This window comes from Dipteris shenzhenensis, chromosome 29 (genome assembly GCF_047967505.1).
Source record: "Dipteris shenzhenensis isolate YYH24624 ecotype China chromosome 29, Dip_SZ_1.0, whole genome shotgun sequence".
NCBI classification, from domain to species: domain Eukaryota; kingdom Viridiplantae; phylum Streptophyta; class Polypodiopsida; order Gleicheniales; family Dipteridaceae; genus Dipteris; species Dipteris shenzhenensis.
Genome location: NC_141624.1, coordinates 9,816,680 through 9,888,768, shown reverse-complemented (window position 1 = coordinate 9,888,768; position 72,089 = coordinate 9,816,680). Strand labels below are relative to the sequence as shown.

The 72,089-nt window shown below is 42.0% G+C and overlaps 1 protein-coding gene and 1 pseudogene across 1 annotated transcript; one reads left to right on the top strand and one right to left on the bottom strand.

Moving 5' to 3' along the window:
• Positions 1 to 22,648: 22,648 nt before the first annotated feature.
• LOC147882414 (ABC transporter B family member 19-like) lies at positions 22,649 to 30,876 on the bottom strand. The gene is made up of 11 exons (XM_087400681.1): positions 30,206 to 30,876; positions 29,558 to 29,612; positions 29,053 to 29,228; positions 28,705 to 28,905; positions 27,017 to 27,276; positions 26,564 to 26,880; positions 26,175 to 26,398; positions 25,697 to 26,076; positions 25,156 to 25,601; positions 24,822 to 25,063; positions 22,649 to 24,646 (listed from the first exon to the last, which is right to left on the bottom strand). Exons 1-11 carry the CDS (start codon positions 30,629 to 30,631, stop codon positions 23,411 to 23,413), a joined length of 3,963 nt encoding a protein of 1,320 aa, XP_087256807.1. The 5' UTR covers positions 30,632 to 30,876; the 3' UTR covers positions 22,649 to 23,410.
• Positions 30,877 to 71,295: 40,419 nt separating this feature from the next.
• LOC147882413 (V-type proton ATPase subunit C pseudogene) lies at positions 71,296 to 71,841 on the top strand (annotated as a pseudogene).
• The last annotated feature ends 248 nt before the right edge of the window (positions 71,842 to 72,089 follow it).

Sequence of the window (72,089 nt, the reverse complement as noted above, 5' to 3'; positions counted from 1 at the left end):
ATGCGTCTAGCCGCATCCAAATGTGGTTTCCTTGGAGCCTGCATAAACTGACTTACCAACCCAACAGCATAGCTCAAATCTGGCCTGGTAATAGTCATGTAAATCAAACTTCCTACTATGCGTCTGTACATAGTAGGGTCTTCCAGAAGCTCACCTGCATCTGTGCTCAGCTTCACATTCTGCTCTAAAGGAACTGAAATAGGCTTACAGCCTGTCATCCCATATTTGGACAGCATGTCCAATCCATACTGCCTCTGCAAGAGCTGTATCCCACTTGGTGATCTAATCACCTCAATGCCCAAGAAATAACGCAGCTCTCCCAAATCCTTCATCTCAAACTTCTGCCTCAATAGCATTTTCACATGAAGGATATCTTCATCACTATCACCTGTGATGATCAAATCATCAAATAAATGACCAGCAGCATAATCCCTTTCTCTGTTTTTCTCACATAGAGTGAGAAATCTGCCTTGGAAATCTGAAAGCCAATAGTGACAAGATACTGTCCTATCTTGTCAGACCATGCTCTAGGTGCTTGCTTCAAGCCATACAAGTCTTTCTTCAACCTGCAAACAAACTCAGGATGAGTAGCATGAACATAACCTGCTGGCTGCTCGATAAAGACCTCTTCTTGCAAATCACCATGCAAGAAGGCATTCTTTACATCCATCTGATGTAAAGACCATCCCTTTGATGCAGCCATAGCAATGGCTGCTCTTACGGTTGCCATCCTTGCAACCGGGCTGAAAGTTTCTTCATAATCAATGCCATATGTCTATGCATACCCCTTGACAACTAATCTTGCCTTGTATCTATTCACAGAACCATCTGCATTGTGCTTGATCTTATAAACCCACTTACAACCAATTGCATTCTTGCCTTTAGGCAAAGGCACCAATTCCCATGTAGCATTAGCATCCAAGGCATCCATTTCTTCATCCATGGCTTTCTCCCATTTTTCATTTCCCATGGCTTGCTCAAAAGAAGTGGGTTCTGGTTCCTGTATCACTTCGACCATATAGGCATAGTGAATGGCTGTAAATCCATCATATTTCAGCCTATCCACAAGATACCTAACCCTAGTAGACCTGCGCAAAATAGGCTCACTTCCAGGTGCTCTCAAAACATCCCTGGTCTTCCTTACTCCAAGTGTAACAACAGAATGAATACCCAACTCATCATCAATGCTCTGTTCTGAGCCACTGGATTCACCATCCACATAAGAGTGACCTGCATTCACATCAAACATGGGCTGATCTACCTTCTCTTTTCCTTTTCGTGATACCTGCATACCACTATCTGCATTGCTTTGAGGGGATTCTCCTGATCTCAATCTGCTTGTCCATGGCGAAGTATGTGAACCACTGGTAGAGGACACTCCAGGTCCACTGATATTTTGTGATTGCTGCTGTGCATTCTGTGCAGCATTACCATTTTGTGCATCTACATCAATCATCACATTTATTGGTTTATACCAGCTGCTCATCTCATCAAAAAAAACATCTCTGCTCACTGTGAACTTACGTGTAGAAGGGTTATAGCATCTATACCCTTTCTGCTGCGCAGAGAATAACCAATAAAGACGCACTTCTCAGCTTTTGGATCCAACTTGGACCTCAACTCATCTGGCACATGGACATAAGCAATGCAACCAAAAATCTTCAAATGAGAAATATCTGGTTTCCTACCAGTATACATCTCCTCTGGTGTCATGCCATGTATTGCTGCAGTGGGAAACCTGTTCATTATATAGACTGCTGTAGCAACTGCTTCAGTCCAATAATAATCTGGTAGATCTTTTTCATTTAGCATAGCCCGAGATACCTCTCCAATATGCCTGTTTTTTCTTTCTGCAATTCCATTTTGCTGTGGGGTATGACTGCATGAATATTGCTGCTTTATACCATGCTCCTACAAGAACCTTGCAAACTCATTTGAGAGGTACTCTCCCCCTCCATCTGACCTTAGGCATTTTATTTGCAGGCCTGTTTCTTTTTCAACCATAGCTTTGAAAGCTTTGAAGTGCCCAAACACTTCACTTTTCTTTTTCATAAAATACACCCACAGTTTTCTGCTGAAGTCATCAATAAATGTGACAAAATAGTGACAGCCTCCAATAGATGCAGCTTTTGTAGTCCACACATCAGAGTGGATTAATTCCAATGGCTTTTTACTCTCTTGAACATGCCTAGGAAAAGGTTTCCTTGCCTGTTTCCCAAATTGACATGCTTCACAAATCTTGTGCATTTCTGCAACCTTGAATTTTGGCAATCCTGCAACAATATTTTGGGCTTGCATTGATTTTAGTCGCTGTATATTAACATGACCAATGCGTTTGTGCCAGATATCAATATCTGCAACTACACCGGTCCCATGTGCAAACATTGCTGCACTCAATTCAGGCATGTCTGCATCCAACGTAAACATCCTGCCCTTCTTCTTTCCTTTTGCTATCAAGCAACCATTATTTTTCATATCCTCAACAAAGCATCCATGAGGATTAAATCTGACCTGCAAGCCCTACTCAACCATCTGACCAACAGAAACCAGGTTCTTGGTGATGTTCGGGACATGAAATACATCAGACAAGTATTTCTTTTTCCCATCCTGCATAGACAAAGGAATTTTGCCAATCTGCACAATAGGATGTGCAGTATCATCACCAGTCTCCACAAATCCTGGTTTTTCCATTTTTCTTGCATCCTGCATCCATTCAGCGTGACCTGTCATGTGGTTTGACGCACCCGAGTCAACATACCACACATCATTGCTTTCTTCTGCACTTGTTACAGAATTTGTCATATGCTGCACCATAAACAAATGCTCATTTCTGTCATCACCTTGTCTACTAGAGGATGCATAATTGCCTTGCTGCAATTTTCCACTCATAATGTCATTCTGCTTTTTGTAGCAGCAGTCTTTAGCCATATGACCCATTTTGCCACAATAGTAGCATTCAACATTACTGTTTGCATTTTGGCTTCTCTGCCATCCACCATGGCCTCTTTGGCTCCCCCTGCCTCTAGAGTTACCACGTCCTCCTGCATAGGACTGGTTTTCTTGCGTTTGCTGCATATTCTAATTTCTACCACGGCCTGCAGATCGGCCTCCTCTACCTCTGCCTCTACCTCTGCCAGCATTTGAGTAGAAGACAGTTTCTTTTGAAGTTCCTGCTGAAGAAGATGCACCCCCATTTCTCTGCTCTTCAGAAATTAGAAGAGCAATCAACTCCTCAAAATCAGGAAAGTTTTCACGGACGGCAATGGATGTCCGGAACTGTGCATAATCCTTTCCTAGACCATTGAAGGTCACAGAAACCAAATCATCGTCATCCACTGGCAACCCAATGGAAGCAAGTGCATCTGCAATTTTCTTCACTTTCATGTGGTAGTCATTTATGCTCAAATTTTCTCTCTGCACATTGTGCAACTCCTGTTTTAGTTGCATTTTCCTGGGTTGCGTATTTGTGCTATACATTTTTGCCAAAGTATCCCATGCCTCCTTTGGCGTATTTGCATCCTGAATATGCACAATCATGGAGTCCGAAATACTGATAGATAGCCAGTACATAACTTTCCTGGCTCTCTCATGCCATCCTTTGAATGCCTGCATTTCCTATTGACTGGGAACATTAGGAAGAATAGGTTCTTCTTCATTTCCTGTAATGAATTCCCAATAGCCTTTTCCCATCAAGAAATTCGTCATTCTAAACTTCCATGCCTGGAAGTTGTTCTTGTCAAGCTTTTCAGTGACAATCTGTGAAAGAGAATCAGATGCCATTACAGAACACTGCAAAATATTCTGTCACTGCAAAAAACACAGCTTTTGCCTCGCACGGGCAGATCTGCAAAACTGACGAAAGTGGTATTTCACCACATAGTCACTTCCTAGTGACGATTTTGCATCAACAGGCAATAGGCATGAATCTGTAACTCCCAATATCTCTGCACATAGGCATACAATGCAGTTTCTGCGGCACCTTTCCACCGACTAGCCGCGTAGTGGTCGCACAGCCAAAAACAGGGCCTTTTTCTGAGTGCCTGCGAAGAACTTTCGCCTTCAAAACGGGCCCCGAAACGGCCTCAAATCAGAAAAATAAAGTCACTGAGGGCTTCGCCTATACCCGCAGCATATACTGCGCTCTTGCCACACCGCGAAGGGCGTCTCAATCTGAAACAGTGCACTCCTGCACTTCTGGCTGTGCTACCTGCAGAGATTTGCTCCCAAACTCGAAATAGGAAAGCAACACTGGTCCTCTTACTAGGACACCACGAGCTTGGCTTGCTTTCTTGAGCTCCTTACCACGAACAAGGCTCTGATACCATGTGAAGATTGTGGGAGAGAGGGAAGGAGTCTCACTTGAGGCTTTCTCACATAAACAATGGGGGAATACACACAAAGGTGGAGGCTGAAAACAATTTTCCTCTTCTTAGTTGTGAAAGCCAAAAGAACTCAAGTACAAAGAAATAGAAGAACCCTATATGTGGGTCTCAAACCAAACTCAACTAACTAAGGTGGCATACTAACTGAGCCACAAACTATAGTAGATAAGGATAGTTATCATCCAACTATTATTCGTGGGTGGTGTACCAACCGCATCTCCAACTAACAAGTCGGTGACATAAGTACACAATGGTCACCCTGGCATATCTCGAGTGGAGCTCGATATCTCAACACTAAGGTGTCTAGACCTCCTGAGAGATTTGCTCTAGGGGTAGACTATGTGATGCTTATTGATTGGTGGGATCCTTCTTGCTAATAGAGAGGCTATGATGCACGAGGATCGGCGCAAGTGGGAGTATGCTATGCAATCAGAGATGAGTTCACTTGAACTTGGTTTCTTTGCCACATGGAAAGAAAGCATTGCCATGTAAATGGGTCTGCAAGATGAAGGTCACAGGTGATGATCTACCCATTAGGGAAAAAGGGAACTCATTTTGGGGCCCTGTAAGAAATTCACTATTTTTTTATTTATTTCTCCTAAAAGACCTCAAAAATAGTAAAATACGGAAACGTGGCTCAGATTTGTCCATAAGGACTACAGAACTGTCAATTCAAAAAGGAATAAGATAATCTTTTGTCTGACTAACACGATTTTGTATTAAATATCCTCTTAGATTTTTTTTTGTTTACCAAAGATTCCGCATCTCTTTGGCCGACGTGTGCAGGTCTTTCATTAAGAGTCCATCACTGAACTTAGTGATTGCAAGTTTTCAAAATATTCACATGGATACCGCCACACTTCCACGATTCATGTTACAAAACGACTATGAGATTGAAAAACAAACTTCGCAACCTGAGGAGCACAAAAAATGGCCGATACTAGTGAGTCACTATCTGAGAAGAAGCGATTACACCATCTTCACATCGACTTGGAAGAACAATATGCTCCAGCACAAAAAAGATGAAAGGATACGGTGCTGAATGCTCAACAGTGGGAAAATATGAGAAGAGAAGGGCTTCAACATATTGACTTATGGTGCGATGGAAGCATATATCCAAAATGTCAAGTAAAAAACTCTACACCTCCATTTGTCAATCCCACCACATTACTGAGGTTTGCCGACGATGGACAAAATGGACTTCTTGGTTATATTTCAGCGCAGTCTGCATTTGCAGAAACGTATAAAATGATGTACCTACAAGAAAAGGGGGCCAAGATGGAGGAGATAGCCATTCGTGCAAAATTGGAGCAGCAGTTGTAGAATGAAATTGAGGAGCATTCAAAGAGTAAAAAAGAGTTGACAAGAGCAAGAAAGAAGAGAACCGTGCTTGGAGACAGACAACGTAGCAGGAAGATTAAAAACATTGCAAATTTGAAGGCTGGGACTGGTGGATGCAAGCGACGAATTCAGGAAGCAAGGTTAGATTGAAATTTATCATTTTGTATACTCAAAAAGGCTCTGTTCCAGACTATATCTATTTCGTTGATTGTCGCAAAATAAGAATGGAGGTGCTGAATAATATAGTCATATTGTGTTGTTACTACAGGAAATTATTGGAGCCTGCAAAAGAAAATATGGACCCGAACCTTCTTCCTGTTAAACAAATGAAAGGATTGCTTTCTTGCGGTGTAGCAAAAGGTTTGATTGAGGAAAAAAAATACAAAACAGTCAAACGCAATGTTGTAGAGGACTTTGTATCCAATAATCAAGTTGATGGCACTATAATCCAAGAGGCTCTTGATGTTAGTGGAGTTAGCAGGAAGGGATATAGTTTGATTTTCCATGCGATATCCTCAACTTTGAAAGATCAAAGGATTAAACGAGTTTTACTGCCAAATCCAGCAACCGTGTGGAGGATAAGAGGTCATTTGAATGAAAGTATAGATGAATTTATTGGGCAATATATCCATATTGAAGAAATATTTCATGGTGTTAAAGGAACCACTGTGTATGATCCTTGGAACAATATATTTTTAGATCTGCAACAACTTCAAAAAAGAATGGTCGAGTTTTATGGAATAACATTTGAGGAGTGCAAAGGCATTTTGAAATTTGTTATCAAACTGGATGAGTGTGAGGTTGTAAAGGAAAAGAAAATGGAAAGAGTTATATTACATTGATGAATGGAGCGATTGATACATCATTGACTGAAGCGAGTTCGAAGTATTTCAGTGTGCAGTCAGAGAAACACATATGGTGGTTAGGCTCGTTCCAGGTATGATCATGGGTTGTTTTATACTTGATTTTGGTCATTGTTTTCAAATTTGATATAGTAATAAATTTGTTTTCTATAATCTCGCAGGTGAAGACCGAAGACCATGAAACACTAGATTGGGTGTTTCACCACACGGAAATACCAACAATAATCAAAAGACAAGTGCAAGGCGAGAATCTCCATGTTGCAGGAAAAGGTGATTTTCAAGTAGAGTGGCACATGGCCGGGGATCTTAAAACACTTAAGTGCATGTATAACATTAGTAAAGGAGGCAACTCAAAGTCTCCTTGTCTTTACTGCAAAGAATCAGCTCAAGTAATGGATTCAAAATGGTGGAAGAGAGCACCTAATAGAGATAAAGTTGACCCTGACTTCAAGGCCATTCTGGACATTCCACTATGTAATGTTCACATCAGCACATTGCATGGTCTATGTCGAATTATTGAGAAATTGGTATTTTTATATATTGGATTTGCTTGGAAACTCCGTCCCAAAAAAAATAGAAAGGATGCTCTTCAAGCATTGGAAAAAGTGTTATCCGATATAGGTCTGCATGGAGGAGATGTTCAAATCACAAAGGATTTTAAAAAGTCTACCAATGGCAAGGAGGTACCAATCAAGCCCTCTATTGGTGGTGTTAAGGCAAGAAGATTCTTGTCTCGACCCAAACACAGTAAGCAAGTAAGGCAAGGTAGAGCAGTTTCGAAGATTAATTATGGATTGTGGAAGCAAGTCCATAATGCTGTGAAAGATCATGAGGCAGATGGGGAAGCACGAAATAGGAAGGCAGAGGTGTGGAGGTCTCTTGATCAACTCTTCATGTTCTGTGACAAAGTAACATGGACAAAGAGTGATTACAAGAACTTTGAGGAGGCAATTAAACATTTTGGAAAGTCAATGACAGACGCGTGGACAACCTGCAATATAACTCACTACATGGTAAGGTTATGTCTTTTTGTTTTACTTAAGTGTGATCTTCTTTTTTTTAATTACTTACTATGCATTCTTATGTCTTACAGCATATCATATACAACCACCTTCCCTATTTTGTCAAAAAGTATGGATGCCCAGCTATTTGGTCTACCCAAGGCATGGAGAAGTCTCACTACATGGCACGTAATGCATTTTTTAGACACACACAACACTATGGAGGGAGTCAGAAGGCGAATAGTCTGAAGGAAGTCTTCCAATGGTTTTACTGAGGCATACTACAAAGGCTGCATGCTAAAAGAAAAGTTGCTAGCTCCAAAATCAAGCTTGCTTTTCTTCTAGCCCAAAAGCAAAGACGAAGACAAGCTCTAGACAATTCAATTGCAGCAGAGAGACATAGACAATGGAGGGAATCGAAGATATTTAGAAACCATAAATGGACAAGTAAACATGAATAGGACTCATTTGTAACTTATTGGTGTTATGTCCACATGTTTTCAAACTCATTCAATAGAAATTTTTTTAGTGGAACAAGTGACTCTTGGTGTTATGCATGAAAAGTATTTCAATGTGAAACATATGATCTGAACTTAATACAATTTGTTTACAATTTCAATATATTGTTCATTTAATATTTAACGACACCACTCTATGTAAATGTACAAATCATTTCATCATCAACTTATTAATCATTTATACAAGATCATACCAGATATCAAAGACTTTATACAAATCAGTTCAAATTTAATATAATGTTTGTGCTATATTCGATGACTAAATCCTATTTCTCCCAGGGCCTGCCGATCGGAACTCTCTTTTTGATCTTGATTGGAGTCTTTTTCTTCTTTATTGGCTTGATGTCGACTGTCTCTTTATCCTTTTCTTCAGCTCTCTCCACCTGTTCCTCTTCTTGGACTGTGTGGCCTGATGCAATCATGGGTGGCTCTCGAAACCTTACGAGCTGGTGTTTTCCATAGCCCTCCAGATATTTGGGGTCCTTAACACCACATGCTAATGCATAAGAAGTGTAAGACAAAAAGTAAGCGGCCCTAGAGGCCTGCTTATTCACATAATCTCCAAATATATCTATGGTAGACAACCTCTCTATCAAAATGATCTTTTCCTTTTGCCATGAAAGAGCATGTCCACCTAAAGCCCTAGACAAACATTTTAGGAAGTAAACAATGGCTTCTCCATTGTTGCTCAACTGCCTATGGTAAATCAAGATCTTGGCACTGCCTAGATCATGAACATAATGAGCTAGGCCTGACATTTTGCAAAACCCAACCTGCCTGCTTCCACTTGATCTCTGGAGGAATGTGTCATCCTCAATTTGTAGCTGCAACATATCAAAGGATTGGAGTGAGACAATACACAACCTACAAAACCAAAGTTAAGCAGAAGTCAAAGTATATGATTTGAAGTACCTTCTCATTTTCATCAGCAACAAGCAGTTCATCTTTCCAAAGATTTATCCCTCTCCCTTCTTGTCCAGCCTCTTCTCTAGGCTTTTTTGTGTATAGTGCTGAGAGATTCATAGCTTCCTGTGTGAGCTGGAAGGCAGCTTCATCTGGCTCTTGGAACTTTTCAGCCTCTTTGAAACAAAATGAAAGGGCCTCTATAGGATCAAACATTGTTTCCAAAGCCAATAGTGAATGGTCATCCTCTATGCCAACCTCCTTGTCAAGCCTTGAAGCCTGGGCAATAAGGGAAATGGCATAGTCCTCCCTCAAATCAAACATACACTCTATATCATGGAGGAAAACATAATCCTTTCCACCAATCAACACACCTGGAAGCATCGGCACTGCATAGTTGCTGCTCTGAACGTCAAAATCTTCAACTGGCTCTGCTCCCCTCAGAGTTTTGTTCCTCAGTTGAACAAGGTCAAGAGCAGCCACTTGCAGCCCCTCATCCTGAAGGTCGATATCTTCTTCTTGCTCTGCCATTTCTGTGACCAAAGAAACATCCTCCTTTTCAGAAGCTTTAGATGTGTCTTCTTCTTCTATTTCCTGCCCTTGTTCATCCAAAGACTCCTGACTGAAGACAATGTACATAAGAAATGCCATGCTCTCCTCCAGCACTCTGCACTTTCTGGTGTGCAAAGTACAGTTGAATTTATAGTGATCAGGCAGGCTGTCAAATCTTCTGTTCACATGGTACCTCAGCCTGTCATTGGAGACAATATGATTTAGGTGCACAAAAACCTTTTCTCCTCCCACAATTCTTCCTGCCTTTGTCAGTTCTTTGAAGGCATCCCAATAGTCTAAAAGAAAATCTTTGTGCTACTCCAGTACAGAGCTCATTGTGAACTCCATGTTGAAAATACTGTGGTATATATGGAAGTTACTCTGAGCCTTGCATTTGTGAAGAAACTCAAATAGGAGCAAATCTGGAGAACTGTCCTCTTCTGGTTCCATTTGTTTTTTGATGGAAGAATCAGCACTCTGCTCCAGCCTCTTCTTTTTGCCTGTTCAAAAACTTATATACTATGAATTCTATATGCTGACATATGCAATCAGTGAATGCATTGTATATCACCAGATAATTCCTTCATGACATCTCATCACTCACCTGGTGATTGCTGTGGTCTAATAATAGCAGCAGAAAAGTCCAGCTTCCTCTTGAAAGGTGGGGCCTGGGAGCCAGCTGTTCCAAAAAAAAAACATTTCTCATCATCAAGGAAGATTTCCACAGGGCTAAAGATAGCAAATTAATGAGGTAGAAGTGAGAAACAAATAATACACAGGAATTTGCAGCAAAATGCGATATGGGCTGTTTAGAGAATTGTAAACCACTCTCCTCGCATTTTGTTGCAAATTCTCAAATTCTATTCATGTGCATGTCAAATCAAGCACTTGGTTCATCTCAGTGATTCCTGGACACTATGATCTCATATGCAAGAGAAATAATGGAATGAGTGAAACTATTCATGAGGAATGTGTCAACAACAGGAATTTGCAGCAAAATGCGATATGGGCTGTTTAGAGAACTATAAACCACTCTCCTCGCATTTTGTTGCAAATTCTCAAGTTCTGTTCATGTGCATGTCAAATCAAGCACTTGGTTCATCTCAGTGATTCCTGGACACTATGATCTCATATGCAAGAGAAATAATGGAATGAGTGAAACTTTTCATGAGCAAGGAGTCCACAACAGGAATTTGCAGCAAAATGCGATATAGGCTGTTTAGAGAATTATAAACCACTCTCCTCGCATTTTGTTGCAAATTTCTTGTTTCTATTCATATCAACCTACAATCTAATTTCTGGGTGATTTCCCACATTCTTGAATAGTATTAATTGAAAATGTAAGAAGAAGGATGGAGCTGAGTGAAGACATTGGGACATCAAAAATCCAATGGATGGAAGAAATAAATGTTGAAAAACATTGAAACCAAACTAGAACTCTGACCTTTTTTTTCCTTTTCCATGCTGATTGAGTTGCACTGGTAAATCTCCTGCTCTTTCTCTAGCTTGAACTTTGCACTCTAGGTAACCTGGAGATCTGGTAGTACTGTCTTCAGGCAGGTTGCAGTCTGGATGGAGTGTGCTGGGTAGGAAAGGATCAGAGAGAAGGAAATGGAAGATGCGAGGGTCGTGGCAGGGATGAAAGATTGGAATCCAGGGGAGGGAAAAGTGGTTGTGGTATTGATGATGAAATCATGAATGGCACAAGTTCCAAGGAATAAAGTGTACTTTCACACGTGCCAAATTTCAAACTCCAAGAGATCTGGGTCCCATCCACACGTGTGAAAAACGACTAGATTCCACACGTGTGGGATTTAGTGATTCTTTAATTCTATTTGCACTTATTTGTGGTATCCTGTTTTAGAACTCTTGCCCTCCAGTCTCTACTCTCTTGCCTCCCTACCTCCATACTCTGCAGCATCAGCATCTTGTCCAGTAGCACAGGTTCATCCTCAGCACAGATTACTCCTCAGCAGCACAGCACATCCACAGATAGATTCCAGGTCAGTAACAATGGGTTCTCCCCTTAGTCTCTGCAATCTTCTTGCCTAAAATAGAAAAAATACATCCTGTATGGAAATGCATAGACTCAAACCAAGACAGAGAAATCACTGTAGGAATGCAGATCTTCAAGTGTGATATTTGCATGTGATCTTCTTGCATAACCTCCATTCATACTGTATTTGGTTGGAGAAACATAGAAATCACTGTAGGAGTGCACCAGCATGTCATTTAAAAAATTTGCAGCAAAATGCGATGTGGACCTGTTTGAAATTCCAAACTGCTCATATCGCATTTTATTGCAAATTTCTCTATTTGGCTTCTTCCACCCCTGTGATTGCCTTCTCTTTGTTAGAACATGTTCTGGTTTTTTGACTTCCATAGCTGTAATCTTCTTGCATAAACTCCATTCATACTGTATTTGGCTGGAGAGACAAAGAAATCACTGTAGAAGTGCACCAGCATGTCATTTCAAAAATTTGCAGCAAAATGCGATGTGAACCTGTTTGAAATTCCAAACTGCTCATATCGCATTTTATTGCAAATTTCTCTATTTGGCTTCTTCCACCCCTGTGATTGCCTTTTCTTTGTGAGAACATGTTTTGGTTTTGTGACTCCCCTTAGTCTTTGCAATCTTCTTGCCTAAAATAGAAAAATTACATCCTGTATGGAAATGCATAGGCTCAAACCAAGACAGAGAAATCACTGTAGGAATGCAGATCTTCAAGTGTGATATTTGCATGTGATCTTCTTGTATAACCTCCATTCATACTGTATTTGGTTGGAGAAACATAGAAATCACTGTAGGAGTGCACCAGCATTTCATTTAAAAAATTTGTAGCAAAATGCGATGTGGACCTGTTTGAAATTTCAAACTGCTCATATCGCATTTTATTGCAAATTTCTCTATTTGGCTTCTTCCACCCCTGTGATTGCCTTTTCTTTGTTAGAACATGTTCTTCATGTCTATGATCTCTTTCCAATCCTTTGTATGTAGTTTTTCAGAGTGATGGCAAGAAGCAAATCAACTGCAAGGCAAGTTGGCAAAGGACCAGGTCTTGCAGCAACAGCAGCTGGGGCAGGTTCCAAGAAGTTTAGTGTGCCTCCAAAGGGAAGAGCTTCACATGGCAGGAAGGGAAAGCCAATGAGCTTGCTCAAGCAAAAGGCCAAAAGATTGAATAAGGGTGCAGGTGTGCTAAGGGAGATAAGGAGGCAACAGAAAGCCATAGGTTTTGCAATACCCAAAGCACCCTTTCAAAGACTGGTGAGAGAAATTTATGACAGTTGGAACCTTGGGTTCAGGTGGAATAGAACTGCCATTCTTTTCGTGCAGGAAATGGCAGAGGATTACCTGGAGAAATATTTTGAGGATGCAATGCTTGTAGCAGCCCATGCTCACAGGGTGACTTTGATGGCCAAAGATTTCAACACTTTGTCCAGAGTGAGATGGAGATATGACAAGCTGGTTCATCCTGTGGAATGGCAGGACATCAAAATGAGAGATATATTGCTAATTCCACCTACAAGGAAGGTGAAGGTTGATGAGGTAAAGGTTGTTGAGGTAACACACTCAAAGAACACCAGAGGGAAGGCTGCTTATGAGGACTCACTGAAGCAGCAAATAAAAGAAACAAAATCTGTTATAGATGTGGAGACTGGAAAGAAGGAGCTACACATACATAGAAGGTTGAAGGAGCTGGGCCCTGATGTAGTTGTACATATTGAGGATGAAGTTTCAGTCAATGATTTTGATTTGACAAAACAATGCTTAGCAGCATTGGCTAACAAGAATGAGTATTGCTCAGATACTATCATTCTTGCAATGCTCTAGTAAGTGTCTTTAAATTTTACATTTTTTGCAAATCCATCCTCCTTGTAACTCTTTTATAACCTACCCTAATTATGTTCTGATCCTATGCAGCATGATGAGAAGCTGGCTTCACCCCTTTGTACAACATACAGTCCATATTGTTGATCCAGCCATTTCTTCTAGATTAAGAGATGCAAAGGAGACTCCCATGAGTATTTCCAGCTGGTTCAAACACTGCAATTTTGAAGTAATTGACATTTTGCTACTTCCATACCATAGCAGGTATGTGGGTGACTACTTCTTTTCAGATTCTTCTTTAATATTGGGAACTCTTGTAGCCTTTCATTTTCTTATGCTTTTTTCCTTATGCAGTGACCACTGGAGTTTTGTGTCTATTGACATCCAGCAGAAGCAATGCTTTCTATTCAACTCTCTAAAAAACACACACAGAGAGCTGAAATTGTAAGTGCTGTGTGTGCTTTTTGAACTTAAAACTTCATTATTTTGATACCATACTAACTAAATTATACATATTGCAGTTGTATTAGAAGGCTATTAGATGCATTGGATCATTATCCTCCAAATGTCTCTCTGTTGGATTCAATAGAGCCAATAAGTCTAGAGGTAAAAAGTCTATTAAATGCTATGTCTTTGAACTTATTGAATAATTTTGTTTTGTGCTGATGCTCACAGTTTCTAACATTTTTTTCTAACTGTACAGACACCACAACAAAATGATTCAAGTAGCTGTGGATGGAGGGTTTTGATCAATGCAAAATATATACTTTCAAGCTACTTTGAAAAGGAACAGCCAGATCTGGTAAGGAAAAATACTTTTCATTTAGCTTGAAGATAATTCATAATGATACAAAGTGTTCTAAATTATCCTCTGCCATTGCAGATGAAAGAGGATAGCTTCAGCCCCAACTATGTACATAATTTTAGAGCTCATACAATTTGGAGGTTTTTGAGCTATGCCTCCCCCAAACCTATTGTAGCAGCTACTGTGGAGCTGGGTGAAAGCTCTAAAGTACAAGAAGGTGTCATACACTTTGATCCCACATATGAAGCACCTAATGCTGAGGACCAGAAGCCACAGGAGCAATCACAGAGTGCTGAGGAGGAGTAGACACAGGAGCAAAGACCTGCTGCTGATGTTGAGGAGAAGGTGGAGAAGCAGCAAAGAGAGGCTTCTGGGGCAGTGGAGGAGACAAGATGGAGCACGGACAGGATGGAGCAGTAGAGAGAGAAGATCCTCCAGAAAATGTAGAGCAGCCTCTGGATGAAACTGTACATAAATAGAAAATGGATGTTAGAAATATGTTCTACATATTCAGCTAAACAATTCTGTACAAAATCTTACTTGATTGAATACAAAACCTTTCTTTATGGAGTCTGTGTTATCTCAATTTTAAAATTTTCTATGTCTTTGCATTTCATTGAGCTCTCTCTTCTTCTGAGTAACTGCAAAAAAGCAATATGAATTAGAGTGGTAAATTAAACTAATAGCAATGCTTATAGAGACTAGGATAAATCAGATGGTGTACCTTTCTGTTCTTGTAGATAAATAAAAAGTCGTTTGAGATAGAACCTTCAGTCTCAAACAGAATGTCACTGCGCAATTGAGCTAGGGAGCAACATTCTCTTAACGAGATATTGGCTACCACATCACCATTCTCAACAACATCAATATCAATAAGTTTATTTTGTGCACCAAAAGACTCTTCATCTTGGTCCATTGGGACAAGCTTTGTGCCTAGCATTCGACTGCGCTTGTAATAAAAAGAGAAAATAAAATTTTGTGATGCAACCATGTACTTTAGTTGCATAGAAGGTTGGACCACCTCACAAAACACTGAACTACATGTCTTCTTATCCCAACCTTTATCCAAAAATTGTGGCATGCATGCCGAATTTGTTGCTTTAACTGTGAACATTGTTTTTGAAACCTTTACTGGAAAGGTATTAAACAAGTCTACAAAAACTGTGAGAGGCATGCACAAAGAAATTTTTACTATCCTAGTGGCAATATTGGGCCTCAGAGCTTTCTGTACTTCTGTAAAAAGCTTCGCCCTATATGCCTCTGTAACACTAGAATGTGGGTGAGGCCAATCCACCGAATTCCACACCGGAAGGTCTTGTTTTATTAATACACCATGTGTGTTAGCTTTGTCCAGCAACTGATAAAAATGATCAGTAAAAAATATACCCGATTGAGCTAGCTCTGTTGCACATCGACCTTGGTATTGTTGTTCTCCTATCGATCCATGCAGAACATCTATAAATCCCAGAATTGTTTTGCCATGTCTCATACGATGAAGGATATAAATCTGAAATAAAACAACACAAGAATGTCAATAAGTTAAGAGAGAAAGCTTCATCTTAAAAATCCATACACCTCATGAAGAAAAAAACCACAATAGAAAAATATACAATTAGGCCTGTGTTGCGGAAGATTTTTTGGATAGTCTCGCAAGACAAGTTCTTTATGCATGTACACGTGCTGAATCAAAACTTCTTTCACGGATATCTTCCCTTTGGTGATTTTAAAATCTCGTACTCTTCCCTTCCACGATGCCAAGAAAATGTTTTTTGTCTGGGGTCTTTTTCTTTTGCTAGGTTGCATGAGCACCCATGCTCCTTTCGAAACACTAAACCTTTCCCAAGTTCCTTCTGTTTTGACTGTACTTGAATTCTCTACCGACGAAATAGAAGAAGCAGGTCGACGGGGTAAGGATGTTTGGTATAATTCTGCCTTCGTAGCATTATCATCCACAGAGCGTCTTCCACAAGAACGGCCGTGGTTTTGACCATGGAGATTTTCTGAATCTGTAACAATAGCAAAGTAATGTAACTAAGATAACAATTTGAAGTTTCAAGAAAGAGAAAGTGGGCAAACAGACAGTTGACGAGAAACATCTTACTCTACGCCAAACAGGATCAAGGGAGCAGTTTTGGAAAAGAAAGGCTGTTGCACAATGAGGCAATGGTGTAGAATGGTAGACCTTTCGCACGAAAGGCGGCACAACATTTGAAAATTCAAAGGAAGGTGGAAGCGGGAAGGATCTTGTCAGATAAAATGTCAGTTTAGATTCTATCTTCTTGTCCAAAGATCTTCTAAGAATAAAAAACCAATCTCCTCATTAATGTAGCACGCTTGTACTTACATAAAGTATTGTTTCTTTTTTCTATTTTCTCTTATTTTCGTGAATTTTCAACGTTACGTTGGCCTTCTATTGATTGGTTGAGAGCTTATTTTTCCAAACCGTAAAAGGCCCCAAAATGAGCTCCCTTTTTTCCTAATGTATGTACAAGGCCCATTTGGTTGCTAAAGCGTTCAAGCAAGAGAAGGGTGTGGACTTCGATGAGATATTCTCTCCATTTGTGAAGATGACCACACTTAGATGTGTACTTGGACTTCTGGCAATAAAGGATATGGAGCTTATGCAGATGGATGTCAAGACAGCTTTCTTGCATGGGGATTTGCATGAGGAAATTTACATGGTATAGCTGGAAGGCTTTGAAGAAAAGGGCAAATAGCATTTGGTTTGCAAGCTGAAAAATAGTATCTATGGCCTTAAGCAAGCACCTAGAGAATGGTATCACATGTTTGATGCTTTCATTCGGTCCCAGGGTTTTAGAAGAAGTGAGATTGATCATTGCCTCTACACTAAAGGGCTAAGGATAATAGCCTAATAGTCTTGGCACTTTATGGGGATGATATGTTATTGGCTAGCAAGAACATTTATGAGATTGATGCATTAAAGGCCAAGTTACATGAGTCCTGACATGAAGAATTTGGGACCTACAGGTTATATTCTTGGTATGCGCATCACGCGTGACTAGAGCAGAAAACTCCTTTGGCTTTCACAGAAGGAGTATGTTATAATAGTGTTGCAGCATCTCAATATGGAGGGGGGGAAGGCAATAAGTACTCCATTTCCTCCATATGTGAAATTGAGTCAGGCAAATAGTCCCAAATCAGATAAGGTTCCTTATGCATTAGCAATTGGGAGTCTTATGTATGCTATGATAGCTACTAGATCGGACATTGCATTTTCAATGGGAGTTGTTAGCTAGTATATGGCTAATCCAAGAAAGAGGCATTGGGAGGCAGCTAAGTGCATCATAAGGTACATGAAGGGTACCAAGGACATGTGTATCTGCTTTGGTAGTGGAGAGATGCATGTATTTGGGTACACAGATTCAGACTACGCAGGGCATGTGGATAGCAGGAGATTCACTTCTAGTTATGTGTTCACCTTTGCAGGTGGTGTAGTGTCGTGGATGTCTCATGCACAAAAGTGCATTGCTTTGTCTACCATAGAGGCTCAATATGTTGCAGCCGTAGAGGGTTCCAAGGAGGCTATATGGCTTGATCAAATAGTGGGAGATTTGGGGATTCATATAGATGTACTGACATTGCATATTGATTCCATGAGTGCTATTTAGCTAGCACGAAATCCGGTCTTTCTTGCAAAGACCAAGCACATTGAGGTCAAGTACAATTTTATCAAGGAGGTACTTGAGGACAAGCGCATAGAGCTTGTCAAGTTTCATACAGATGATAACCCTGTAGATATGCTGACGAAGAGTCTTTGGCATTCCCTTGTAAGCTCCTCAATGCCAAAAGTGCATGTCACCAAATATTGTTGCCTCTCTTCAAGCTTTTTCTGGAAATCCTAGAGTTCTTGTTCTTTTGGGATGAGAGTGAGCTGAGCTTGTACAAGTTCCTCTATTTGTTGAGCATGTGTTGAGTTCAAGTGGTCATAGGAGGTCTATAGGATTACAATAGCGTGAAGTGCTGCTGTCAGCATATTTGGCTTTGATGGAGGTTGGAAGTCATATCCCACACTACCTTCTCCTGAGCTTGAAGAGCTTGGTTTATGTGCACTTCTTCAACCTCTTTCTCATCTATTTGGACCCAAAGTGCCATGACCTCTATTGCGATTCCATGGAATGGGTCTTGGATGTCTGTGACTTGTCTTTCCAATTCTTGGGCATGTTCCTCCTTGGCCAAGCTATTGAATAGTTTTGCCATTTGAAGCATTTGGTATGCTTAATGATGGAGGATGGCAAATGATGATGAGGATTGGCCAAATTGTTGATACAACCAGTGCCCATGTATCCATCCTGATGATTCTCTAGTATTCGCCAGCGGCGGGAGGTTGCTCCATTGTAAGGTTAGACACTTGGGTACAGTAGTCATGTTGCTGATCTGGCACTAGATCTCCTTGTGGCTCATTGACTGGCATGATGTCAATAAGTGGTGCTGGTACCAATTTAGCCTCTATCTCTTATTGCTGCTATTGATGGAGATATATTGGTTGTAACCATATGCCAACCTATAGCATCTGCTTGGGCAATTCCTCATTTTTGACCTCCTAATAGACATTTCTTATGAGGCATCTACAATTGGCAATGTCGTAGTAGGAGAAGATGGTGATGTCTCCCACACGAGTGATAAGAGGATGTCCAGATTCTCAATAGTTTGTGGCAATAGGGGGAGAGACATTTCTTCTCCTTATACTGGTGATTACTATCGATATGTGTGGAAATTTACATTTTTTGGCAAATGAACCATCGAGTTTCTTTGTGAAGAATATTGCCAAATGCTAGATCCATTCTTGCTTTAGCTGCCTACTGACCAAAACAACTGTGCAGAGGAATTGATCCTTGACACGCATAACCCTCAAGATTGTTGATAGGAACATTGCTACTTCCTGGAGTAGAGGGTCGATGATCGTGTGAAGTAGTATCCCATCCCTATGGAACTTCGTGCCCATGGTGAGGAGAATTTGGATTTTGAGAAATTTGGCATCGGCATGCCTTGTGGGGTATTTTTTCCCTTTAGTTGGGAGTGAGAAGGCCATTTGGATCACTATATTATCAAGTATAATATTGAGTTGACTCTGATTTATGGTGATGGTGCCGTATTTTTCGATCTGTGCATCCCTAGAGTGGTAAGAAAGGAGAACTTCCTAGATGTATGTGGTCATGTGGTAGGATTGTCCGTCAAGGATTGTAGGCACTCAAACAAACATCCCAGTACCCTTTGCTCTAAGAAATATTTTGCATCATTGGAAAGTACATAAGTCGATGGAGGTGGCAACACAAGCTCCAAGGAATGGGCCTCATCAATGGTCGTGGAGGTGGGTGGTGATTGGGGCAGCATTGGTACTCTACATTCCTCCTCCACCCATGTACATACTCCTCTTTCCCCTCTCCCTCTCCCCTTGTGCCATAGTCTCCATATCATGCATAGAATCCTCATTAAAGCTATTGCGAAAGCGTGTGAGGAACGTGACCTACAACTAGGCAAGGACTTACTATATGCTTATTTTGTTGGGATTTCATAGGGCACCTAGGACTCAGTCACCTCTGGAGTCTGAACCCTAGGTTGAAGTCGATCGATGCTACCTATATGTGCAAAGACATACATATGCTAGTGAGTGCGCATGATACAATCTGATGCTAACTATGGAAGACTTGGGGCTCCTAAATCTCCATTATTGTCGAGGACAGCTTGCATGTTGATGTAGTAGCATTTCAGTCGGCTCCCATTTATTGTTGTGGTGAATTGGGATCCATCCAATGTTTCTAGTAGCACAGCTCCAATGGGATTCATCTTTTGAATCTGTAAGATCCTTGTCCTAGATATTTGAGTTTGCCCTTGTGGACTTTGGCATTGTATAGTAGAACTAGGTGACCTTCCTTAATCTCTTTATCTTTAAGCTTTTGTCAAACCATGCCTTCCTTCTTCATTTTTCTACTATCATGGCATGGTAGACAACTAACCTTGTCTCTGTATGCTTTTTCAATTGATAGAGTCTTTCCTTGAGGGAATCATGGTCGCCCATGTATTCTTGCACTACTATGCATAGGCTTGGTATGACAAACTACCAATTGAAAAGGCATAAATCTTGTACTGACCTTTGGTATGGTTTGATATGCTCATAAGGCTACATTAAGCTTTTCTGCCCAATCAAATCTCTTGGGCTCCACTATTTTGGTGAGGATAATACATATTACCTTGTTGGTGGACCTTCCTTATCCATTGCCTTGGGGAAAATAAGGTCTTGGATTACCTTATTGACGACATGTGTTACTCTATCTAGCAATGAAAGAGCAAGTCTAATTTAAAAAAAACTTTCCTACCAAAAAATAGCACAATGGGAATTAACAAACCAAGACCAACGATTCGCTACACACATTACCAACATATTCAAAGCAGTCAAAGTTATGATCCAGCAAATTGCATCGTCGTCTTGGGTATGGCTTCAAAAAGGAAAACTCAAAAATAGAATCCTTCGTGCCTATGACTTAAAAACAAAAACAAACCTCAATCAAATATTACGATTAGACATAGGCTACTGAATGACATACAAAGGTTGCATACATCTCCTACCTTGAACAATTACGAAAAAATTTATTCGCTATGATACGCCAACTTGGACCGCCTACCTTTTTTGTAACATACACTAGTGGAGAACGGCATTGGGAATTGCTTTTCCAAGCTTTGCAAATACTAGCAGAAGACAACAACACCAAAGATACCAATGGCCGGTAAAGGCAAGGGAGTCCACTTAGTCCTCACTTTCCCTACTCCTTCCCTTTTGCGAACAATTGGTATTCCTGGATGTTGAGATCAGCTCAAATTTACCAGATGCTTTATCAATTCAATCCTCGCTCATCCTCACCTTTCAAAGGTAAGGTCGGAATGTTGGAGAGATTCTCTGACTATTTTGTATCAGGCACTCCCATTGGCTGAGCTTTTTCATCAGGAGATATTTGGGTATTCCCATTCTCTTTAGCTTGGAGCTAATGATGAGTCACGTGTATAATGGTCTTTGAATTTCCTCTTCTGTAGGAGGCAAATTATAGGACGTAGCATCATCCGCATTCCTTTCTGCAGCCTCAGAGTTATGTTACATTTGTTCTCACAGCGTTCATAGAGCATACCCACCATTTCTTTAATTAAAACCTCCTGTTGATTCTCTTGTGTGTCTCATCATCTGCTTCTAAGATCTGCATGTCACTGAACTTGACCTCAGATCAACCTTCCAGTGAAATTTAAGGATAATCTGAACCCAAATTTGAAAAGAATTCAAGAAGGGGTGTAAAGAGCACACATTAATCGAAGCAACGTTAGGGCGAAATTGTTTCCCTCTGCCCCCTTGAAATTCGTATGGCTCCCCCTTTCGCAGCCAAGCATCATTTCCCCATTTCTATCCTCTAGTACCTCGGCCTCTCCAATCAAACTCTCCCTCCCGCTCTTTTCCTTTCCCTCCATTGCACTCCTTCTCCCCTTCAAGTAAGCTGCCTCTGCGCAGCTAAGCGCCACAGACATCCTCTTTTTCTGTCTGGCTGAGCGCAGCCTTCTTCCAGCCCTGCTCCATCAATGGGCAGCGTAGTTGATCTCCCCTTTAACCTCCTGGTTGCAGTAATGCGGTTGATGAGGCAGCAGCGTCTGCTGAAGTCGTTGGGTTGGATGGCAAGTCTTTGCCATTTATCTGTCTCGTTTCTCTCCCTGTTAGATTTTAGGCCTGCCCAAGAGGGGGTAGGGTAGAGTGACCGGTGCCAATTTTCCAAAAGAGAAAATTCAGGCTCTTATTTTTTACAAAAACAAATTTTTTGTGATTGGGCTGAGTTACACTCGCTATTTGTATCCCTTAAAATCCTCATCTTGCTATTTTTACCCCTTGAAATCCTCCATCTTTCTCTCTCTCTCTTCTTCTCCTTCTCTCTCTCAACTTTCAATTAACCCCCTTTTCCATGCACCATTTCGGTCCCGTTGTTCCCCTAAATTTTCATCACTTTGAGAAAAAAAATTCATCGCTTTTTTGTGATTGGTTGGGACCATATGATCTCCCATTTCCTCCCTGTTTTTCTATTGTTTCTATTTCGGGCAGGCCCAGTGAATGCCATTCACCTTCTTTATCAATTACGGGAATGGGTCGCAAGCTTGGCCTTAAATCACGGACTGTTGGATATGGATTTTCAATGCAACGGAGACTCTTTGTAGACCATAAAATCAAACCCAAGCTTAGGTGAAAGAGAAACCTAGATTGCCAGTGTCAGATATTTAAAGCTTCGCTCCTTTTACAAACTCACATCTCTACAACATAGAGACACACTGGAGCTTTTTACAGAGAGCTTGAAAAAGTAGCACTTCACAACAGAACATAACCAGATACTCCATCACAATCTCTTAAAAACTTCAGAATGGAAATAAAGTCGTACCAAAATGAAACGTTGATCAAAGTCTTAAGGCCCAAATTCCACAAATAAGGAAAGGGCAATAATATAAAAATGAATGGGTTTCTCAATAATGCAGAATGTTGATGACTGTTGGGAATTGCCAAACTCATGTTGTAGAAAGAAACAAAATCTGCACTTGCATCTCACAACACTCTCATGATACAGACTGGCTCCACGGCACCTAACGGTGGGTCCCGACCATTGTATAAACATATATGGTTCAAAGATCTTGTCCATGCACAGACATACATGGTCACACATTTATACGAAGGTCTTCACATTTGATGTGTGTCAGGCTCCAGGTCAAGGTGAAGGAGCCTCAATAATGCCGTAGGCTAGCCCTTATGGAGAGAATACTTCGGATTATAACCAAGAAGGCAACTTGATATGCTGAACCTGTCAGGTTGGAATGCCATTAATAAAAATGCACACGGAGAAAATTAAATATATGCATAAGCTCTTTGCAGTTCATTTGCATTAGAAGCTTAATGCTAGCAGCAACACTGCTTATGAGTCTCCATCTTGCATATAGCTGACCTCTTTTGGGTGGCTGTCCATGTATGGGTACAATGTCCAGGGCAGAAACCGTTATTAGGACTTGCTGGCACAGTCAACTGTCTTGGGAGCAGAGATTTGTACCACAACTTCATAACTAAAATTCACTGAGATCTCCGTCTTAATCAGCCTTACTCGGTCAAAGGCAGACGTGTATCAGCAGTCTTTAAACCATAAGCTGTTAGGTATGTAATAAATGTACCAATCGAGCTCTCTTTCAAGGCTACATTTGTGTAGCTCTTGCCGGATTTCTATTGCCATGATGTTGCAAGCTAACGAGTTGAGCATACATGCCTCCAGCTTTACCAATGAGATGATTGTGACTCCCATGCTCCACAACCTGCCCACCTTGCAAGACTGCTATAGAGTCTGCACTCCGGATAGTTGAAAGTCGATGAGCCACAACCACTGTTGTCCGACCTTGCATCAAACGATCCAGCGCATCTTGCACCACCTTCTCAGACTCAGCATCCAAGGCACTCGTGGCTTCATCAAGCAGTAAAATTGCAGGATTCTTTAAAACAGCCCGAGCAATTGCCACACGCTGCTTCTGGCCACCAGAAAGCTGCAATCCTCTTTCTCCCACATCAGTCTGATACCCCTGAGGAAGGCCACTAATGAAATTATGTGCATTGGCAGCCTTGGCAGCCTCTATAACCTCTGCCTCTGTTGCATCATCAGATCCATACTTAATATTTTCATAAATAGTCGTGGCAAAAAGTGCAGGCTCCTGTTGTACTAGGGCAATGTGCTGTCTGAGAGATCTTAAGTTTAATTTTCTTATATCTTTCCCATCCACCAATACAAGCCCTGATTGAGGATCATAGAACCTTGCAATAAGGGCAATCACAGAGCTCTTTCCGGAGCCACTAGGCCCAACAACAGCTAGGCTACGCCCCGGATGGACACGTAGAGTCAAATCCTGAAAAACGTGGGCATCTGGTCTGGCAGGGTAGCTGAATACAATATGGCGCAATTCAATGGCCCCTTTCACATCTGTAACTACCTCTGCATCTGGATCATCTGGATCAATTTCTGTCTTGCGATCCATAATGGCAAAAACAGAAGCAAGAGCTTGTGAACCTTTAACAATGTCAGGAGCCATGGCTAGGGTTTCAGCAACCCCAAAGGCAGTTAAAATAAGCACCATAAAGGCCTTCATCACGTTTCCAAAGTTTGTTTCTTGCTTTTTCACAAGGGTGGATGCATACCAGAGAGCTAAGCCATAAGAGCCATACATGCAACACTGAGAAACGCCATATCCCATTCCTGTAAGTTGTCCTCGAAGCCAAAGCTTTTTCTTGGGGACATCCAATTCTCGTGCGAACAAATCTATCACTTTCTCCTCTGCACAGAACGCAGCAACTGTGCGGATGTTACTTACAGCTTCTCCAGCAACCATGCTGGAGCGGGCATATGCTTTACCAAGGTTTCCTCCAAAGCCCTTCAGAAATAGTTGCTGCAATCAACATACATCACAAATCGTCGTTGATACATTTAATTCCCAGCAGAGAACACCAGAAACCATCAGTATCGACGATGTTGATCAATAAATAGCATATTAAAACAGACCTTCCATTTCCCGCACGTCACATTCACACATACAGGGGTGGTATGGTCTGTTTTGTACATACCTCACCCACGGAAGCCCCGATGAGAAGAGGGAAAGTTGCAATGATTACGAGAGTCACCCGCCACTCCAACACAAATGCAATGACGAAAGCTGTAATTGTCAGTGCCATGTTTTGAGTGATAGTGGACATACGGTCAGCAACCGCAGCTCTTACTAGAGTAGCATCTGAGGCAAGTCGTGCTGCCAAAAGGCTGCTATTGTTTTCATCCAAGTCAAACCAGCCTACCTCATTCTGCAATATGGCTGCATACACATGAACATGCAAAATAAATTCATCAAATCCATGCACTCAAAATTCTTTTCTAAGAAGAGACAACAAAGGCAAAGAAAATCACCTGAAAACATTTTTTCTCGCACTCGTACAGTTAAACGCTCCCCTGTCAATGTGAAGTAGTAGTGTTGCAGTATGTAAATTAATACTGTAGCTACAGATGCGCCAGCAAATATGAAGGCGACTTTTCGGACCTCGTGCTTCAAATACGTTGTATCAGGATTGTAGAAAGAGACAAGAACCTGGCTTATAGCTAGAGCAAACAGAGGAGTCTCCACCCCTGCCATGATAGCTCCTAATGTTCCCAAAATAGCATATGGCCATTCGGGAAGGTTCAACTTAATCAATCTCCACATTGAAGGGGCAGCGAGGGAACTATTTTTGTGGTTCTCTTCCAAATCAACTGGGGGATACAGATCCGATTCCCCAGCAAAAGACCTCATGCTTGAAGTACGAAAACTCAGATTTTTGGAATTAGTCAAAGAAGTGTATGAGTTCCTGTTTATCTCCCTACAAGAGGCAATCAAGACAGAAATTAATTCTTTGTTTCGTGTGGAAAGCTTGGATGGCTATCAAGTGCTTGCAATTGCAACCTAAAACCTCACCTTGAGTGTCTTGTCGATGATGTACCCTCTGCACCGGGCCTGTTCAGAGCAGCTTCTTGCAGTTTAACAAGACTAAAATATTCCCCTTTTTCCCCCTTAGAAATGAGCTGGTCATGATTACCAAGCTCAACAACCTTACCAAGCTTCACCACAGCAATTGTATCAGCATTACAAATTGTGGAGAGCCGGTGTGCAACCACAACAGTTGTCCTACCGACCATCAAGTGATCCAAGGCCTCTTGTACCAAGTGCTCTGAGGCTGCATCTAGTGCACTAGTAGCCTCATCAAGCAGGAGAATGGAAGGATTCTTTAGCATAGCCCTTGCTATGGCAATACGCTGCTTTTGTCCTCCTGACAGTTGCACACCTCTTTCACCAACCTAGTAATAGAACAGCATCCAGTCATTATCACTGCAGGATAAAGTGTCAGAGTAACTTTCAAAGAAGCTATAGCCTTCTCAACGAAAATCACACTGACCTGAGTATCGTAACCATTTGGCAGCTGTTCAATGAAACCGTGAGCATTGGCAGCTTTAGCAGCCCTATGAACAGCGCCCAAATCGGCATCCTCTTTACCATAAAGAATATTCTCCATAATACTAGTTGCAAATAAGGCTGGTTCTTGGTTTACTAGCCCAATTTGGCCCCTGAGCCACTTCAACTGTAAATCCTTTATATCATGGCCATCAATCATTACCTTCCCTGCAACATCCAATACACAAGCAGCTGTAAGTTCTTGTATCATAATGTTCAACAGATAGAGCCAAGGAGAGCTTACTCAGTGCAATTGTAAGATAAAAGAACAAAAATCAATGATAGATAAACAAAAGGTTGCAGAAATTGCTTTGAATCAAAGTTTACACTGACCAGATATTGGGTCATAGAAGCGTTCAACAAGTGCTATCACCGTACTCTTTCCAGATCCACTGCTACCAACAAGAGCAACCATTTTCCCAGAAGGAATTTTGAGGTCGAAGTTTTGAAAGATGACAACGTTTGGCCTTGAAGGGTAGCTGAAGGTGACATCAGAAAGCTCTATGTGTCCCTCAACTCGAGACAGAATCCTTCCTTGAAGGAGATTGACATTGATGGCAGGTTTACGCTTAATCATTTCTAAAATGTTGTAGCCAGCAGCCTTGCCTTTACTAAAAGCAGTCAAGTTTGGGGCTGCCTGCCCAAGTGAGCTGAAAACAGTAGCACACAAACTTGATCAATCGAACCATCTATAGATGATAATTCCTCAGAACTTGGCAGCACACAAATTTAAGATGGAGATATTGTCTACAGCTTATAATTTTACATGCCATTCTCAGAACTTACATGCCGCTGATAATCACATTAAGAATAGTGGTGAAAGCCTGACCACCATTTGTCACCTTATGAAGAACCAATATGCTAGCATACCACAGTAGTAAAGCCCAGGCCCCAAAAAGCAATCCATAAGTGCAGCCTACACCCACTCCCTTTGCCATTCCACCTTTCTTTCCAAGCTTGAATGAAGTTTGCAAAGCTGCCCTATAGGTTTCAACAGTCTTCTCCTCCCCAACAAAGGAATAAACAGTTCGAACTTGGGCCATGGCCTGACAACAAAATCCAAGAAAAGAAACTGTCACAGATGCCAAATAGTTGCATTATCACTAAAGTCTCTCTCAAGAAGTGCGAGCAATAAGTGTCCAGACAAAGTGAGAGAAAACCTTTGTAGTTCAAACCATTCCCTAAGAGACAAAATGAAAAATGTACAGCAAACATGAGCATACAAAGAGCAAAGTTGGCTGGTAGCTTATCAGTGATATGGCAAGAAAGTTTGATACCCTGGGTTAAACCAGACAGACCAACACACAGACAACACCGACCAATACAGGGAAATGATGAATCAAACGTCTTCTGTAGCGTGTTTCTTGCTTCTCATCCATTGATATTTTTATCTTCATGCAACAAAACAAAGTTTGCAACACATCTTGAACGTTATGTGTCTAATCTCAAAAGTGCAAGTAAAATATGTTAAAACATATGAATCATCTCAAAGGTAACTTTCTCTAACAGGTGTCCCAGGATTCCTGCAACAAAATGAGGAGTGATCATCCCATCTATCCCAAAATATTGAGGGCTTGCATCATAAAAACCAAAACTACAGCAGGTACATAAGATTATGAGCCATCGATTTCACCTTGCAAAGCACTAACTACTCCCTATACATCTGGATCAGATAAATTAAGCCACCTGAATACAAGCGTGAGCTTTAATTTTTAGATCAGGCATAAGATGCGGTAAAGATCATTGCCACTCTCCATAATGATGTTCAGTTATTCTTCTTGAGTAAAATTTTGCAAAGATACTGGAACAGCAATGCAGACAGATTTCAATCTCTGAGTTCAAATCTGATCACACTCGAATTTTGTTTAGAGATGTCCATAGAGTCCATTTTCTCTAACCTGTGAACTCTCTTCACAGGAAAATTGGTGTTCTGGATGAGAGGCAAGATCATGCTAATACCGACAAACAGGTGGGTTAAGATGTGAGCACAACGGCCAGAACATTCCAGCAGTATCTGTTATGTAAATAAAGATGAGACCTTCGAGCACATCAAGCATGGCATTTAGGGTATTCAAAATACTGTCCTTGGGTAAGGTGAAATGGACCTCATAATCTATCGGCATAATAAAATGGAGCTAAAGGTTTTGGTTTCCCATCTGCAAATTTAACAGTTTTGATACTCCATGCCACAAATTGGCATTTGGACACACCAGTTTTGCTCTCCACTCTTTAGCATGTTTTCCATCCGGATCACCACATCGATGTAGCTACATAAGAACATTAGCCTAAGACTGGCAAAGAGAATGCAGAACGTAATGAGAGTTTATCCTTGCCATCTTTAGAGAACAATACAGATCTAAGCCTCCTGAAAAGCATAATTTAGTAGAGTTTGCACATGCATTTGGTACTTCCAAGACGAGTAGGATAGCTCTTGGGTGCAAAAGAGATACTGCTTACAGGTTGGAAGAAACTACCTCTTCTGCAACTCTTCCCGCCTCTGCATATGCCTTCTGACTTTTGGTGGTAAGTCCAATCATGATTGCAGCATACGTTCCACCTGCTGCTGCCATGAGTGGTACAACAGCGAGTGTGACAAGTGTAAGCTGCCAAACAGACGAGAAGCCAACAGCAAACCCTGCAATGAATCTGGCCATGTAGTGCAGATAGTGACCCATCTGCACAAGAGAGCCATTGAGAGATTGAAGAATCAGAGTAGGATACTTCTAATAAGCTCACATTTGACCGCAAAGAGCACATGTAACAGATAATAGATGTAAAAAATACTCTCTGAGGTAAGGCATTCCCACAGCAGCAGAACACACCTTCTCACTAATTGCATCTTGCACTAGTGCTGTGTCACTTGATATACTACTAACTATTTCTCCCGTGCTAGTGTCGATATCAAAGTACCCAACATCCTGATTGAGCATTGCTTGTAAATACCGTTTCCTCATGAGACCTGACTGCCGCTCACCAGTCTGCATCCAGCATGAGACCTCTGCCAGAAATCCAATCATTTGGTTGTACTTGGAAATGAGAACGTGGAAGCCACATGAAATGATTCACACAATGACAAAAATAAGTGGACCGTGACATCTAATTCCATTGCGGTTGCACTTGTCATTAAAGCAGGAGGAACTTTATACTCCAGGGCACTTTCACATGCTCTCAATTTTTCTATCTTCTCACACAGCCATTCATCTTCCTACGCTCAAATGTCGCTGGACTGGCTGAAGAGGGCATGTCTCAATCGTCTCATCTGTATCCCCTTTGGATAATTTCATCTTTAAAACGTAAGGCACCAAGATGCAGGTCAAAGGAGCGTACCTAGCCAACCAGATCCCATAACTGCAAGTCCCAAATACAGGAAGTATAAAGCATACTGCAAACAAGATTTCTCAATGGTCAGTTGCCCATCTAGCCTCTATTTCTTCCGAAAAATAACTCATACAATTAGCAGGTACTCTAGCAGACATTCTCAGAACAAACAAAGATCAAAGCCTGAATGCTATGTTATTGCAAAATGCCTCCACAAGAATTTCACGTAGCCCAGAATCTGGAGCATTTTGCGAAACTAATACAAAATGACTATTCTTGGACGCTTCTCACGTAGCCCAGAATCTGGAGCATTTTGCGAAACTAATACAAACATAAAAGGTATAGAGCCACTACCGCTCAGAGCAGGCATCCTAGTTAAGGTCTGAACCACCCGGTGGGCGTGTAATGAGAACACTCGTTTGAGAATGGCTGAATTCATTTTCACGGTACAAGAGGATAGGCTCTGATAAAAAAGATACATATCTCAAGAAAGAAAGGGGTTTCAGAAAATAGCAGAATGCAAAGTCAACGAAGGGTTGAAAGCTACCAGCTAATAAACTGTTCAATATTCATCTCCGACTGTGTTCTCTATGTTATCGCTCAAGAAAGATAGAACCATTACCCTCTCTAAAACCTGATATGGATGGAAGCACTGACCTTGGCGACTTCTTTAGCCATTGCGTTGGGGTCCCTAACATGAGCACCGAAAGCGTCAATGAGCTTCCCGAAGAAGATAAAGAAGACAGGGATAGCCGCTCCGTGGACGCAAGCGCCAAGAGTCCCAAAGAACATGAGGAAATAGTCCAGGCCATCTGCGAACGAGAAGAGCTTGTAGAAAGGAACAGTCGGTCGGGACTCTGAAGCCTTGCCATTCTCTTCACTCTTGACGCCCTCCAACTCTGTCATTTCCATGTCCTTGGTCTCCTTCCTCAACATCTCTTCTTCTTGACGGAATCCAGCTAGATCTGTGACAGCTCCAAACTTGTATTTCATACTCTTCCCTCCAATCCAGCGACCGCTATGGGATTTGTCCGACACAGCGTCGCTGTAGGAGTCCAGTGACAGCTTCTCGCTGTCGCTCATGTTGCGCGGGTTTATTTAAATACCAAGAGCGGAACAAGAAATTGGCTGCGAAAGAAACTATGCAGTGAAGGTAGCTGAAGAATCCCGAGGTCGATGAGGGAAGGGAAGGAATGTACGCACTTCGAAGCTACTCCAATGAGCTCGGAGACTGTGAGGAAGGGTCCCAAAGCTCAAGAGACTAAGGTTGTTTTGTCTGTGCAAGCTCCGACAGCTCAACCAGCACAGCAACTTTACAGCCTCCGGCGGCTGTTCCTTCTCATTATACTGCACAGAGATGCTCGCGATTAGGTGACCAGGAGGCTCCATGGAGGCTTCTCCTGCTGCGGTTCTTGCGCAGTTCCTTCGCTTCTTGCAGGTTGTTATCGATCATGATCTGCCTCTCACGAAGAAAGCCCCGTTGCCCGAGGCTCCTGGTATCCGCTGTCAACAACCCCTGGTAATCTTCACAAAAAATTCGTGGCCTCCTCCCTCCTGTCGCCGTCTCCCTCCGCCCCTCGGGTAGGCTTCGCAATGCGCTGGTGCCTCGTCCCCTGCGGTTCCGCGAGTAGGCCCCTTGAGGCATCAGGTGCGACAGTTTGCTGCCAGGCACGTGAAGCACAACGCACGGGGAATGGTGCGCTGATATGATGGTGCGGGCAGCTGTGCTCTGTTTTTGTGTTCTGTGCGCTCCCTGTTTGATCCTCTCCGGAACACACCAATGCGGTGATACCTGCCAAGGCCACAGCCGGATGCGCCTATTCAGGAAGATGATGAAGAGGATGCCAAGACTCTTGGCTCAACATGAGCACAAGAACCGAGCTCAGCAGGAGAGGTACAGAATACGTGAAAACCCCCGTTTACCGGAATCTTGGCTACGATCGTCAAGCAAAGCACAAGACAGCTGCTGCGACTTCACAAAGCAGAAGAATGGTGTGATCTTCAAGACTTCGGTCCTTGACCGAGAGATCTCACACAAAGCAGCTGCTATGCTAGTCAACACCGAAAGCTGAGCTCGAGCTGCTTGGCAACACGGAAGGGCAAGAATTAAAGTGGCAGCTGAAGAAAGGAGGAGGAGGCAAGGAAGAAGTAATTGGATTGAAAGGGTAGATGCGAGGCAGTTGGAGATGAAAAGGCAAAGTGCAGAGAGGAAGATGTGGCTATGGCGGAAACGAAGGTGAGGAGTCTGAAAGTGTGTGTGGCTATGACGGAAACACGACAGAACAGAGCACCAAGCTTTGGCTATGGCGGCGTCCACAGCATTGAGGAAGACGATACACGCTCCTCCGCTGACTTGGCATCGCCTCACCCTCGCCACGTCCGCTCGGCAGAATTTGTTCTCTCAGAACAACCTACGTGGCACGCAGTCGCTTTAATGCTCTGCTGTGGGACCCACCCCCAGTCGAAGGTGGCATCTCATCAACCCCTCCCCGTTGGCGGGTGAGCTGGCAGCGTTGCATTTAATGCCTGTTACTGTTATTAATTGCACACCGCCATTCTCAGCCTCGCTGGTGGTTGCAGCCACCGCTCCCTGCTTGCGTGGCGTTTTGTCCCCGCCCTCTTGCTGACGTCTTGGCTCCCTCCAACGTGGCCCGCTCAGCCGTGTTTCTCCATCCACGATTATTAGTGTTTCTTGCCTTTAAAGGGGTTAAAAGATCCAATTAACGAGGAGAACGTTCTCACGCATGCTAGCGGGGTTCTCCCAGCCCTACTAATATACACTATACAATGTCCCATTCTTGTTAAGCTGCACACTGAAATGCTAGCTCAGCAGCTCCTTTTGAAGCCCTCCTAGCCTAGCAGTCCAATGCCCAAGCACTCTGATTGCTTCAAAGAGAGCATCTTCATTCCTGTTGGCTACAATGACCTGTGAAATCTTGGACAGGCCCTCATTAATCATAGGGTGGGATGGGAGAAGGCTTCCTGGGGACGTGACTTGTAAAATGCTGGCCTGGCATTTTCAAAGTTGGAGTTGTAGCAGTGGGAGTAGCGCAGGGAGCTGCTCTAAAGAGCCCAGGCGCCAAAATGTAGCAAATATTTGCCCCGATGGAGACGAGAATTCCCTCCGCGCTACGGCTACATTTAGCCAGAATCCTTGATGCTTACTCGTTTGCTTCCAAGTTTTTGTTACCAAGCTGAGAGCACACTTGTTCATTATTAAAGTGCTTTCCCACGGCAACAAAAATACTACGATCAGTGGCAAATGCTGGCCATTGCCAGCGAATGTTCCCACGAATTTATTTGGGCTAGCAGATCCGAATTTAGCGCTGGGTACATGACTTTAAAGTAGAGGCAGCAAATTACCGATCAAGGAAACACTCTAGCCCCTATATGCTGGGATTTGGCACCTAAATTTACAAGGCTTCCCGTGGGAACAATGACTGCCTTAGCATTTCCAGGCATATTTGCCAGGTTTTCCAAGTGCGAGGATTATGACTCTTCCCTTTCTGAGACTTCAGTGATTTAAGCTGCATTGCCCAAATTTCAAAAATGTTCCCACGAAGAGATAACGAAGATCGTACCTATTTTGTTGTTACCTCGCGGGAATGTCCTCTAAGTGAGTTCAACATGAACCAAAAGCTCACCTTCCTTTTCCAAGCTGTAAGTCCTCACATTGGAGCACCATAACAAATCTCACCAACTCTGTGACAAGCTATCTCTAACAATATCAAACATTTTTCCAAGCTCCATTCTCCCCTCTTTGAAACCATTTACCAAGTACCTCATAACCTTAAGTGCATTTGATGAAAACTATATTGCAATGCTAGGAGTTCTAATGCAATTTGCAACGTATTTAAGGGAGGAGAAGGGCCTTAATTCGCATGAACTAACCAAGAGAGCCATGTGAGCTCTTTTAATTTATATTCCACCTTCCATGTGTATCTGCCTTTACAACTTTCTCATTATTCTGTGAGTTCACTCCTTGACCATTATAGTGGTCCATGTGGTCCATATGTGCCAACTTTTAGTCACTTGAGCATTGTCAACCATGGGGGCCATAACTTCAAAATACAATGACTATTTGGCCAGTTGGCTCTTATTCCTTTGATGACCTTTCTTTATGCATATGCTCATCAGTCCATAACATGTAGTTTACATTATTATGTCCCCCCTTGGATCTAATCGGAACTAAGGTATTAAGTCTACCATAATATCTTGGCATGTGCCTAAATTAAATTAAAACATGAAAGAAGTAAGAGCCGTGAAAGGTAGCTTGAAATTTTATCTTCTTGATAGCCAAGCCTATTGGTTAAGATGTCTTCAGAACGAGGAATTACCATTCTATGAGTTGCATTGCCAACAAGAGGTAGAACATTGAGTTGCTGAGCCACCAAAAACCTAGCACATCCTTAAGCAACCAAAGTTGATGTATTGTTTGGGAGCAAGATGACAAGTAGGTAGTGGAATCCCATGGAGGCAATTTTGCATGCCTAAAAGCCATACATAATTCATAGGCCTATACCAAGTAGTTGCCCAAGTACAACGTTGTGATGTCAGGATGGCAAAGAGTCCGTTATGCCTTAAATAGATGGCACTTGTCATCTAGAAATGTGCTCACTTTCAATTCATTTACTAGGGTTTGTCATGACTTGTCATGTGCTTTAGTACTGCCATTGTGATGATATGCCCTCTTAACTTTTTTGATTTTGTCGATTGGGCCCCTCTATCTTTTGCTATATATATGTGCTTTAATAACTATACAACCAACTCCTTTGCCCTATTGGATGCTTTTTGCCCCATCACTCCTAGACATCAACTCAAACATGGGCTCCTTCTCTTTGTAGCTTGAGATGAATCAAAATCACTAGCATCCTCTTCAGATTAACATCACGTGGGCCTAGAATTACCAAAATGTTGAAGGATTGTGCAAGGACATGATGCACCCACCACCCCTCACCTTAAGAGGTTGAAATGGAAATTCTTAAGGATTATGCAAGGACATGGTGCCCCCACTCCTCACCACTTACACTTCAATGGGTGGCAAGATTGGCTCAAATGACAAATATTATGCGAGCCTATCTTCCAATCACATTCACTTAGAATTAGACTCCCTATTTCTACGGAGAGGAAAAATATAGAATTCCCCCATGAAGGTCGCTTGCAAAGTCGGCTGCAAGGGGCCAATCTATTTTCATAGCTAACTTCATGGATTTTGGTGAAGTTAGCCATGAAAATAGGATGAGAGACAATTTAGGGGCATTCTACCCAATCATCCGTGAGGATTATGGCTCTTCCCTTCCTAAAACTTCAGTGATCAAGCTGCATTGCCCAAATTTCGGAGATGTTCCCACGAAGAGGTAATGAAGATCATACCTATTTTGTTGTTACCTCGTGGGAATGTCCTCTAAGTGAGTTCAACATGAACCAACAAGCTCATTTTCATTTTCCAAGCCGTAAGTCCTCACATTGGAGCACCATAACAAATCTCACCAACTCTGTGACAAGCTATCTCTAACAATATCAAACATTTCTTCATGCAGTCCCAAGGGTATCATAGGTGTGAGACCGATCATTGCTTGTACACCAAACGGGCAAAGGATGGCAGTTTGATGCTACTCATTCTATATGTGGATGACATGCTGATTGCCAGTAAATCTCAGCAGGAGATTAGTGCTTTGAAGAAACAACTGCATAAGTCTTTTGACATGAAAGACTTGGGTGATGCCAACCATATTCTTGGCATGCGGATTACTCATGACAGGTCCAAGGGACTTTTGTTTCTGTCACAGAAGGAGTACATTGACAAAGTACTGCAGAGGTTTAAAATGGAAGGGGGGGAAGTCTATTAGTACCCCGTTGCCTCCTCATTTAAAACTCAGCCTCCAGTCTCCCTCTTTGAAACCATTTACCAAGTACGTCATAACCTTAAGTGCATTTGATGAAAACTATATCGCAAGGCTAGGAGTTCTAATGCAATTTGCAACGTATTGAAGGGAGGAGAAGGGCCTTAATTCGCATGAACTAACCAAGAGAGCCATGTTAATTTATATTCGCCCTTCCATGTGTATTTGCCTTTACAACTTTCTTATTATTTTGTGAGTTCACTCCTTGACCATTATAGTGGTCCATGTGGCCCATATGTGCCAACTTTTATGATGGCCTTTCTTTATGCATATGCTCATCAGTCCATAACATGTTCCTATATTGAGTTTATATCATTATATCCCCCTTTGGATCTAATTGGAGCTAAGATATTAAGTCTACCATAATATCTTGGCATGTGCCTAAACTAAGCTAAAACATGAAAGAAATAATAGCCATGAAAGGTAACTTTGAAATTTTATCTTCTTGATAGCCAAGCCTATTGGATAAGGTCTCTTCAGAATGAACAAGAGGTAGAACATTGAGTTGCTGAGCCACCAAAAAGCTAGCACATCCTTAAGAACCAAATTTGATATATTGTTTGGGAGCAAGATGAGAAGTAGGTAGTGGAATCCCATGGAGGCAATTTTGCATGCATAAAAGCCATACGTAATTCATAGTCCTACACCAAGTAGTTGCCCAAGTACAACGTTGTGATGTTAGAATGGTGAAGAGTCAATTATGCCTTTAATAGATGGCACTTGTCATCTAGAAATGTGCTCACTTTCAATTCCTTTACTAGGGTTTGTCATGACTTGTCATGTGCTTTAGTACTGCAATTGTAATGATATGCCATGTTAACTTTTTTGATTTTGTCAATTGGGCCCCTCTATCTTTTGCTATATATCCTGTGCTTTAATAACTATACAACCAACTCCTTTGCCCTATTAGATGCTTTTTGCCCCATCACTCCTAGACATCAACTTCAGCATGGGCTCCTTCTCTTTGTAGCTTTGGGATGAATCAAAATCACTAGCATTCTCTTCAGATTTACATCACATGGGCCTAGAATTACCAAAATGTTGAAGGATTGTGCAAGGACATGATGCACCCACCACCCCTCACCTTAAGAGGTTGAAATGGAAATTCTTAAGGATTATGCAAGGACATGACGCTCCCACTCCTCACCACTTACACTTCAATGTGTGACAAGATTGGCTCAAATGACAAACATTATGCGAGCCTATCTTCCAATCACATTCACTTAGAATACTTGATTTTTAGTAGCATGGTTCTATAGAGCATAACCAAATCATTCTAAGTTGTGGAGCATCTACAATTATCATATCAAACATAGGAGAACACTTACCATGAGCCTTACTTGTCCTATTCCATATAAATCTAATGACATGAATGACCATGCCATATAAGGGTGAACCATCACACATATTCAATTAGTCAATAAGACTAATGCATCTTTTTGTGGCTAAGTTACAAGGAAGAGTTTCACAGCCAATTAAGCATAAAGTGGCACAGGAGGGACAATGAAGGGTCCACTACAAAGCAAATTAATAAAGAGGTTTTGGTGGAAATGTTATGGTAGGTGGTTTGATAGCAACACACAAAAGGTGCTAGTGCTAGAGCATCTATAATGCAAACATGCAAAACAGTTATACAACTTGGTTCAATTTGATTCCATCATGGTTTTCCAATTGATTCTCAAGATACAGTTGATAGCATTGCTCCTTTAATAGCCTTGTATGGCTTGAAGCAAGCACCCAGAGCATGGTCTGATAAGATAGGAAAGTATCTTGTCACTATTAGCTTTCAGATTTCCATGGTAGATTTCTCACTTTATGTGGGAAAAACAGAGAAAGGTATTATGATGCTTGTCATTTATGTTGATGATTTGATCATCACATGTGATAGTGATGAAGATATCCTTCATGTGAAAATGCTATTGAAGCAGAAGTTTGAGATGAAGGATTTGGGAGAGCTGCGTTAATTCTTGGGCATTGAGGTGATTAGATCCACAAGTGGGATATGGCTCTTGCAGAGGCCGTATGGATTGGACATGCTGTCCAAATATGGAATGATAGGTTGTAAGCCTATTTCAGTTCCTTTGGAGCAGAATGTGAAGCTGAGCGCAGATGCAGGTGAGCTTTTAGAAGACCCTACTATGTACAAACGCATAGTAGGAAGTTTGATTTATATGACAATTAATGCCTCATTTCTTACACTCTTCCTATGGTAAATTCATTTTTACAAATCCTAATGTATTTTCTCAAAAGCTATGATGCAATAAAATAGGTAAGTTTTAAAAATGGGAATTGATACGTCACAATGCAAAGTTGGGGAAATTATATTGGCGAGCCTTTTTGTATTGTAAGATTTTATATATATATAAATATAAATAGACCCATATTTTAACTGGCATGCGAAAGAAAGCTCTAAACAAATCTTTTAGTAGATATCATTTGCTTTCATTTAGCATTTTGCAACACAATTTTAGATTCTCTATGGAATGAAAAGAAAGAGTCTTCATATCAAACATTGTAGTGCAATGCAAAAATTCAAAGTTGTTTGGGTACATGTACCAGCTGGACCAACCTCACCACTAACCACGCCATTGCCAAACACCACTCTGTTCCAAGCATTCTAGATACACTAAACATATATATCGCGTGGAATACGATAGAACCTAAAAGTTTACATTGAACCTAAGTGTATTTGAGGTTAATTTTCAAAAACATCTAATAATTTGAATCACAACCATAAAAAATCTCACACTGAAGGTGATATGAGTGACACCCATGCTCTCTCTTGAATCTACATTGCTATGTGGCTGATGTATACTCTATGAGAAGTTAGCAACAGGTAGACAATCTCCACACTAGTGAGTCAGGGTTGGTGAATTGCCATTGTAGTCTAGTTTTGCCCTAAGACTTCTAGGTAGATAACATACATACGTTTACATGGAGCAAATGGTCCTTGTGATGTAGGCTTTGCCATAACACATGCATGTAAATGACATACATATGCTTGCATGGAACACATGACTACAAGACATACCAATGCTATAGTAGATGTCAAACCCTCTATATCACCCAAGAGGGTGGCTCTCCAAGTTAATCTCCCCAAGAAATTATGCATCGGCTCTAAAGATTTCACCCTTGCAGTGCCATACCCACAACACAATGAGACAAGCCTAAAACGGATGTTTGACCGATTCCACTAAATTTGTGCACAACCCATATGCAAGATTGATTGTAATCACTTGGCTATCCCCCCTCACACACAGCATCAGCAATTTCCATGCAAGGAATTTTGATTTGCCCACTAAACAACCTTGCCATTTCTCTGCAATGATGCAACCACCAACTGTGATTCATATGCAAACACCACTTTTGATTGCATCTGCCCAGTCTCAATTGACTCTACATCATAGCTCTATAGAAAACACCGGCACTAGCTTTACATTTTACATAAAGACACCTTTCTCCCGACCCGCCATTGCCATGCCTAAGATGGAATTACATTTGTAGGTTAGTTTTGAAAGATACCTTGTACCACTTATACCCTTCATTCTGATTAAGCCTACATTCATCAACATTCAGTTGCGCCACTCTCCAATCAACATCCAAGAGATTGACATTTTGCGAGTTTTTTTTTGTGAGTTTTTCTATAAAATGCAACCTCAAAGAACAGAGCTAGTGGCTAGCTATGTTTGACACACAATCCCAAAACATGCAATATGTACCTCCAATGCAACAATTACACAACTTCAAAAAACCAATTTTAAATAAATCGCTTTGAGCACAATTGTTCTCCTAGGTAAACCAATTATCGGCATTCCAACAACCATGAAACGACAATGTATCTCCATGTATAATGCCATAAGATTACCTGAAATTGATAAAGAGAGAAAAAAAAATCCCAAAGGTAGGCACTTGAAACCATGTATCCGATCACACAACAATGAGCGAGATGGAATCCAAAATATGATTCCATAATAATAGCTTGTCTCTACAACAAAGACATGAAATGAAAGAAAACATAGATATGGCTACTCCTCCGCACAAAGTCCGATTAAAAAGTAGCATGTCTCTACAACAAAGACATAAATTGAAAGGAAACATAGATATGACACTACAATGTATCATGAAATGTAATGCATACGATTCAATGAAATTGAAGCGAGAGAAAACGAAAGCTCGAAGGTAGGAACCCTAAACCATATATGGGATAACTTGCTGGTCTAAAAATGATTAGCTCTCCACATCAATGAGCATGATGCACTCTAAAATCTGATTTTCAAAATAGAACGTCTCTACAACAAAGACATAAAAAATGATAGGAAACATAGATATGGCTACTCCTCCAGAGCAATGTCCTCCACATGATTCAAAAATAGCATGTCTCAAGTACAAAGACATAAAATAAAAGGGAACATAGATATGACTACTCCTCTGTAGCAATGCCATCCTCAAAGAGGCAAATATTTATTCTCTTCCTCGATTTTTCCTTTTGCACATATTGCTCACCTTGAGCCTCCATGTGCCTAGCCATGTTTTTTTCATAGCAAACACAAACCCCTATTGTAATTCACATTTTGTAGTATTTCCTCCCTTATAATTTCCATAAATTTTCTCAAGGAAGAAAACCTCTATGACTTAGTAGAAGTCAACATCCTCGATAGCTTGAAACTCTATAACCGTATGAGGTGTGGATGCAATAGTCTCTCCATGAGCTTGCACTACTACACATTTATACAATCAAATCAATTTGAAAATGAAATCTAGTACGTACCAGCAAACTAAGATTCAATGTCATTTCCTAGCAAAAGATGAAATTCAAGCATGACATTGGACTATGCAAACTTGAATGACTCATCTCTATGTGTCAAGATGCACTTCACAACCTTTAGGTCAGAATCAACACTCATGACATGGACACCAGCCTTCACCCCTGCACCAATCATCCCATCTACCACAACAAGAAAATTAGAACCACTCCTCCCTCCTTGCAAAATGCAAACAAGAGAAATTGAAAATACAATTCGCTCTTCTTTTTACTTCCTCTCAATTATCCATTGCTATCCATGGTCCATTCAAAAGAAACAACATAGCGCTTGCAAAGAAAGAAACAAAAAATGGAATCTTCACTTGTCTCCCATCAAGTCTCCATCCAAACGGATTCATGCCTCGTAGATGTATGCGGTCATGAACATGGAAACCATGTCTCTTGCAACTCGGTCCCCTATCTATGAGTGGTAGAGGAAACCAATACAAGTCATCCTGACACTTAGTCCTAGCATTGCCTCAAGCACCTCAGTAGACCACTTATTCCAAGTAGGCAAGCCATCAAAACCTTCCACCACCATGCAAGTGAGCATGTCTAAAATAACTATATCCACACTATAAGATGTTTGAACCCCCTTCCTTGCTCTTCCATCATGCCTCATATGCAATACCAAGAAATACTTAGTAGAATCATTATCTTTTGATTTCTCCTACTTTCATAATGCATCAAACAATATTACGTCAGCCATAATCTCGGAGCCGTGTGGTGTGATTATGGTTAGGCAGGAAATCAGAGGGCTTGATGATGCTTGTGTACTATGAGGCCTAGAGGGTTTGGGACTAGGGTTACACCTAGGCCTAGACATTAATGAAGGGGTGCAAATGGGCTCTATGAGAGGGCTAGAATGGTAAGGTCCCTTATGGGACACATGGCACCAAGGTATAAGGCCAATTGGCAAGCATTGGGCTAGGGGGAGGCTTCTAGAGAGAGATCTCCAGGATGAAGAAGGAAAGAGAGTATTCATGTGGGGAACACTGGAATTCGGGACGGCTAGGCGGAATCAGCAGAAAGAGCCCTCAAGATTGTAACACAATCCCACAACATTAGCAAAAATTATAGTAGACCCAAAAGTTGTATTTTCTATGATTATCTTCCCCTTCTAGTAACACAAATTATCCCATCTACTCAGGTTGGAAATCACTCACTTCCACCACCTCTCTAGCTATACTTGAGGTATAGTCATTTTTCCTCTTAACGACCCATAGCAATTATGCAACTATGGCACAGACTATCCCGTTCCATGTGGTGACTTTGAATTGCGACTCAATTTGTGTGTGCCAGCAATAGCAGTAGCTTTTAATGACTCCCTGACATGTGTGTTCCCTCATGTAGCCTTTGGCGAACGTGCTACATTTGGTGGTGGCCCGTGTTTGATTGGCTCGGCCTTGCATGGTTTGGTCTTTGTTAGGTTTGACCAGTTGGTCACCTTTGTTCCTCCAATGGTCTTAATTCATGGGGTGGTCTTCCTGTTCATTAAATACCCAATGATGTCTGCACATTAATGTATAAGAGCATCTATTTGAAACAAAGTAGTGTCTGGTAGATCATCTTCTATTCCTTCTGGCTCTTCTCCTATCCTCAATCATGACATATGATCTACAATGTAATGTTGAGCTCCATTCCATACCACTATCTTGAAGTTGAATTCTTGGAGTAGTAGAAGCTAGCTGGTTGATGGTACATGATCGATTCACAAGACTGTGTAAAATACAAAGTCGACCAATAAATAATGTTGAAATTTGTATAAAACATATTCTCTTTTCCCTTTTCAGAAAACCTTTTGGTTGTACCGTGTAAATTTCTTCATGAGGATCTCCATGTAACAACGTTGTCGTGACATCCATTTGCATAAGCTCCATGTCATCTATTACCACAAGTCCAAGTACACATCTGAGTGTGGTTACCTTTATTACTAGGGAGAAGATCTCCATGTAACAACACTATCTTAACATCCATTTGCATAAGCTCCATGTCATTTGTTGCCACAAGTCCAAGTACACATTTGAGTGTGGTCACCTTTACTACTAGGGAGAAGATCTCATCAAAGTCCACACCTTTTTTTTATTTGAACCCTTTAGCAACTAATCACGCCTTGTACTTAGGCACATTAGCACCTATGACCTTCATCTTGTAAACCCATATACATGGCAGTGCTTTCTTTCCATGTGGCAAAGAAATCAAATCCCAAGTCTTGTTCTTCATAAGTGAGCTCATCTCTGACTGCATAGCACACTCCCAATTGTGCTTATCTTCACACAACATAGCCTCTTTGTAGCAAGAAGGCTCTCCACAATAATTAGTAAGCATCACATGGTCTACGCTTAGAACAAATCTATCAGGCAGTATAGACATTCTACTTGATCTTCTCAACTGCATTTTAACATGCTATCCATCCTACATATCAGCCATAGTCAGCTCATTGTGTCTAAATGGATGATCTATCATCTTCCCTTTATTGTGTACTAGTAGGAGTACCTCGTTGCACCATTTGATCCACATTTGATGCTTGGACAGATTGTTGTCTACCATCATATGCGGGTGGAATTGCATCCTAAAAATTGACGTTTGTCATTTCTAGGGTTTAGCCCTAACCCTAAACCCCTCCCACCTCCATTCCTATAAAAACCCTGTCCATCCCCTCATTTTTCTTCTAGCCTCCATCCTCTTCTAAATTCCGAGCCCTATGCAAGACCCTCCTCCCTCTTTGTCGACCACCACCCTACTCCCATCCTCATCATCAAGTCACTTTGAGCCTTCTCATAGGGATAACCTAGCCATCCACCCACCATCCATTCACCCTCAACAATCTTGTTAACATTGACAAAGATTTTGGAGAGCATTATAGGTGATCATTTCCTCCTAAGTTTTCTGTCAACACCCCCCGTCCCCCCCCCCCCCCCCCCAGCCTCCACCACCCCCTCCTCCCCCCGCAACCCCTCCTCCACCCCCCCTCCTCTTGCCCAATTGAGGTTTGCTGTTGTTTTGCTCATTGATAGTGGATTTCTTTTGCTAAGTGGCGGTTGACTATTTTCGCATGTGAATTTCATTCCTTCGTTCTCCCTATGGACCGGTGTGGTTGTGAACAGTTGTTTTCCCCCTCTTTGCCATTGTGTTATGACTCAGAGTATGTTGCCAGGTTCGCATTTGTGCAACGAGCATGCAAGTGGCTCCTTCATACATTGTCATTTGTGCTCTATGCTCCCGATACACTTTGCTCAGTGTGTGGTGTGTTGGATCCCTTTGTGATCATCTTATGTTTGTCAAGTTGTTTCCTATTATAGTTGAAATGTAGCACATCTTCGAGCTCCTAAAATCTAAGTGGGATAGAGCGGTCAATCTGTTCATGTTGCCTATTTCTATTTTGTTGCACCATTCCATGAAGTTATGGCTTGTAGGATGCCGGAATATATTGGAAATCTTTATCATTACTCAGCGCTTTGATAGTGTCAGCTCACTGGCAGATGTAGTTTCTACATCGGGATGATATCTATATCACAGAGATTAGAATTGCAATTTTATGGAAATCAGTATAAGCTTCTATACTTTACAAGGTTGATCTTTGGATCTGATGGGTTAGGCCCCACATAGGGCTTTAGTCGAAATCCATTTACTGGTTTATCAAAGATATTGCCATGAAGATCAACAACCTTGAAAGTGCCAAACACTTCCATAATTCTAAAAGGGCCATCATACCTAAGTTTTAATTTACCTAGTTGTTTTCCTAATTTTGTGTTGAACATTAATACTAGATCAACTTTGCTGAATAGTTTGAACTTGATGTTTTGATCGATCCAAGCAGCTCTTCTTTTTTGGATGATGTTGGTATGTAGGAGCTTTGTGACCACCAGCTGTAATAGTTGTTGGAGTCTGAAACTAATTGATTCTTTTGGAGAAAGCTTATGTTCCACAACCACTCTTAGGTTGCCTGCCACAAAGTCCATTGGGACTACAACTTCACAACCATATCCTAGTTGGAAAGGTGTTGGGCCTGTTGCTACTTTGTAGGCTATTCTTAGTGCCCATAAAACTGAATCTAACTTCTGATCCCAATCGGTAGGATTATCAGCCCCACTGTCCTTGTGAATATTTTCTTCATAATTTCATTTGTTCTTTCACCTTGTCCATTTCCCTATGGGTAGTATGTTGTTGATTTCTTGTGGAGCATCATGTGGAGATTTATGACCTTCTTGATTGTTTTATTGATTAAGTGTGTACCCCTATTGGATAAAATCTCAATAGGAACACCAAATCGTGTGATAATATTGTGGTAAAGAAACCATGCCACACTTCTTGCTTTGTTGTCTTTGAGAGCAACTGCCTCTACCCACTTTCTACAATAGTCACTTGCACCTAGGATGTACTGGTTTCTAGTGTATTTTGTTGCTGGCTTGATGGGACCTACAAAATCTAATCCCCATTTTTGAATGGGCCTAGGGCAAGGATGGGCTGATGTGGCATTCTGTCATCATCAAGTGGCCCATCATCTCGTTGGCATGCTAGACAAGATTTTGCATAATTATGAGCATCTCTTAGTACTGTCGGTGGCCACCATAGGCCTGCTTGCATTATTTTCCTACTGGTGATTTCTCCTGACAAGTGTCCTACTGATCCTCCATGAGCTTCTGCCAAGACTGCCTTTTGCTCATGACTTTGCACACATCTCGTAATGACTTGATCAATCCCTCTTCTATAGAGAACTCCAGCAACAATGACCAAGTAGGGTTTGCTTTGCAATACAAGATTTTTCCTTTGGTCTCTGGTCAAATATTTATGGATAAGACCATGAGTAAGAAAGAACAACATTTAATCATAGCAATCTGGAGGATTCCCTATTCAAATCATGAGTATTCCTGCATCAGGGAGTTCATCTGGTATTCTAGTCAGGTCTTCTCCTGATGTTAGTCTGCTCAGGTAATCTACAATTGCATGATGTTTTCCAGGTCTATGAACAATTGAATAATCAAATTCCTATAGCAAAAGCATCCATCTTGCAAGTCTACCAGTCAGTTGAGGTTTGTTGACTGAATAGAGTAGTGCTTGATGGTCGACATGAAAAATAACCTTGTTGCCAAGTAGATAATGCTTAAACTTGTGCAATGCATAAACCATGCCTAGTGCTTTGCTTTCACTCATTGCATAATTCTTCTCATGTTAGGACAAAATTCTACTTGCACAGTAGACTGGTTTAAACTACTTGTCTTTCGTTTGCTGCATCAAGACTGCACCAATAGCCACATCTGATGCATTCACAAAAACATCAAAGGGTAATGGCCAATCAGGTGGCTGGAGTATAGGTGCATCTTTTTCAAGATATCAAATGCTTCTTGCCGGTCTTGTCCCCATACATATGGTTTTGACTCCATTGTCAGTTGGTGAGTGGGAAGCATACTTCTGATAAATACCTTAAAAATTCTACAATGCCATTTGATTTGATCAACAAATGTTTGCAATTGTTTGAAAGTTTTCGGAGGGTTTTCCTTATATATCACTCAGAATTTTTTGGGATCAATCTCCATTCCTTCTTTCCTGAGATGATATGGCCCAAAAGGACTAATCTTTTTACAACAAATGCACAATAGTAGGGTTGAGGCTCTGAGCCTAGCCATTCTTGCTAAGTATTCTACAAATACCTCATGGATATACTTTTGGAAAGTTGGTGGAGCATTCTTGAGTCCAAATGTCATTACATTTGATGCAAATACTCCCCACTCAGTTACAAAAGTTGTTTTATCCTTGCCTTTTGGTGCCATTCTAATTTGATTATATCCACTGAACCCATCAAGAAAACTATAAATTTTGTGTCCTACAAACAACTTTTAAGCTTGAGTCACAAAATGGTAGTGGGAATGCATCAGTAAGTGTGGCATCATTCAACTTCATATAATCCACATAGATCTTGAGATTTCCATTCTTTTTGGGAACAATGACAATTAGTGACAACCATGTCCCTTGGTCCAATGGATAGATGAATCCACCTCGAGCAGTTTATCTAGATCCTCTTTTACTTTTCTGGAATAATTGGGGTTCATTCTGTACCGATGTTGGATCACTAGAGCTCCATCCGTCCTCAGGTTGATCTTGTGTTGGTAGAATGTAGGATCTACCCCTTTCATATCTATATAATGCCATGTAAACACATTTTTGAATTTGATTAGCAATTTTTTGAGTGTTCTTTAAATGGATCTTGAAGTCTAGTCCTTACAAGCACTGTTTTTGGGTCAGTAGGGTCTCCCAGATTCATTTCCTCGAGATCATCCTCTTTTACTCTTGCACTTCTTTTCATATGTTCTTCAAACTATTTCTTTGCTTCAATGATAGCATGCACACGTGTTTTGTGATTTTCATCCAATTTAGCATCCTCATTGTTTGACTCAGTTGCATCATGATGTTGTATAATTACCTAATCTGATTCCAATTGCTATCAGATTCTGTGTGTCTATGGAGTTTGCACATTATGACCATGATTTTGTGGTTGGCCTTCTATATGGATGTATTGATTGAAAATGTTTTGGACATCCACCTCAAATAGGATCATTGAGGGGTTCCTTCTCAAGAACATTTCCTCGTCATCTTCCTCTAGCTCAGCCACCATGTTGATTCTTTTAGCCTCTAATGGCTGCATATGTCTAGGGAAACTCTTTTTTGTTGTTAGGGAGTTCTGGAACTTTTTCTTGCCCTTTGTGATGGTAATCCTCTTAGCTCCCCAATCTTGTCTTACTTTATCAGCCCAGAGCCAAGGTCTAGTTAAAAGCATGGAGGAGGAACTGTCTCTTTCCTCCATGTGGAGTGCCATAAATGTCACAATGAAACTTAAGCCCCATATTCTGATTTCCTGACATCGAAGAATTCCTAGTGGCTGTATCTTCTTTGATCCGCATTCTTACTTGGAAGGGTGCCGGAGCTAATTCATTAGATAAAAATTTCTTGAATAATTCTTTAGACAATATGTTGACTCCAGATCCCCCATCAATAAGTACATCAGGGTTTCTCTGTCTTTTGTATTCCACATCGATTGTTGGTATTTGATAATCCACTTCAGCTACCATTTTTGGCATATGTGCCTTTGGTAAGTTGTCTTCTTGTAATTCTTTAGACAAATGTTGACTCCAGATCCCCCATCAATAAGTAAATCAAGGATTCTATGTCTTTTGTATTCCACATCAATTGTTGGTATTTGATTATCCAATTCTTCCACCGTTGAGGTGTAGATTTTGGCATAGTTGCCCTTGGTAAGTTGTCTTCCTATAAGCGTTGAAATAATTGTTCTTTGAATGCAGGTACAAAATTCACGAGTTTTGGTCTAAGGTAATTTGTGCCTTTGAGTGTAGGAGTTCTTTGAAGAAAGCATCAGGCCAACCCTAACCTTTTGCATTGTGAGTATTGTCTTCTTTCAAGATCATAGCGCTTTTCTTGGAGTCAGGCATGTCTTCCCAGTTGCTCAGCTAGTTGTCTATTGTTGATGCTTTTCCCATTATAATTCCTTTTTGGTTTCAAGGCCCGAAATCTCTGCTTTAGGGACATTTGCTTGAGTTGGCTTGTTGTGCCTTTCTGGTTTCGACTATATTGAATGCTCTATTGTGTTCTTATAGATGGACATATTTGTATTTCCATCCTCCTTTGCATGAATGGGTGTCTTGTTGATTCTTGATAACACTTTGGGCAACTGGAAGTCGGGAAACTGTTATTTTGGCATGTGATCTACTACTGCTTCCTTCCCCTTTTTATGTATTTCAGCTTCCCTTGGATCCTTTGCTGCATTGATTTGTAGAATTTTCTCCAAGGCTTTATTCCTCACTTCTTCTTGTTCAACCCAATTAATTGGCTTTGTATTCTTGGGAGTTTTCCCCAAGCCTGGGAGTGGCTGTTTTCCCTTGGATCTGGTTACTGTCATTGCCTCCACATCTGTGTGAGCTTTATTACTCTCCTTGTTTCTCCTGACTGTTGTGCTTTCACCTTCATCTTTAGGGAATGAGTTGTCTTGTTTGGTTGTATTGACTGTTGATTGGTCGACTAGTCTTGGGATGCCGAGGCTGCTTCGATTCCTCGATGCTCGTTAGGAATACCATATTAACACCTACTGGTGGTTGTGCTGGGGGATTTGGGTTCCCTTTTGCATTATACTGCAAAATCGTAATGCCTCTTTCCTCCCTGTGCTTACACCATAGTTCACATTATGGGCCTTGTCAATGTACATCTACACCCCAATAATTGCAAGGTTGGTTCATGTTGGGTCTTGGTTGAGCTGCCTAATTCTAGTTGTTTGGCCTTCATGGTGCCATATTATTGAACCCGTGTTGCATTTACCCTCCCATCCCAATATGATTGACTGTCGGAGGTGGGACCATATTGTTTGCTACTTGAATGTGATGGGGTACGGTTGTACCATCATTTGTCTATGTCATGGTTGTCTTTTCCACAATATTCACAAGAAACCTTGTCTCTATTTGGTGACAACCTTAGGCTTTGAAATTGCTCCTTGTTCATTTGCTTCAATCTAGAGTTTCCGTTTGATCTCTTATCCTCTTTCTTTTTATCTTTGCCTTCTGACTTCTTGTCTTTTTTCTTCTTTGCTTTTGCTAGATTCCTCATCCTTGGAGTTTGCATCAGAGCTATTTGACTCCGATTCTTCACTGTCCTCATCCTCAGCATCAAAATTAGTTTCCGTGTCTGAATTTATGCCAGATTCATGGGCTCTTTTCTTCTTTGATTTCTTTGATTTCCTGTTAGATCCACATCTTCTCTCAGCTCTTTGGGCCACTTCCACCAAGTTGTTGAAGTCATTTGCTCCTGCCAATTGGTCTCTTGTTGCTACATAGTTTTTAATTGTTTGTTCAATCCTTTGCAAAAGTAGTCACCAAGTTGTTCTTGGGCAGTCCTTTCTGGGGCAGCTAGCCTCTGGTTCAGATTTTTGAACTTTTGTGCATAGTCCTCCACTGATATGTCTTTTTGCTTCATATTTCGAAGCTTCTTAAGAACTACTTTTGGAGTTTTTTCTTTTCGGAATCGACTCAAGAATAAAAGTTTTAAAGTATCATAATTTGCAAAATGAGCAATACCATACTGCATAAACCAACTCATTGTCTTACCTTCAAATGTAGCTGCAAATTGTTCCTTATTCACTGCATCAAGTAGCACCCCAAATCCACTAGCTGTCCAATGGGTCTTGAACTGCTCAACATGGCTATTTGGGTCTAGTCCTTTCTTGCCACATTGAATTTTGTTGCTTTGACGAGTGGGTTCTACACCTTAACAAGTGGTGGAACAGGTACTCACCTTTTTGGTCAGGGTGGCAATGAAGTGAGCTATCTTTGGGTAGTAACATAGATGCGTGCAGCAGCTAAGTGTGTACTGAATGTAGTTCGTAAGAAAGTTTTAGTAGGTTTTGATGCATTCAACACTCCAAGCTCGTTTGTTACTTCCTGGATTTTTGAGTTGTGAACTGAGTTTGTTGATGAGCTTTCTCCACTCGATATGTAGTCAGGATCCTCAAAGATTCTATCAGTGTCTAGATCTGTCTGACTTTTAGCTTTAAATCTAGCTCTATTTCTTGTAAAATATAGTGAGCCACCAACTCGGTTTGGTGACTATGGGTACTCAATTTCTTCCAACATTTGCTAGGAGTGCCTCCATGAAACAAAATAATTGTGTTGGAATGTTCGTCACTCGAGTCTATAGCATAGATGTCAATGCTAATTGCATAGCATAGTCGGCTTACAAAAGTAGTAGATTTGCTAGTGTTTTTGACATCTTTGTCCACCAATGTTTGGTGAAGTTGCTATCTTGATCTTCTAGAGAGCTTCCTTAGTTTCAGCTAGGACTTTTGTTGAGTCATACCTTCTTCTGCCTTATTTTTAGCTTGTTTCTTGTAGTTGCCCAAGATACTCCTTAGCACTGTCGCAGCTCATTCGGCTTGTCCATTGTGCATTGGGTACATTGTGGCGGCGTTCTCAAGCTTTCTTCTTGGGTCTTAGGTTGGATTTTCTTCTGTTGTCATATTCTTACTTTGACATGGATCAACTGCCCCTGGAGATGATTGTCGGAGCATATTGTCCAATTCTTTGACGTTCCTTAGGACAAGTTCAGCGGGCACATCCACGTGTTCTTGTCACGTCATCTTGTCACGCCCACATTTTCATGTTTCACTAGCTTGAGTTCTTCAGTGGTGCTACTTGCTGTCTTTGCATTGGCAACTTTTTACTTTGATTTGTTATGTTGGGATTTGTGCCAGAAAGGTGTCGTACTTTGTTTGGTCACCTTTCAACTTTAGTTGTCATTCTTATGAGTTTGAACATGTAGTAGGATTACCAAATGTGTTCTTGGTATACACAATGAAGAACATGTAGTGATATCATGCACAAATATAAGATCTTGAAAACTACAAGAATAATCGAAACAAAATCGAAAGAAATAGCAATGAAAGAATAGCTATACACATGTGTCTTGGAGCCAAAACTATAGCTATTACTGCCTACAAAAGCTCTCGATTCATATTTTGTTTTGAAAACTACATGAAGATCCTTTTTGAACTCTGCATGAGTCATTACAATAGTACGATAACGGTTTGAGTTGATAGTATCTTGGTTGGGACAAACTCCAATGTAGTCGCTTTTCTACTATTATAACTCATTACTACAAAGGATAACATATCAGCCTCCTATATTCTATCTTAGTCTTACCTCAAGATGATGACCTGGTAGGGTGGTGAAACTACCCCTCAACAACTTCCCACTCAGAGCAAAGCCTCAATCAACCAATGAAGTAAAACCTGATGTACCCTTGGGGATGATTAGTGTGGAAAATCATAGTGTGGCTACACAAAGTGTGGTATCATAGCTAGCCTTGGTCAGAACAAGGTAGTAGAAAGAAGCGGCACGGCAAAAACTCCTTTCTACTCAAAAAGCAAATAGCCCTCTAGCAAAACAAGCTCGCAAATCCCACAACTCAGTGCCATGCCCAGCATATCTATGGACAGTGCCACCCAAGAAGCAAAGGAATCCTACTCCAACACTAAAATTGAGAAAGCTCATTATCAAGCCATGAAGCAATGGGTACAACAAGAGAAAGAGAAATTTGAGGTAGATAAGATAGTAGCAACAAAGGTTAAAGCACCCTCATCCCCCAGCATTGACACAGTGAGATTGATTCCAAGACCTTCCAAAGGGTAATGGAGCAACAAGCACCACATCCCCAATTGGATGGTATTGCACTAGCCAGCATGATAAGCTACCTCATCATGATGCTAATTGGAATCTTACAAAAAAATTGCCCTACAATGTGGGAGAGTTTCAAGGGATGGATATAATCTTCACAATTCTTCCCCCCACCTGAAGAAGAAGATAAGGTTATTTCAGTGTAATTCTTTAACTTCACTTATGGGTATTGAGCATCCTTCCTTGCCCTCTATTGAAGATGGAGTAACTCTTTTTCCGTGCAAAAGAAAAAGGGACCACAACCGTTCTTATATTTGTTTTGAGGACTCATCAACCTTTGTGTAGAACAAAGTTAGCAACTTTTGATTTGAAGGAAAGTTGAGAATGTATTCAATGGTTTCTAAGGGAATATTTGTTTAAAAACTCATTCACACTATGCCCTAGTTTGATATCCACCCCTACGCTTTGTGTAGTGAAAATGCAATTGCTCAATTCAAATCCCCTAATGCAGTATGAAAGACATCCACCTTCGGTACCGATGAACACAAAGTCTTTCATACCACCTCTGCTCAGAGCCATTCCTTGAACACCACTGCCCATGCCATTGGATGTGTCTCTACTAGAGCAACAATATGCCAGGGGTGCAAATGGAAATAGTACAGGACTTGACCTACAAAAAGACAGAGCTGATAACCCATATGTAGCCCTCCTTGAGATGCATGTCTACATGGTTGCTCAATCAATACTCTCCTTGGAGTGCTGGCCCGAACTCTGCCTCCAAAGCTGATGCATCAGGTGTTGGGAAGTCCTGTGTTTCTCCATCCACCATCGGTAAGAAGAGCCGCTCATAAATCAATTCCACTATTGAATTCCTCCGGCCCATCCAACATGTTCACCTGATCGACTTGCTCCAACTACCTACATAGTTGCACTGTCTCAAAATGTAGCACAATTTGAGCCAAATCAATGCTCAAAAAGCTTCTTAGCCTTAGCATGCATACCCAGCTACCGAGCATCTCTTCATTGTGAGCATGAAGTAGTGTCACAATGAGCATCTACACCAATGCCATGCCCATGAGTCTGAGAGTAGAAGGAGGGTAGGAAAGCTAAGGATGTGGTGTGAAAGGAAAGAGTAGAAAACTGAGAGTGTGAACAAAGAGTATAGCTGAATTGAGCTACTGACAAGGTGTAGTGGTGTGTAATTACATGGCGGCTACTGTTGAGGAACTCAAGATCCCATCAGAAGGTACATGCTCATCACCATAAGGAGTGCATGATCCCACCATTGGATAATGTGCACCTGCCCCAATCTATGTAATGAGTACGCTATGCATGATTGGGAATGGGCATTTAATACATCCTTTATGATGATATCTCTGCAATTGGAATCCGTTCACCGACAATGTAACACCTGCCCCTATAGATCTGCCAAATATTATGATGTAGATCCGCAACACTCAAAGATCCAAAAACGACTTGACCACCATATCTTGAGCTTTCTCGGCATGCAGCACATGCGAATGGAAAGAGCGATTGTTAAAGAGCAAGACCTGTTGACCCTTCATAAAAAATTTCTTCTTCAACAACAGGTCTACTCGTCTCTTCCTTCTAGCTTAAACTATCTAGGTCAAGTAATAGCTGTCCATTTTGTCTTCCTCCAACTTCTTCAAGACATCGAGTCAGAATTCCATGGACTCTTGTGGAAGCATTCCTATCCGCAACCATAATGCGGAGGCTTGGCACAACATATTCCACTGGTGGAATTGCCTCCACCCCGAATGCCAACTTGTTGAACGTGTGAGGCTGGTGGCAACTTTGAAAGATGTGCGGTATGCCCAAACTACGGAAAGGAGTTGCTCATCTGTGCATTGACTATTCACCAGTAATGTGGTAATCCGCTTGAACTGCTTATTGCCTTACCATTTGCTTATGGATAATAAGACGATGATTTTTTGTGAATGATTATATAGAAAGTCATCATTTCCTTCACCACTTGCACCACAAAATGCTTCCCTCTATTGCTCACCAGCTCAATTGGATAATCAAACTGACAGAACACATTCTTGTGTAAACACTTGGCTATGGAGCATACGGTGTTGTTTCCTAGTGGCCAGGTTTCCACCCACTTGGTGCAATGATTTGTGTGGTTGCCAAAACATAGCCATTCCGAGTTTGTGCAGCTACAAGCTTAAAAGGGCCAATGAAAGAAAAGAGTGAGGATAGAACCTCCTTCTTAGGATTGAGCTACTGCACCTAGCTACTCCCGCTACCCCCCGCCATCTCCTCCTTCTTGAAGCCTCCCCCACCTCCTCCTCCACCATCACTCCCCTTCACCCCCATCTCTTCCGTCGCCTCCTCCCCCTACCTTCTCCTCTACCTTCTCTGCCCCCCCTCCCCATCTCCTCCCGTGTTCCCTCTCTACCTCTCCCGCCTCATCTCCTCGCTTCCCCCCCATTGCCCCCCTGCCTCCCCTCTTTGCTTCCTCTCCTCCCCCTCCTCTCCTCCCCTCTCTGTTGTCCCTCCTGCCTCCCTCATTGCCCCTCCCACCTCCTTCCACTGCCCCTATGCCACCACCTGCCGCCCCTACCACCTCCCCCCTCTGCCTTCTCCACCTCCTCTCCTCCCCCCTAGTGGCTCCCCTCCCACCTCCTCTTTGCCCTCTTGCCCTCTCCTTTCTGCCTTCTCTCCCTCCTCACCTTCTCATCCCCCCCTGCTTCTCTACCTTCCGCCCTCCTTCTTCCACTTCCGTCCTTACCCCCCCTTCACCCCGACTCATCTCTGCCTCCCCCTCTGATGCTCTTCTTCCTTTTTCTTCTTCCTCCCTATAGTGGGAGCATTTGTGCTTGTTAAGGCAAAAGAAAACCTTGGTGGTGGCTAGAGGGGCTCTATGGTAGCACCCTCGAATCCCATGTCTGTTAAGGTTCTTCTTTCCCAAGGTGACAAGCAACAAGTACAATAGGCAGTTCAGTCCCTCCAGGACAAGGCGCTTGGTGGTTCGTGGCCTCACCCTAGATGTAGAGCCTTGGAAGATCCTCTTATAGTGAGGGCTTCTAAGGAACACCCCACGCACTGGGGGATAGTGGCAGCCTTCACATAGATGGATCTTCTCAGAGGCCCCCCTTACGAGGAAGGGCTCCCCCCCTGATGAGGAGTCTTCACAGGGTATGGCAAAGATTGGCAGGGCGTCTCACCGCCTAGATGCAGATAGGAGTTTGAGTGCTAGCCCCTTATGTGGCACCCAGAGATCAGAGATCAGTTGGGACGTATGCTTGGACAATGGACTCACATTGGTTGGGCACAATGGGAAACTGGTCCAGCAAGGTCCTTTGGTCATTGGAACAGACTACCTATGGAGATATAGGTGAGGCTTGATGCCCTAGTGCATCTGCAAGGGATAGGGCAGCGGATGGGTGAAATTGACGTAGCCATTCCTGAGTCTTGGTGGGAAGGACTTCACGTTTGGAGAGATAGCAGATGGTTGGGGTTGGGGTAGTTTCTCTGTACTGGTTCCCTTGAGGATGTTGTTGCAGCACATCAGCACGCACCCCAACTTCTTCCATGTAGGACCTGGAGGCCTACTTCAGCCACTCACTGAGAGGGACCCGACATGGATGGGAGTCTCGATGGGATACACTGGTAGATGATCAGAGTGGTAGGATGTTGGGGGAAGGAGTGGCACATTGACCCTCCTAGTATCTCAGAGGAGGACGCTTGTAGATGGCACCTTTGGATGTGGGAGGGTAGACCCCTGAGGGAGGTCTAGTGGGAGGGAGAGTGGTTTTGGCCCTCCAGGGATAGCCTAGCTGAGCTGATGGATGAGGTGCCCTTATTTTACCACACCACACAGATTAGCATGAGGCTTGGACTCGTCGTCGAGGTGGACCCCCTCGAGAGAGAGACATTGGGTGACCCAGAGAGTGACCCAAGATGTGCGCTCTAGGTTTTGGATGTAGTTGTGGTCCAGCTTGCGGTTAAGGAAGATCTCATACTTCTTCTGGCTGGCCGCCCAAGGAGGCTTGCCCATCGGACCGTGGTTGGAGCACATGCGAGTGGAGGGACACTACCATTATTGCTCTGATGGTGTCCTAGAGACTATCCCGCATTGCCGATGGAGCTGCTATAGCACAGCGAGGATCTGGATGAGAGCCCTTAGGATCTTGACACGTTTGCAGAGTCCTCATAGAGACTACACCTTGGGGATGGTGGCTTGGTTGACAGAGGGAGGACACACATTTTAGATTGATGAGATCTCCCCATCCTACTGGATACAAGGTTAGAGCATCCAGAGGATTGCGCTCCATGAGGCAGTCCCTCCTGACAACCTAGCTCCTCCTCCTAGGGAGAACAATGTTTGGGAGGTGGTAGCCAGCATCACGGCTTAGAACATTTGGGTGGCTCGTTACAGTCTTGTGATGGGTGAGAACCCGGTTTCACAGTGAGAGGCATGCTCGTTTCCGCAAGGCTTGGTCTACATGTGTTTTCTACAATGAAAGGAGTACAACTCAAACTCACAGAGTTTGTTTCCCAAATATCATCCCGAGACAGGGTTACCGTTGAGTGTCTCGTGGATGCTGAGCCTCGCCGAGTCTCATGCATCATGCATGACCATAAATGGGTGAAGGTGTAAGGGCGCTTAGGGAGTTTGAGCCCCAAATCACTCAAGCCTAGGAGGTGCGAGGCTAACACAAGAACTATTTGGGAATTGGTTAGGACCACCTCCTAATACTAGGTTTGTACCAAGTGCTTTAATATGGTTAACACAAGCGCTATTTCTGCTAGCAGGGAGAGATGGTAAGAGTAGCAATATGCCTTGGCACCCTACGGGCCCAAGAGCCCATCGTTGTAAAGTGATGGAGAGTGCTAAAAAGGAAAAGGGTTGGCCCTCCCTTCAAAAGGTGACATGTATAAAAGACCAAATGGTTGACTTTGGTCTTCATTGTTGTTTGCACCAAGTTGAATACAAGCTCCCTGTTCTCTTCAAAGAGAGTGTTTTGGGTGTTCTCTTGTTTCCTCATAGTGCCCTTGTGGTTGTCACTCTATCCCCCTTCACTCCCTTCTCCTTCTTCCCTTCCTCCTCCCTCCTTCTCCCCTCCTTGTCCCTCTCCCCTCCCCTCTTTCTCTTCCCCCTTTCTCACGTGAAACCACATTGCAACAATTCGAAGGCCGCTTGAGTGACACTTGCGGATGGCTTGTGCTATGCATTGCTCCCACAAGGAGTAGCTAGGAGTGGAGATTCTATCAACATATCTTCAACTACCCCACAACAGTGAGTCACCACTGAGACCCACTACACATACTTAGTACATGCTTCGTAGTATTTTGTTCTAAAGTACATCCTTAGTATGTCCCTTCTCGGAACATTTGTGGCACCATTTCTCATTCAAACCAAGTTTCTCTTGGAAACTCGATTCCTTCAGAGTCTTTTTTAGGGTGGGTTTAACCTTTTCCTAGTTTGATAATGCAATCTTATCATCACTTATACTCTTCTTCTTCTTAATCTTAGTTGGTTCCAACAGTCTTTTCCAAAGGTGCTATTGCTTGGTTCAGCAAGTCTTCATACATTTTAGTTGGATTAACTATTTTTGGTGTCGTTGTCCACTTGAGTGCATCTCAAGAAAATCCAAGCGTGTAATGATTTATCATGCAGGGTGTATATAGCTGGTTGATGACAGCTCGCACCCTCAGAATAAAATCTTGGATTGACTTGCCTTCCTTTTGTTTAGGATCACTTAACTTGATGCAAACATCCTCCTCATTGATTTCCTATACTGAGATGGTTGATGAGAGCTCGCATCCTCAAAACAAAATCTTGGATTGACTCACCTTCCTTTTGTTTAAGATCATTTAACTTGGTGTTAACATCACTCGCATTGATTTCCTGCCTGAAATGATTCAAAAAGGCCTTGGTCGTATGCTTCCAATATCTAAAATAGCCAATCGGAACTGATTATACTATCTCTGAGCACTTTTCACTAAGGTTTAGGGGAAGTAATTTGTATACTTCTCCTTGGTCTTGGCACTATTGATGTGGTAGACCCGCAGGAAACTTTGCAGATGACTGTATGGATCTTCATCATCAGTTCCTTTGAAATCTTGAAATTCCAATTTAATGGAGTAGCTATTTCTGGCGTGGTGGCTACCAACTCGTGTTCCACAAGGCATTCTTCATCTCATGATAGTGTCGATAGTGAGGCCTACTGTTGTAGCTTGCTACAACATAAAGAAAACATTGGGACATGGAAGGGGGAGGAGAAGGGGGAAGACCATTGCATCGCTTGCCTACTGGAAGAAGAGGTCAACTCCCGGAAGGATACAAGTCCCAAGAAGATACGCCCAACAATGACATGTATGCAATCTCCAAGATGCCCCACAACCCATGACTATTGTAACTTTGTCCACTAAACTATTTCTAGGACCTTTGACCAAGACCACAATCATAGTCTATGTGTGTCCTAAGTGTGGTGCCTAGGATCCCCTTAACACCTAGCACTCTCGATGGATAGTCCTTTTTGGAACAAAAATATGAAGACAAGAACCCTTACTAACCTCCATGGTGCAAGTTCTACTAATTACAATTGTACCATTTCATGGCTAGATGCCAGGGCTGGGAAACCATCAAGTATAACATCATCCATACATGCTGATAGAGAATGAAAACATAGAACCACGAACATATGAGTACATCTAGACTCCACTGGCACGGAGTAGACATGGTGTAGCATAGCATTGATCATAAAAGTATGTCGATGAAGCACCAATAACTGAAGCATAAGTATCCATGGGCTTCCATATCTGCATCATAAGAAAAATCTCCATCAATCTGCTCCATCTTCCTCATGCACTGGCATACATGAGGGAGGTATTTAATTAACACAGGTGTTGAAGGCATGATAATAGCCTTATCAAAATATACAAACACATAGAGCCATAAATATATCATGTCTGCATGCCAATAGCACAAGAAACTCCATGCTACCCCACCATGCCATATCATGTATAAGCATAATCATGAACATCCATCCATATGTAGCATGATACAAATAGACAAATCAGCCCATGGTGGCTACTCAAACAATGGTAGAGACTCTCAATATCATGGCATAAAGCAAAAACCTGCATCTCATCATGCATGGAATATGTATCATCAAGCATGATGTCATATCCTTGAGAAGCAATGACTTTAAAGAATTCAACAAATGATGGGAGGGAGATGAAACTTGTGACTTTATGGAGTAGAAGCAATCTCTCTTCGGACCTAGAATGAGGAAAGCGTGTACCAACAATCCCATTGGCCACACCTTCCTTCTAAAATGTCATTGCAGATTGTGGTTCCACCCAATCCAAGAAGGTGAAAGCAGGAATAGTCATTCCAAGTGCATCTGTTTGGCATGACCTTAAAAGGTTTGAAAGTGATGTACCCTAAGACCATTCATCAATTTTCCCTGGCTCAGAAACATTTGCATCCGAATTAGCCAAAATTCTATTTATCTGGTGTGATGTTAACTCCATCCACTCCCTTGTCACTAGAATTACATAGGCATGGGAAGAAGCATCTCTTGTGCTCTATGAAAGCCTTCAAAGTTAGCCTAGTTCTACCAACTATTGACAAGCTATTGACACAGTTGCTTGGCCAACAATTTGGTACTAATGGAATTGAAATGGAGAGACACACAACCTCTAACATGGATCATCATAGGAGAACCACCACAAACATTCCCATCTGTCGACCTATACATCATTGTTCGTCGCGATAGCATGAGCATCTTCTCTTCCCTTCCACTTTTTTCATAGCCCAACCATTTTTTGGAATGAATCACTGGGAAATCTACGTGTATGCCGCAATTCTCTTTCATGGCAAAAAAACCGCAACATTTTATTGTTTGCAAACCTAGTCCAAATCCTCCTTCTTGAAGCCTTGAGAAAACTTGATAATTTCAGTGGCATATTCATAAAAGAAGCCAGTAACTCAATATATTGACACATATACTAATAGAGTAGAGCATTTATTCATGTTTATGGTTTTAGGTGTCTTTTTCAAATTCTAGTACAATCTTGGCATGGTGGTCGATTATGTGTATTTTAATAGACAAAGTTTAGAGCTAATGCACTAGAGCGAGATGGCTTCATGAGAGGATTTCCTATTCATGCATATGATGCAAGCTACGGATTTGATGTGAGTGCTAAGACAAATTAAATTAGAGATATAATATATACACCTGGTAATTAAATTAGCCATGCTAAGACAAATCTCCCAAACATTGGTTGCTTGTCATAGATTTGACCATGTAAATGTCATTTTTGAGTCTAAGGCCATGATGAAGGAGTTGCAATTGACCCCCTTGTATGATGGCAAACCTATATTGAGGGTACCAGCTTGTTTTTGAATTTGAATTTTAAAATTTGCAAGTGACTAATGGGTGGTCAAACTCTAGTATCTAAAATTTTTAGAGGGTAATTTAGGATTTCATCAATTATTATTATCATATTGTGAGAGATTACAATTTGGAATAGGTTGCTCCAAAAGATTTTTCTACAACCAAATACCATGCCTATATCAAGGGCTTGTCCAAGTAGTGGAGCTCTCCATTATAGAGAGGACTTAAAGGGCCAGACCATACTAGTAGAGGATACACCATATATAAGTAACAAAATCATTGGGAGCAAAGATTTTGTATTCAATGAGAATGTTATGTATCAAGATCACTTGTAGAAAAGAAAGAAAGAAATGCAGACACAAAATATATAACTCTTGATGAAGTCACAGTAGATGAAATTCCAAAGGTTGCAAAAAATGAGAACGAGCAGTAGTAGCAGCAGCAAGAACCTTAAATTCTTCCAGGTGCACTTAGAAGGTCTACGAGGGTAAGTAGACCACCTGAGCGATTTTCTCCTTCTTTCATTATGTTCTATTGTTTGATTTTGGTGAGCCAAAAACGTATGAAGAAGTAATGCAAGTAGAATCCAAAAAGGAGTGGGAGCGAGGCATGGAAGAGGAAATGGACTCTTTGCTTCAAAGCTAGACTTGATATTTGGTTCACTTCCCTATGGGAAAAACAATATTTCAAAATAAATGGGTTTACAGAGTGAAGGGAGGCAATGGAGGAAAAAGGAGGTACAAGGCAGGGCTTGTTGTGAAGGAGTTTGCATAGAAGAAAGGTATAGACTTTGATGAAATATTCTCTCCTTTTGTTAAAATGACTTCAATAAGAATTATTCTGAGTCTTGTGGATATAGAAGATTTGCATCTTGAACTATTAGATGTGAAGATAGCTTGTCTTCATGGGGATCTAGAGGAAGAGATTTATATGAAGTAGCCATAGGGATATGAGGTCAAAGGAAAGGAGGAATTGGTATGCAGGTTGAAGAAAAGTATATTTGCTTTAAAGAAATCCCCAAGGTAGCTGTATTTGAGTTTGACAGGTTAATGGTAGAATAGGGCTTTAGTAGATGTCATTCAAACCATTGTGTTTATTCTCAAAAACTAGACAATGGCAGATATGTGATCTTATTGTTGTATGTTGATGACATGCTTATTGCATGCTCTAGCATGCATGATATAATTGGCATTGTGCTCAAGAGGAAGTTGGAAAATACTTTTTCAATGAAGGATTTGGTGCTGCAAAGAAAATCCTTGGCATGAGAATAACAAGAGATAGAAAAAACCGCAAGTTCACATTGTCTCAGAGTGAGTACATTGAAAAGGTATTGGAAAGGTTTGAAATGCAAAATGCAAAACGTTTCTACACCTTTGGCTAATGATTTCAGATTATGCAAAGATATGTGTCCCAAGACATGAGAAGAGATTGAGTATGTGTTAAGGATTCCATATGCATGAGCAATTGGTACCTTGATGTATGCAATGGTATGCACAAGGCCAAATATTGCACATGTGTGGGAGTAAGTGCATCTTCTTTGTAACATTGTGAAAGAGGTAAATTAGGTCATTCAACCCACACTAGGGTTTTCATGGTCCTTTATGTGTTTGGATTAAAGTAAAGGGATCAACTCTCTAAGTAGAGAGGTTGGTTCCTTATGTCAAAGAATGAAAGATCATGCTAAACCTAGTGCAACTAGATGAGCATAAGAACTATGGAGGCTCAAAGTATAGAAGAAACCCCATAAAAGAGATGATGAGAAGTTATGAATCAATCTATTCAAATCTATGCATTTGCAATACAAGAGATAGGCTTCTTATAGAGAGAGCCTTTAGAATAGTCAAACCATGTGGGATCCTCTCATCCACATCTTTCCTTGTGGATATCCTCAATCCACATCTCCACATCATGTAGTCCACATCCAAGGGTGGCTACTTTAATTCTTTCCTATACCATACCTTAGCCTTTAATTATGTCCTCATGGCACCACAACTCTCAACACCTCCCCTTGGTGCCATGATCCTTTGGCTACTGCAAGGTGGTCAGATGTGAGTACAAATCCATCACTTCCCCTTAGTGCATGCATTGCTACTTAAGGTGGTCAAGTGTGGTTTACATGTCAATACCTCCCCTGGGTGCTTTCATTGCTACTCTCAGGTGGTCAGGCTTGTTTTACAAAATATAGGCAAGGTTGGCAAGGGTTTTTGTTTCTCAATACATGTTGTCGATGGCGTTGTCTTCTTTGCTTGATGTAGCTCAATGCATGATGCTTTGTTCTTCCATGTGCCTTAATGCTTTATGTGTGGATTCCATGTTCTGTGCTATGGTCATCTCATGCACTTGTGCTTTTGGCATGCTTATGACAACGATGTGTGCATTCATGCTTTGATTTGTCATTTGTTGCAAAGGTCTTACCAATTGATTTCTTTCAATATTGGTAGTGTCTAATTGCTAACAATGCTTCTGATCTTACAAGTGTGTAGAGCTCAAAAAGGGGATCAATTTTCCTTCTTGGAGCGTGTCCAAATTCTTCCTGGATTGCAAGTTATGACTTCTCGAAGTTCTTGTGAAGAAGAGGGGGCCTTTGATGATGTAGCACATGGATTCATATGATGAATTCCAAACAGCGCTTGACAAGGGGACTATGCTTGGGTGGCACTATGCCACATGGCAATTTCTTAACTGAACTGAATTAACCCACGTCTACGAAAACTTAACCATGGTCCAAGCAATTGAGCCTAACCATGGTGATCTTTAATCTAACCACAGTTAAAGGTTACCACCTTATCTGCCACGTGGCCTAAGGTTATCAAACCTTGAAAAAATAGGCTTTGTGAAATTTGTGAGGCCACGATCGTGCATCGCATTCGTAGCTTGCAAAGAAGGATGTACATAGATCTTGGGATCCATCTTTATGCGTCGTTGCAATAACTGACTAGTACTTGGAGGTTGTGGTGCAAGGGAGTCGGCCGTTTGCTGGAGCACTAGTTCATCAGGACAACCGCCTTGGAGTCGTTGTGCAGAGTGTGAGTCCGGAGCCCCAGCTATTGCTCGTTGGCATAGTAGCGGGGCTGGCAATACATATGCATCTATAGGGAGGAACTTGAAAGGAGAGGTAGTTCGCATGCAGACGCCAGTCGAGGGGAGCTGTTTGGGCTGAGCAGCAAGTAGAGTTTGCGTTCTAGCCGGCTGGGTTACTGGAGCTGGGCTGAGCCAAGCTTTGAGCCTTGGCTTCTGCAGAGAAGGAGCTGGCTGGTGGAGGCTTGGAAGGTTGCAGTCGCTAGAGTTGAGGTTGAAGCTCATGAATATGCCAGGAGCCACTCATGGTTCAAGTGCTGTGGAAGATTAGCATATGGTGAAATTGTGTGAGCGGCTCTTATAGCCAAGAAGCTACCTTGCTGGTCAGGTTCACTGGAGTCATGGAGCTCTTTGGCTGGGAGCTTGCTTGATGGCGAAAACTGTTGTGAAGCCCGACGGTCATCATAGTATGCCATTCCATTTGCAGGCTGGAGGAGCCACCTTGATTGATTGCCGTGTAGAGACTGGTTTACCTTGCAGGAGCATTGGTTTAAGCTGATTCTTTGTCAATGGTAGTCATCATTCGTGCTGTAGAGAGCTATAGATCGGGCTTGCTGATTTGAGTCGATGGAGCTCGCTTTGGTGCCTTGTTGAAGCTGTTGCTTTGCTTGGTGCTACTAGTGGGAGCACTTGTCAAAAGTTCAGAAGGAGGAGCTCAAAAAGAAGTTGCCATTTGGAATGCTCTACCTATAGTGCTAGCTCATAGCATCTTTTGATTGTCGAAGCTACTAAGTGCAGGGTGTCTCTCTCTCAAAGTTGTCTCTAAAGTCCCTATCTTTGTCTCTCTCAATCTCAATCTAGGCTTAGCTAAACCTAAGCTCTGATACCATGTCAAAGAATGAAAGATCATGCTAAACCTAGTGCAACTAAATGAGCATAAGGACTATGGAGGCTCAAAGTATAGAAGAAACCCCATAAAAGAGATGATGAGAAGCTATGAATCAATCTATTCAAATCTATGCATTTGCAATACAAGAGATAGGCTTCTTATAGAGAGAGCCTTTAGAATAGTCAAACCATGTGGGATCCTCTCATCCACCTCTCTCCTTGTGGATATCCTCAATCCACATCTCCACATCATGTAGTCCACATCCAAGGGTGGCTACTTTAATTCTTTCCTATACCATACCTTAGCCTTTAATTATGTGCTCATGGCACCACAACTCTCAACACCTTATAGCCCAAATTCCTTGGTAGAGAAAATTTTCTACCATTTCTTCTTTTTCAAAAAGAAATAGTAGTATCCTTTTTCTGAAGGAAGTACACTTGCAACTATCAGCCCCTTCCTAACCCAGTTGCGCCTTATCCACAACACTCAAGGAAAGTAGGAGGGGATGGAAGCCTAGGAGAAATCCCACTAAGGCATGCATTTTTAGCCAATCCATATATTCATCACGGAGATATTTATCGATGGTGACATACACACAAACACATGGAGTAGAAGAAGTCTACATTATTAAAGGTTGTAGGCCTTGAACCTGAAATTCTTGTGAATCTCTTTGTGGGCCTAGAACTTGCCCTACTAGTGCACTAGCTTGTGTGCCATTATTTTCTTTTATCTTATTGATTTCTTTAATTTAGATAAAGCGATGCCCATATTTTTAGAATTGGCAAGGCCAACAAAATGTTGTGACTGGGTGAAATGAGCAAAGAAGGACCCTCCTTTATGCAATTGAAGCAAACTTGCATAAGAGGGCCTAGTAGTAGAATCTGAAGGTTGCCATTTTGCATGTTTGTCAGCTACTTGTTTGATGTTTCCATGAGGTTGGTTCTTTTGTTTGTGGGACATTGTAGGAAATATAGAGGAATGTCCTATTTCCTTCACACATGCAAAAGGGCCCAAACGTAGATGTAGTGAATCGCCCAATCCATTAAAATAATGATCTATCACATCAAGATTGTTTTTCTAGAAGACTTGGATAAGTTAAAGAAAATCTAGCTTTGAGTACTTAAGCATGAGGGTCAATTGCAAGGAAAGGAGGGATAAGTAAGGCTATCCAATTTGATCCATCATCCTTCCCTTCCTCAAGAGGACCTTTTATTGCTAGAGGCTTATAAGAGTACTCGCATGTAGCCGTAGCTAACATGTGGCAAGTAGAAGAAGACAAATAGGAAACCAACAAGGGACATGTGGCCAAATATGGTAGGACACCAAGAACAAACCATAGCAAGTGGCTACCATATTAGCACATAGGACAAGGAAGGAGTCAACAGAAGGTGACATGTGCCAGCCTATTTCCCAAGTCATGAGCTCTTAAGCAAGTGGTCATGTAATAATGTTATCCCAAGTGCCATGTCACTATTATGATAGACCTAACCATAGTCAGGTTAATTGTAGTCCAATATACCTAAGGTTGAGGAGCTCAAGTTAGGATTATCTCTAAGCAAGAGGGATGTGACCCCATGAAGGACTTTCAAATGACTAAAAAAGAGAAGCAAATTGAGGTGGCCAGCAGTCTTGGGGGATATATGGCTATGAAGTTTGCCAAGGTGTTTGAACTTCATTGTTACAGTGATCTACACATCACATCACAAAGAGAAAGAAGCCATTATGTTTCTCAACTAGGACTGCTTATTGTTGAGGTGCCACAGACTTTGACCTAATTTGCAGAGTGTCAACACAACTGGTTCACTATACACTCTACCAAGGATAGTGAATAGCTTGGTGGAAGATGGGAATATTTTGAGACCACTTAGCCTGACAAAATATGAAGAGGGGAGAGGAGAAGAGTGGAGATGAGGAGAGAGGGCACAGCTAGAGAGCACACCACAAATGACTAACTGTACACTAGAATTAGTTGAAAAAATAGAATATATACAAACCCTTTTAGGGTTAGGGTTAGGGGATCTAACCCTTTCCTTTATAGCACTCTATAAGGTTAGTGCTATGCACATATGATCACGTGATGGTGCTATGCACACATGATCACATGATGTTGAGCGTGAACTCTCAACACCTTCCCTCAAGATCAACATCATGAAGTAGGCCTTCCCTCAAGATGATGATTCTGGGGAATCGAAGAAGGACTGAGCATTACATTCCATCACACCCCTTTAATGGGAATGTCCTTCCTCTGCATCAAACCAAGAGCTAGTCGGTGTTTCTCGAATAGCTCTTTACCGAGTGGTTTGGTAAAGATGTCTGCAACATTTTCTTTGCTATCACAATGCTGCAGTGTGATGTCACCAAGTAACACTCTTTCTCTGATGAAGTGCTCTCTGACATCAATGTGCTTTGTTCTGGAGTGATATACTGGATTTTTGGCCAATGCTTGAGCCGATTGATTATCACAGTATATTGTTGTTGGCTTTGACTCATCAAAGTAATCTGTTTCTGACAATAGTCTTCTGAGCCATATAGCCTCACATGCACCTGTAGTGAGTGCTCTATATTCTGCTTCAGTCGAAGACAAAGAAACAGTTGGCTGTTTGTTTTTGACAACCATGATATAGCACCTTGACCAAGGAAAAATGCATATCCCTGTGTCGATCTCCTGGTCTCATGATCTCCAGCATAGTCACTATCACAGTATCCATGCAACTGTGGATGACTTCCTCTGTATTCTATCCCAAATTGTCTTGTACCTCTGATGTATCTCAAGACTCTTTTGGCTGCATTCCAGTGAGACTGTTTTGGATTTGCCATAAACTGTGCTAGTGAGCTTACTGCATAACAAATATCTGGCCGTGTGATTGTCAGATATATAAGAGATCCAATGAGTTGCCTGTAGTATCTGTCATTGACTGTAGGCTTTTCTGAATCTTTAGTAAGTTTCAAACTGTGTTCCATGGGAGTGGCTGCAATCTTGCAATCTGCCATATGAAACTTCTTCAGGAGACTGTCAACATATTTGAGCTGACTCATGAATGTGCTATCTGAATCTCTCCAGAACTCAATTCCAAGACAATAGTGCATAAGTCCAAGATCTTTCATGTCGAACTCTGCAGATAAGTCTTGTTTTAATTTTCTGATGAAGCTATCCTTGCTTCCTGTCACAATCAGATCATCTACGTACAAAAGTGCAATAGTAATATCTTCCCCTTGAACTTTGTAGATCAGCAAAATACTTGTCAATTCTGCTGTACCAACTTCTGGGTGCTTGCTTTAAGCCATAGAGACTTTTCTTGAGATGGCAAACCTTGTTCTCTTTTCCTGGTTCAACATAACCGGCTGGTTGTTGCATGTAGACATCCTCGTCTAGATAACCATTGAGAAATGCATTCTTGACATCGAGCTGATACACATTCCATTTACTGAGTGTCGCTAGTGATATCAAGAACCGTATGGAATCCATCTTAGCTACTGGAGCATAAGTCTCATCATAATCTTGGTCATATTGTTGTGCAAATCCTTTTGCAACTAATCTGGCTTTGTATCTCTGAATACTGCCATCTGGATTGTACTTCACTTTGTATACCCATTTGTTGGCTATGGCCTTCTTTCCTGGTGGAAGGTCGCATAATTCCCAAGTGTTATTTTTATACAAAGCATCCATTTCTTCATTCATGGCAGTTTGCCATTCTGGCTTATCTACTGCGTCTTCGAAGTACACTGGCTCTTCTGTAGCCATGATGGTAGTCATAAGAGCATAGTTGGTGGTTTCCACCTGAATTGCTTTGCCTTTCTGAGCATATGTCAATCTGGCTGGTGGTCTGCTTTCCCTAGTAGACCGTCTGAGCTGCTGTGACGCTGATTGGGGTGTTGCTGGCAATTCTTGCTCTTCTTCATCAACCTGGTCTGTAGGTGACTGTGAAGTCGTTGCTTCTATCTCCTATGTAGGTGAGGTTTTCCATTCTGATTCCTCATCGAAGATTACATCTCTGGAGATAATGACTTTGCGGTTGATGGGATCATACAATTTGTATGCTTTACTTTCTTCACTGTAGCAAACCATGATGCATTTGCGTGACTTCGCATCCAATTTCCTGCGATGATCATCATGTATGTGGGCATATGCTATGCAACCAAATATGCGGAGATGCCCAATGCGTGGCTTGTGTCCAGTGAATGCTTCATAAGGAGTCATACCTTGTATCGGTTTGGTAGGAAGCCGATTAAGCAAGTAGTTAGCTGTAGCTATTGCTTCTGCCCAATACTGATTCGGAAGATGCTTTTCACTAAGCATTGCTCTAGCACTGTCTGCTAAAGTCCCATTCTTCCTTTCAGCTATTGCATTTTGCTGAGGAGTATCTGCACATGTGAATTGTCTTCGAATGCCGTGAGTTTTGCAAAAGTTCATGAAGGCTGAAGACATGTATTCACCTCCTCTGTCTGATCTCATGACCTTGATCTTTCTGCCTGTTTGGTTTTCTACCATGGCTTTAAATTCTTGAAATCTGGCAAATACTTCAGATTTCTCTTTCAGAAAGTAGACCCAACAATATCTGCTGTAGTCGCCGATGAAGGTCAAGTAATAAAGTGAACCATTGATGCTGCGGGTCTGGGCATAACCCCATACATCTGTATGAATTAAATCAAGAATACCTCGTGCACGAGAGGTACTTCTGACAAAGTTGGTTCGCTTGTGTTTGCCGAAGCAGCATGCTTCACAAACCTTTCCAAGAAACTGTAGCTTCGGAATCCCAATTGCCATATTTTGATTCCTGAGATCTAACAAGTACTTGAAGTTGACATGACCATATCTCTTGTGCCATTTTGCAGATAGTGGCATCTGTTGCATTTGAGCTGACATGGCATGCTTATCCGGTACTGTAGCTAGCATCCTGTATAAGCGTCCTTCCTTGACACCTTTTGCTACTAGCTGACCTCTTTTGGATTTGTCTCTGATAGTGCATTCATCACCGTCGAAGATGACTTTGTAGTTGTGTTCCGTCATTTGACCTACTGACAAAAGGTTCTTACTGAGCTTCGGAACATAGAGCACATCTTTGACTAATCCTTTTGTACCAGTGAAATTGTTCATAGGGATAACACCTGTCCCTTGAACCGGATTCGGTGTATTGTCTGCTGTGTAGATGACATTCTTTTGACCTTCTAATGGCTTCATTTCTGTGAACCATTCCTGATGATTTGTCATATGAGATGATGCACCACTGTCGATGTACCAAGGATCCTGTTCCACTTGGTCGACTTGATAACTAAAATCCTCTTTGGGATTGAAATCAGTGTCTAGGTGCATTGTATCAGTCTGATGCAATTCCTCACTTGCAAGAAACATATTGCCATGTTCATTTGCAAAATGACTGTGACTAGAATGTCCACCACGATGATTTCCTCTTCCTCGGGAATTCCCTTGATTACTGCTGGATTGATTGCCTTGGTCATACTGCTTCTTGCGGCAATCTCTTTCATAGTGTCCAAACTTGTGGTCCAAACTTGTGACAATAGTTGCATTGAATGTTTGACACATTGGTGGATGCATTCCCTCGTCCTTGGAATCTTCCTCGGTTGGAATGATTTCCTCTTTGCTGATTTTGATGTTGCTGAGGATGCTGCTGATGCTGATGCTGATTCTGACTTTGATTTTGTTGATGATGATGACCACTTTTCTGATATGATCTACCTCTGTTTCTGCCTTTGCCTCTGCTTCTGTCTGAAGCGGTGAATGCCTGATCATTAGAATGACCTTTACGTGCTTGAATGGCCTGAGTCCTGAGTTCTTCACCAAGTAGAACTGACTGAAGTTCTTCAAGTGTTGGAATTTGCCGTTGGATGGCAATACTCTGGACCAGATTCTCATATCCTTCTCCTAGTCCATTCAGGATTACTTGAACCATTTCTACGGGATTCATAGTTTCTCCTGCTGCTGCAAGTTGATTGTTGTAGTCTTTGATGCGGAGTACATAAGCATGACCGGTTTCATTGCTATTGCGGAAACTCTGGTTGATCTGGTTTCTCAGGGTGAGAATCCTGGATGTGTTCTTGGACTCGTAGAGAGCTGCGAACATATCCCATGCTTCTTTTGATGTCTTGACTGTGTTGAGCTGTCCTAGCATGACATCTTGCACATTCTGCTTGATCAGGTGATAGGCATACTTGTCTTTCTTATCCCATTCTGCTTGAGCTCGGGCAATGGCAGGATCTGCTACTGGTGCGGAAACTGTTTGTGTAGATGTAGATCCCGATGTAGATCCCGTTGCTGGTGCTGTGACAACAGATGGAGTAGAGCTACTGGTGGCTGGATCGGCCAATGGTCTAGGTATGGATCCATCGACATACTCCCATTTGTCCTGAAGCACAAGAATGGTCTCCATTCGGTATTTCCATGTACCGTAATTGGAGTTGTCTAACTTAGCAGATGCCTCCAGATTGAGGTTGCTAGTCGACATGGTGCAAACAATGTACTCAAAAAGTGTCCTGGAAAACTCTGTATGAATCAACTGCAAATACACTGAAGATGCCAAGTGAAATCTCTGTACCGTCGGTGAAGATAGAACTGCAGTAAATAAGATCTGACCTGTGTTACAAGGCTTGTGGCAATGATGCCGGGAATAGCCAAGAGGCTTTACAAGGCTGAAAAAATGATGTGCACGATGCCGTGAGATAGCCAAATAGGCTTTACAATGGTGGCATGTGTGTGTGAAATCAAGTGCTATCTGCCCACTGAATCAATCTGCAATGCCTCTGAACTCTGAAGTCTGCTCACTGAACTGATGAACGTAAGATTTCAGGTAATGTAATGATGTGAAATCGGATGTGAGCGTATGGACTGACTCCGAGTATGTACTAGTCGGGAATTTCGGGCATGGCTTAGATTGGCAACTTGGGGAATTCAAAGCGTCCCCTCTATGGCGATCTAGTCTACTCTGATCTAGATCTAAACCAACCGTCGATCGATGAAAGAGCAGCAAATAATTCCTTTTCTTTTGTTCTTTTTAAGTGCTGGGTCAGATGCGTCGATGTAGAGGCAAATGTGCATGAAGGAAGTGGTTTTGTCGACGAGGCTCAAATGTGAGTGTAACTTGCGCCGAAATGTGCGTGTGATGTAACGAGCGCGTAGAGCACAAAAAATCGAGCGACTTTCCTTTTTGGAGCACCCTCAAATTCTTCTTGGATCAAGAGATATGACTTGATCTAGGTGGAGGGGCAAAAGGAGTGCAAATGGTGCTCAATGATGATGTGTCACTGTGAGTCACATGCAGTGATGATGTGGCACTGTGCTTAGCAAGAGGTGTGCCAGTGAAGCTCTGTGCTGAGGTGGCAGGAGTGTGCACATGCAGTGTGTGCACAGTGTGCCTGGCAAGGGACTGTGCCTGCAGGGGTCAGTGCTGACTAGACTGCTGAGGTGGCAGTGCTGAGGTGTCACTGATGACGTGGCCAGATGACGTGGTAGATGACATGGCAGTGCTGACATGGCAGATGACATGGCACTGGATAAGATGATGACGTGGTAGATAAGATTACGTTGCCACGTGGCACAATTGTGATCAAACCTTTGGATGTGGTGGCCTTGACCTGATGATAAGCTATCCTCCACGTGTCTCCTTCGTGGAGATCAAAATCTACCACGTGTCGGATTATACCACTACCGGAATCTACGTGGTCTCCTTGCCTGTGCAAAATTCGGCATCAGCAACGTGGTCAGCCCTGCAGCAGAGCGTTTCCAAGGCAGCTTTCGACACCCCGACCTACAAGTTACATATCCCGGACTTGAGAGTGGGGACGCTTTACTCGCTGCTGTCCCTCAGCGATGATCTGATCAAGGCGAATTCGGTTGTGGAGGGGGTGACTCACAAGATTCGTCGCCAAATCGAGGACTTGGAGCGGGCTTCAGGTTCGGAAGCAGGAACATTGTCGGTAGAAGGGGTCCCTGTAGATTCCTTCATCACAAGGTTTAGTTGGGACGAGGCGAAGTACCCTCTCATGACCCCGCTTCGAGAGACCGTTGACACTATTCAGGATCACGTGACCAAGCTAGAGGATGATTTGAAGGTTCGACTTGCAGAGTACAACAATGTCAAGAGTCAGTTGAGTGCGATCAATCGGAAACAAAGGGGAAGCTAGGCAGAAGGTCTTCGCTGCTTGAAGCCTCAGGTCGTTGGTGGCGATTAGGATCTCACGAGAACTTGCATGCGCTTGGCTTGGCTGGTGAAGCTGGGATCCGAAAGTTGCAAATGGTCGTGGCTGTAGTGCTACGGCTGGAGCGTTAGAAGCTTCGAGTAGAAGGATTGGCTCGGCCGCTACGACCTCAAACTTGGCTAGCAGCAGCAAAGCAAGAGCAACCCGGTCGAGAGTTGGGCCTTCTCCAAAAA

Excerpts from the sequence above, each read along its gene's own strand:
- LOC147882414 (XM_087400681.1), bottom strand. The coding sequence starts at position 30,631 with ATGAGCGACAGCGAGAAGCTGTCACTGGACTCCTACAGCGACGCTGTG. Across the intron at positions 26,399-26,563 it reads CTTCTATGACCCAATATCTG|GGAAGGTAATGATTGATGGC; the intron begins GTCAGTGTAAAC and ends TGGATGTTGCAG. Across the intron at positions 25,064-25,155 it reads GCGAGAAAAAATGTTTTCAG|CCATATTGCAGAATGAGGTA; the intron begins GTGATTTTCTTT and ends ATGTGTATGCAG.